We start from the raw sequence: 51,322 nt of genomic DNA on the forward strand, positions 1-51,322 counted from the left end.
TGATGTTAAAACCCCTCTTCTCCATGGAGTGGTCAGTCTGGAACTCCAGCCTGGCCACGTGGCCACTGCTGGTCAGCGAGGAGGGGATTTGGCTGCCGGAGAAGGTCCCCAGCACGGGTGACTCGGCCGTGGCACCGTCCTTGACCGCCAGGAAGTCAAACTGGGGCTCCACGTCGAAGTCGTTGAAGGCCAGGTGGATGCGGCTCTCGGGGTTGGCGATGATGAGCCACACGCAGTGCAGGCTGCTGCCGTACTCCTCGGGGTAGTTTGGGGACAGCACGGTGCCCGACGGGCTGGTGAAGTTGAAAAAGCAGGAGACTGCAAGGGGAAAGGGGTGTTAGATGGTGGTGTGTTCATTCCGGCTTGAATTGTCCTGGATGCCCCAAAAATTCCTGCTCTGGACCCATTGCAGGGGAGGCTCAGTGCTCCATCTGGATCCTCGTCCCCCAAAAATTCCCTCAGCAGTCCCACAGATCCCTGGCTCCACATCCATCCCTACCTGAATCACCCAAAATTCCTGCTCTGGTCCCATTGCAGGGGAGGCTCAGTGCTCCATCCCTGAATCCCCCAAAAATTCCCTCATCAGTCCCACAGATCCCTGGCTCCACATCCATCCCTGTCTGAATTGCCCTGAATACCCCAAAATTCCTGCTCTGGTCCCACTGAGGAAGGACCACTCAGTGCTCCATCCCCAAATCCCCCCCAGATTCCTTCATCAGTCCCACAGTTCCATGGCTCCACATCCATCCCTGTCTGAATTGCCCTGAGTCACCCAAAATTCCTGCTCTGGTCCCATTGCAGGGGAGGCTCAGTGCTCCATCTGGATCCTCATCCCCCAGAAACTCCCTCATCAGTCCCACACCTCTGTGGCTCCACATCCTGTTGTTGTTGTTTTGTTGGTTGGGGGTGTGTTTGTTTTTGTGGTTGTGGTCTCTCTGCCCAAATCCCCCACAAATTCCTGCTCTGACCCCACTGCAGAATGGGACAGCTCAGTGCTCCATCCCCCTCAATCCCCCACAGATTCTTTCTCAGATCCCATCAGAGGATAGGACAGCTCAGTGCTCCATCCCCCTGGATTCCCCACAAAATCTCTCTCTGGTTCCATGATGGAATGGGAGGCTCAGTGCTCCATCCCCAAATCCCCCACAGATTCCTTTGTCAGCCCCACAGCTCTGTGGCCCCACATCCATCCCTGCCCAAATCCCCCACAAATTCCTGCTCTGACCCCACTGCACAAGGGGAAGGCTCAGTGCTCCATCCAGATCCTCATCCCCCTGAATTCCCCCCAAATTCCCTCTCTGCTCCCATCCCAGAAGGAGACAGCTCAGTGCTCCATCCCCTCATCTTCCCAAATCCCCCACAAATTCCTTGTCAGTCCCACAGCTCTGTGGCCCCACATCCATCCCTCCCCTCAATCCCTTGGATCCCCACAAATTCCTGCTCAGATCCCATCATGGAAGGGCTCATTGCTCCATCCCCAAATCCCCCCAAATCCCCCCAAATCCCCCCAAATCCCCCCAAATCCCATCACCCTCAGTGCTCCATTCACAAGGATTTATTGGGATGGGAAGAAGTGACTCCCAGCCTGCCAGAGTTCATGGACAGAACTTCTGCCATTCCATAAATATCTGACATTTCCCGTGGATCAAAAGCCAGCATGGGAAAACATCACCTTGGATCTTCCTTTTCCTGACAGGGGAAGCTTTTGGTCATCACTAAATCAGAATTATTTTATTACTGAGATAAAAATTTTATTGCTGGGATAAGAAAACCACCTGTTTTTAGACTGTGGATTTGCCATTTCCCATTCCCTTCCACACGCCTCAGGATTTCTTAAATGCCTCTTATTTGGGATTTGCTATTTTCCAGGTGAATTCTCCAGGTAAAACCCATTTTTGGGAACATCCATCTCCCAAATCCCTGGCACAGCACCCAGGATGAGCCTGGCTCGGGGTTGGAATTCAGACAATTATTTCAGGATGGAATTCAGGATGGAATTCAATTCCAGGATGGAATTCAGACAATTATTAGGATCATTGCTCTTTCCCCTCTCTCTCCCCTCACCCTGAACAGGATCAGATCAAACCCCACAGACATCCCCAAAGCCACAAAACTACACAATCCATTCCCTGCTCTCAACCACAAAGAGAGAGCAGATTAAAGAGCAAAAAAAAACTCCAAAAACATCCTCAGATTTGGGTTCTCTCCCTCTACCAGACGCTGAACTACCAGGGGATGCTGTCAGATAATTCTGTCGGCGCAAGCAGGGTGTAATCTGCCTCGGAAAAATTGGAAATAAATGCATTCACACACAGGGAAAACGCCTCAGCAGCAGGGATGAGGTGCCTCCTATAAATTTTTAAATCCAAGGGGGAAAAATTAGCATTCAGGCAGGACCTCCAGCAGCCCAGCAAGAGAGAGGTGCAGCTCAGAAAATGAAACAACAAAGGACTTGCTGACAAAGGGGAGAGGAGCAGAGTGGGGGGAAGAATATAAAATTAACCTCTGCCAGATAAAACAAAGTGACAGATTAAAGAGGAGCTGATATAAAAAAAAACCCAAAACTTCCAAGAGTCTCCACTGCGGGGAAGTAAATGAGAATTCTGATTTTCTTTAAGATCAGTGAGGAGAAAGGCAAGTTGGAGTTTGAGGATAAAGTTCAGTGTGTCCCAAACTGTGTCCAGGAAAAAGTTCTCCTTGGTGGAGAGGGGAGTTGGAATCACATTCCAGAGGGGAACATCCAGCCCAGGAAGCCACAAGGTTCATTAATGAGATCGTGTTGCCTGTGAGGTGATGATTTTCTTCATCCTCTGCAGCAGAGGAGGATTTTCTTGCCTGTTGTAAGAGGTTTTCCTTCCTGCAAAAGGAGGTTTTCCATGGCAGAGGCCAGCCCTGCTGCCTGTCCAGCAGCAGCATGAATATTTATTACCTGGTTTTAAATGCCAGGAGAGGTTTTCATCATGTGCACACCCATGGCAGGCTGGTCCTTGCCAATGATTGTGAGATTTGTCCATAATTGTTATTGCTGAGCAAGTATTGGAAAGGCAGTGAGAAAAATCCCTTTGTTAAACAGTCTCTTCTCTTCTGTTCTCTCTTCTCTTTTTGTCTTCTCTCTTCTCTTTTTGTCTTCTCTCTTCTCTTCTCTTCTCTTCTCTTTCTCTTCGTCTTTTCTCTTCTCTTCTTCTCTCTTCTCCTCTTTTCTCTTTTTCTCTTCTCTCTTCTCCTCTTTTCTCTTTTTCTCTTCTCTCTTCTCTTCTCTCTTCTCCTCTTTTCTCTTTTTCTCTTCTCTCTTCTCTTCTCTTCTCTTCTCTTCTCTTCTCTTCTCTTCTCTTCTCTCTTCTATTCTCTCTTCTCTTCTCTCTTCTCTTCTCCTCTTTTCTCCTTTTGTCTTCTCTCTTTTCTCTTTTTGTCTCCTCTCCTCTCCTCTCCTCTCCTCTCCTCTCCTCTCCTCTCCTCTCCTCTCCTCTCCTCTCCTCTCCTCTCCCTCTCCTCTCCTCTCCTCTCCTCTCCTCTCCTCTCCTCTCCTCTCCTCTCCTCTCCTCTCCTCTCCTCTCCCTTTCCTCTCCCTTTCCTCTCCCCTTCCCAAGCTGTTTTTTCTCCTTTTCCTGCCTCCTCCCACACCATCTCTCCCCTCCAGACACTCCATCCCCGCTCAGGAGGATCCAGAGCTGATCCCAAAAAAAATCCCACAGGAACAAGGTCAGCAGCTCCAAACCCAGCAGGGATCACTGGGATAACTGTAGTCTCCATGGAAACAACAAAAAAAATTCCACTTTCCTCTCCCTTTTCCCATCCTGCTCCCACAGACTGACCTCTTGCTAGACAGGAGTGGATTTTCTGCCTTGCATTTCCCTTTTTTTTTTCTTCCCCAAAGATCCCTCCTGGGATCTTAACCTCCTGGAATTCCTGACAGAGCTCAGGGCACTGCTCCAGCTGGGCAGCAAAGTGCCTCACATTTGGTATTTTCCTCCTTCTGTATCTGTTATTCCAAGCAAAAAATAAAAAAAAAAATCCTGAGAAGCCTCTGGCATCGCAGGGCAAGTGGGAGGTGAGGGAAGGAGTTTGGAGCAGAGATGAACTGGGAGATTTTTGTTATTTCAGAGCAACAAAACTCTGCAGGTAGGAGGGGGAGAAAAGAGAAACAGGCAGGTTTTGGGGAGCAAATTGTGAGGAAAATATCCCTGAAATTCAAATTCAGGGAGAGGAGGTTTCACTGCCACCCACTCCAGCAGGAGCAGGGATTTGGGAATAAGTTTTTTAGAAGTTTTTGGGAGCTGCTGCTCCCCACTGGGCTGATTGCTGCCAGGATCCATCTGCTCCTGGGATCTCCTCCAAGATCCTCTCCAACATCCCCACCAATTCCCAACTGAATTCCTCCTCTCCCCGCAGAAAATTGGGAATTTTTGCAAAATCTCCTCTCCCCGCAGAAAATTGGGAATTTTTGCAAAATCTCCTCTCCCCTGCAGAAAATTGGGAATTTTTGCAAATTCTCCACTCTGCTCCCTTGGGAATTTTTGCAAAGGTGGAAGTTTCTGGCTGGTTTTTTGACATCTCCCAGGGATTGGGAGATTTTTTTGCCATCTCCCACCAAAATTCTCATGTAGGTCACATTAAAAAAAATTTTAAAAAAAGGCTGAGGAGCTCATGGAGTTCAATTCCAAGGTGATTCCTGCAGGAATTCCTGCCCAGGCCAGCAGTTGAGCAAACACAGAAATCAGGAAGGGAATGATTCTTACATGGTGGGATGAGGATGTTAACAACAGCTCCAAATCCCACGTGGATATAGGATCAGGATAATCCTGCCTGCAGCTCTTCTGCTTCCCTCCCTGCTGGGGACAAGCTGGAGCTCAGCAAAATAGGAGCTTTATAAAAACATCCTCGAAAATAAAATAATCCACCTGCCTGGAAATCAAAATTGATGGAATTCCTACATTTCTCCCCAAATCCACAGTGGCCACAGGCAGGGAAACAAGGGCAGAGTCAGCTGGAGGAGGAAAATATTTCCAGCAGGAGGGAGAAAAATTCTGGAAATTAATCTAAACTGTTTCATCAATGCCACATTAAGAAGAATTAAAAGGAAAAATGTGAAAGGAAGAGGGAAAAAGAAGAGGAGTAAAGAGAAAAAACAATGAGCAATTGAGATTTCATTTTGAGCTAAGTGAAAACCTTGTCAGTGATAAATAAATATCAATTGTTGATATAAATTATGGTGTTTTTCACTAGAATTCCAGGGGAAATATCCCCTGAATTGTGCATTTCCAGTCCTGGTCCTGAGGTTTTTAGGACACCAGGAAGGTTTGCAATCCTCCCAAAGAGGAGCTCAGGCTGTTCAGCAGGTCTAGCATGGGATTAATAGGAAGAAAAATCTAAAAAAAAGGAGGAATTATCACTAAGCCGAAATGAGATTTTTGAAGGAAAATAAGATTGGAAAAGACTGGAAGAGACAGTGAGGAGGAATGGGCTGGAGGTTCTCAATCCATCCCAGAATTCCCAGGAATGGAAAGGTTTATCCCAATCCATCCCAACATTCCTGGGAATGACCACATTTATTCCAAATCCATCCCAACATTCCCAGGAATGACCAGATTTACCCCAAATCCACTCAAACATGTCCAGCAATGAACACATTTATCCCAAATCCGTTAAAATACACCCAGCAATGAACATGTTTATCCCAAATCCATGAACACATTTATCCCAAATCCACTCAAACAGACCCTGAATGAAAACATTTATCCCAAATCCATTCACACAATCCCAGGAATGGCCACATTTATCCCTAATCCATTCAAACATTCCCAGGAACGAACATGTTAATCCCAAACCAAATCAAACATTTACAGAAATGACCACAATTTATCCCTAATCCATTCAAACAGATCCAGGAATGACCACATTTATCCCAAACCCAATCAAACATTCTCAGAAATGAACATGTTAATTAATCTCAAAACCAAATCAAACATTCCCAGAAATGAACATTCCCCATCCATTCAAACATTCCCAGAAATTAACATGTTAATCCTAAACTCAGTCAAACATTCCCAGGAATAACCATATTTATCCTTAATCCATTCAAACATTCCCAGGAATGACCACATTTATCCCAAACCCGTTCAAACATTCTCAGAAGTGAACATGTTAACTAATCCCAATCCATTCAAACATTCCCAGAAGTGAACATGTTAATTAATGCCAATCCAATCAAATATTCCAAGGAATGAACATTCCCACTCCATTCAAACATTCCCAGAAATGACCACATTTATCCCTAATCCATTCAAACATTCCCAGGAACGAATATGTTAATCCCAAACCCAATCAAACATTTACAGAAATAACCACATTTATCCCAAACCCAATCAAACATTCTCAGAAATGAACATGTTAATTAATCCAAAACCGAATCAAACATTCCCAGGAATGAACATTCCCAATCGATTCAAACATTCTCAGAAATGAACATGTTAATTAATCCCAATCCAATCAAACATTCCCAGGAATGAACATTCCCAATCCATTCAAACATTCCCAGGAATGAACATGTCAATTAATGCCAATCCAATCAAACATTCCCAGGAATGACCACATTTATCCCAAACTCAATCAAACAATCCTAGAAATGACCACATTTATCCCTAATCCATTCAACCAGACCCAGGAATGACCACATTTATCCCAAACCCAATGAAACATTCTCAGAAATGAACATGTTAATTAATCCCAAACCCTATCAAACATTCCCAGGAATGACCACATTTATCCCTAATCCATTCAAACATTCCCAGGAATGAACATTCTCAATCCATTCAAACATTCCCAGGAATGAACATTCTCAATCCATTCAAACATTCCCAGAAATCACCATATTTATCCTCAATCCATTCAACCAGACCCAGGAATGAATATGTTAATCCCAAACCCAATGAAACATTCTCAGGAATGAACATGTTAATTAATCCCAAACCCAATAAAACATTCCCAGAAATGAACATTCCCAATCAATTCAAACATTCCCAGAAATGAACATGTTAATTAACCCCAAACCCAATCAAACATTCCCAGGAATAACCATATTTATCCCTAATCCATTCAAACATTCCCAGGAATAACCATATTTATCCCTAATCCATTCAAACATTCCCAGGAATGAAGATGTTAATCCCAAACCAAATCAAACATTCCCAGGAATGACCACATTTATCCCAAACCAAATCAAACATCCTCAGGAAAGAACATGTTAATTAATCCCAAACCCAATAAAACATTCCCAGGAATGACCACATTTATCCCAAACCCAATCAAACATTCTCAGAAATGAACATGTTAATTAACCCCAAATCCATTCAAACATTCCCAGGAATGAACATTCCCAATCCATTCAAACATTCCCAGAAATGACCATATTTATCCCTAATCCATTCAAACATTCCCAGGAATGAATATTCCCAATCCATTCAAACATTCCCAGGAATGACCACATCAATCCCAAACCCTGCTGAGCGATGCCAAACAGACAAATGAGGTTTTTCTGCTGCACCAAATCCCCTTTTCTCCCCCCACCGTTCCATTCCAACACAAGACGGGTCCGGAAAACCTGCATTTTCCAAGAGTTGGACACACTGAACTGAACCTGCACCAGGAATTCCAGCATTCCCTGGAATTATTCTCCCAGAGAACACCTAAAACGAGGTACAGCTGCTGCCGAGGTGGTGACAAATGGCATTTATTGTCACCCTCACTGCCACAACCAGGGAAGGACGGCACGGGTCAAGAGCTCAGGGAAAACTGCAGGATGGAAATTTGGGAATTGCAGGAAGAGCAGGGAAGGGAATTGCAGGAATTGCAGGAATTTGGGAATTGCAGCAGGGAAGGGAAGGACAGAGATCCTTGTGAGACTCCCTGACTGCAGAAACCCTTTGCTTGTTGTGTCAAATCAGCTCCCAAAGTGGATTTTGGGGCTTCCCACCCCAAATAAAACGGGATAATGAGGTTTTTTTCCTTTTGCTCCACAGGAGGATGTTGAATGGCAATTCCCACCCTGGAGTTGAATTTGTTCCTCCTAACAAAATGTTAACCAACAAAATAAAAAATTTGGATTTTGGCAGCCCTGTTCCCAAATCCCTGTTCCCAATCCCTGTTCCCAAACCTTGTTCCCAATCCCTGTTCCCAAATCCTGTTCCCAAATCCCTGTTCCCAATCCTTGTTCCCAATCCCTGCTCCCAAATCCTGTACCCAAATCCCTGCTCCCAAATCCCTGTTCCCAATCCCTGTTCCCAAATCCCTGTTCCCAAATCCCTGTTCCCAATCCTTGTTCCCAAAATCCCTGTTCCCAAATCCTTGTTCCCAAATCCTGTACCCAAATCCCTGTTCCCAAATCCCTGTTCCCAAATCCCTGTTCCCAAATCCTTGTTCCCAATCCCTGTTCCCAAATCCCTGTTCCCAATCCTTGTTCCCAAATCCCTGTTCCCAAATCCTGTACCCAAATCCCTGTTCTCAAATCCCTGTTCCCAAATCCCTGTTCCCAATCCCTGCTCCCAAATCCTGTTCCCAAATCCTGTACCCAAATCCTGTTCCCAATCCCTGTTCCCAATCCTTATTCCCAAACCCTGTTCCCAAATCCCTGCTCACCCCCAGAGGCACTGGATTGTTCCCCAACCCCAACCAGTGCCACCCAAACCATCTCCCTTCCATTCCCCACCCCACACTGAACCATCTCCAAACATTTCTTTCCAGGGATTTGTGATTAATCCCACCTGGATTTCAGACCAGGTCCCACATTTGATTTATCCTGTTCAGGATAAATTCAGGATAAATTCAGGATAAATTCAGGATAAATTCAGAATATAATGAGGTATTTTTTCCCCACTGCCTGCACACTGCCTGGCTGATCCACGAATATCCACAGACAACAGATCCTGGAATTTTCAGCTGGAAATATTCAGTTGGAATAATTCACTGGAATTATTCCAACTGAAAGATTCCTGCCACGCTTTCCATGGATTTGGCTTGATTTGATCAATATCCACCTCCAAAAAATCATCTTATTTTACCAAAAATCGCCTTTTTTTCCTGCCCTGACCCATCCTGGGTTCATTCTCACTCCAAACTCTCACCACAAACCTCAACCACAGCACTGAGTTGCTCCAAACTGCCTGAAATTCCGGGAAATTCAAAGGAAAAACCAGCACAGGACAAATCCAACGCTTCCCACTTCCCAGATAATCCTGAAAAATCTCCAATTCCCCCAGCAGCACCTCTAGTTGATTTGCTTACAGAGGGAAAAAACCAACCAGGAAGGGATGGATGGCACCTGGAAAAGGCAGGACTTGGAATTGCTTCCTTTCCCCAGGAATTAAAGGCATTTAATTCTGAATTAAATGAATAATTAAATGAATTAAAATGATTCCCCCATTTCTCCAAAACCCCCAGTTCTCTCCCAGCTCCTCCAGACTCTGCAGGATCCCAGTTTGCTCTCCCAGCTCCATCCTCTCCATGTGGATCCATTTTTTCCTTTCTCCCCAAGGAGAATTTTCCCTGCAATCACTGCAACCTGACCTGGTTTGGCCCCAACCAGCACTTCTAAAAATGACATTTCTGCTCTGTCTTTCTAAAAACAGTATTTCCCTCTCCATCCTCCCCTCCCTCAGGTGGATTTTCCCTTTTTTTTTTTAAATTTCAGTCTCACTGCACCTCAGACTTTGCTGCGAGGTGTGGATTTTAACAGAGCCAACTGAGGAGAAAAGGAGATAAAATGAAGAGTGACAATTTCCCCAATTATCACCAATTTGGGAAAACAGAGTTCCTGCTGTGGGGTTTGGCAGTGACCAGTGTCCTGTCCCTGCAGGAAGGTCCTGTCAGGGCAATAAAACAAATTGCCCAACACATCTAACAATGTACACTGAGAACATGAAAACCCCATAGGAATGGGCAGAAACTCCCATTTCCATCCCAAAATGTGATCCTGAGTTCAGAAAACCATACAGGACTGGGCAGGAACTCCCATTTCCATCCCAAAATGTGATCCTGAGTTCAGCAAACCCCACAGGAATGGGAAGGAACTCCCATTTCCATCCCAAAATGTGATCCTGAGTTCAGCAAACCATACAGGACTGGGCAGGAACTCCCATTCACATCCCAAAATGTGATCCTGAGTTCAGCAAACCCCATAGGAATGGGCAGGAACTCCCATTCACATCCCAAAATGTGATCCTGAGTTCAGCAAACCCCACAGGAATGGGAAGGAACTCCCATTTCCATCCCAAAATGTGATCCTGAGTTCAGAAAACCATACAGGACTGGGCAGAAACTCCCATTCACATCCCAAAATGTGATCCTGAGTTCACCCAAATCCCCAAATCCCTCTGCACTGAGCAGAGCATCCCAATCCTGCTGAGAACTCGAGGAACAAATGGAAAATTGAGTTCTAGCAGCAGCAGGGAGCCTGGATAATGTCAGATTGTGGGGAAAAGTGAGTGGCCAGGAGGAGAATCCAGGATTAAATCAGTTTTTCCTGGGGAGTTTTTCCTGTGGAGTTTTTCCTGTGTCCTGTCTGAGCCACAACCACCAAGGATTTGAAAGGAATGAGATGATTTTTACAAACAAACTGTGGGATCTGCTGGTAGATAAGGCTTGATAAGGTGAGAGAAGCAATGGGAAGAACCATAAATTCCATAGGAATTGCATTAATTGACACAGAGGGTTACAAACCCAAGGCTGTGCTAAATCCCTGGGTTTAGAGAAAAGGAGCAGAGACACAAAGAAAAGGCATGTAGGGGGAATGTAGATTAGCAGGGGATCTGTGTGAGGTGATTTGGGGAATCTGTGCCTCTCAAGTACCTCAGCTAGTGGGGAGAGAGAGAGGGAAATGAGGGAAATGTGGATGGGAAATTAGGATTAAAAAGGAGGCTGTGTCCCCTAAAAACTTGAGAGAATCACCCCATTAATTAGAATAAAGTTCCAGGACTCCTCTGTCTCCTTTTTGGACACAAAGCTCTGCTGTTTGTGGATTCATTTTCCTGACAGATTGATTTTCCCTCAGGGCAGGGCAGGGCAGGGAGATCCCAAACCTCGCTCTGGGTCTGGCTGCTCACCCTGCCCAAACCTCTCCCCGAGCTGGGTGACAGTGCAACCGGCTGGGTGCCACCAGTGCCACCAGTGCCACCAGCGCCAGCAGCACGGGGACCCTCGGAGTGGCTGGTGGCTGACTTACACACACACACAGGTTTCTGAGCAGACCACTGGCTGCTCTTCTGGCAGGTGATGCTCCTGTGGCCCTTGAGCTCGAAGGCAGGCTGGCACTCGAAGTGCAGGGTGTCCCCGTGGCGGAAGGTGGAGCCGTCCCTGCGGCCGTAGGCTGGGATCCCCGGGTCACCACAGCTGCCCTGGTCGATCTCTGCAAGAGAAAAAAACAGGGATTTAAGATTTTTGGGATGTTCTGAGCCAAGTTTGGGGAGTTCTGGGTGTCAAACATCTCTGCTGTCAGAGCCATGGCACTTCCAGCTTTGCTTTTGTTCTGGTGATGAATAATTTTTGCCTTTTTTCTCTTTTATATATTTCTAACCTTCCCAGTACTTTTCCCTACCCTTTTCCCCAGATGGAAAGACCAAAGACATTCCTTGTGCTCCTTCAGGGCACAAGGCTCCTCTCCTGTCTTGGGTCTCCCTGGGAACCAAGGCTGAGAACAAAATCTTCAAGACAAATTGTGATCAACAAGTCCAACTAGAGCCAAGGGTGGAGCTCAGAGCAGGGGTTTGACCTGGGGGGAATTGCATCACCACTTGTCCTCTGAATTGGTGCTTTTGATCAATTCTGCTCATTTCCTCAAACCTATCAAACTGTATTCAGCCCTTTTGTGGATATTCTTCCATAACTGCCCCTGGAGCTCCAATAAAATCCACTTTTCTATTACCTCCTAGACTAAAATGATCTTGAGTTTCATTTCCAGGCTGAAAAAGGCAACAGTGGCACTTGGGGAATTCCTGGTGAGCGTTTCCATAAGCTCCAAGTGCATTTGGGACCTGCAAACCCTTGGAGGAGCCTGGAGATTTGGTGTCAGTCGATGCCACACCCCATAATTAACTGAATTACTCCCAAATGATGTCATTTTGGGCTCAGACTGGGTTATTTCTCTGGAAGGACAAACATGGGAAGGACAAACAGAGAAGCTGTGGCTGCTCTGGATCCCTGGGAGTGTCCCAGGCCAGGCTGGAGCAGCCTGGGATAGGAGAAGGTGTCCCTGGAAGGTGGAACTGGATGATCCTTGATGTCCCTCCCACCCCAGACCAGTCCAGGATTCTGTGACAATCCCAGCAGGAATGAAAACCAAACCACAGGGAATCAATCAAAACCACAGGGATCCAAAGCAGCTCCTGCTGTGCCTCTGCTCCAAGGATTGCTGGATTCAAGGGATCACATCTCGCTGAGCAGGACAAACCTTCAGCTCCCCCAGCACAGGGACACTGAGGGAATTGGCTGGATTGTCCCTCTTCTTCCCATTCCCATCCCCACCTTATCCACATTCCTCATCCCTCATTCTGTATGCATTTTGACTCCAACTAAATCCCACACACAATTTCCCCTTATCTCCTGCTCCCCACAACTCCATTTCCAAAGGAAATCCCAATCCCCCTGCCCTGGATCACTCTTTGCTCCAAAAACTTCATTCCACCATTCCTCCAGAGCGTTCCCACCTCATTTCTCTGCTCCACACTCCTCTCAAGATTTCCTCCCCACCGCCTCTCCTCCCCATTCCCAATTTCCTCCACCAAATTGGAAATCTCTTTCATGACACTTCCCTTCCCAGAGGGGAAATGGGGGAAGCTGAGATCTGCTTGGCTCCCTCTAATATCCCAATTTGGCTGGAATAACAAGGAGCAGCCTCATCATTATTCTGGCTCCAGGCAACTTCAGTTCCAGGTGTATTTTGAGCAGAAGTCACACGGCTCAGAGCTGCTGTGCATCTCCAGCTGAAAGCTCTCTGCCAGGTAATGAAGCATCCCCAAAATAATTTAACATAAATGAATACTAAAGTTTGCAGGGATCAGGCTCAGTTTTCTGCCTCTCAGTGAAAGCACCTCGCCAGGATTTATGGATCTTCCCGCAGAGTTTCCAAATCCAACTGTTTCAAGAGCTGCACTCGCAGGTGAGGAGTGGAAAACAGAATATTTTGGGTGTTGAAGCAGCACTGAACTGTGCTGAACTCACCCCAGAATGCACAAGGTGTTATCAGGGAATGAAAATCCTTTAAATTCCCCATCAGGAATGAAAATCCAGCTTTAAACCCCAAGGAATAGCAACGAGCTGGGATGGGAACGATTGGATTTGGAACATTTCTCAGTGAGTCTGACAGAGCTGGGGGGTGGGAATGCTGGGAATATTCCATGGCTGTTATTCCTTCCCTTCCCACACCTTGGAGCCTGGAAATCTAGAAGTTCCAGTGTCCCCAGTGTCCCCAGTGTCCCCAGTGCTGCTGTCACTGGGAAGCTGTTGGATGTCCCAGAATCCCTCAGCTGGCGTTTGGTGAGGATTTCCCATTCCTGGAAGTGTCCAAAGCCAGGCTGGATGGGGATTTTGGGCAACCTGGGATAGTGGGAGGTTGGGATGCTCATGGATTGGGAAAGGGTTGAAGGTCAGTCTGGATCAAAACCATCCCATGGTTCTGGGACACCAACACTCCTCATTCCAGCCACCCCTGAAAACACAAATCCTGGGGGGATTCACCTCCCAGCCCATCCTGAACAGCAGAGAAGAACAATCAGCCTTTCCCAGGATGATCCTCCATGCCCAGGAGCTCTTCCAGTGCCAAATATAAAATTCCTCCTCACAGACATCAAACATTCCATGCACAGACTCCAAAAATCCCTGCCTGACCTCATCATGGAAGCCCCAAAACTTCTCCATATGTGGACACCAAAAATTCCACACATGGACACCAAAAATTCCACACGTGGACACCAAAAATTCCTGCCCAATCCCATCATGGCAGCCCCAAAACTCCTCCACAGAGGGGACACTAAAAATTCCACATGTGGACACCAAAAATTCCACATATGGACACCAAAAATCCCTGCCTGACCCCACAGTGAAAGCCCCAAAACTCCTCCAAAAATTCTTGCCCAGCCCCATCATGGAAGTCCCAAAACTCCTCCATATATGGACACAAAAAATTCCACATGTGGACACCAAAAATTCCTGCCTGACCCATCATGGAAACCCCAAAATTCCTCCAAAACTTCCTGCCCAATCCCATCATGGAAACCCCAAAACTCCTCCACAGAGGGACACCAAAATTCCCTGCCTGACCCCATCGTGGCAGCCCCAAAATCTCCTCCAAAATGGACACCTAAAATTCCACATGTGGACACCAAAAATTCCTGTCTGACCTATCATGGAAACCCCAAAATTCCTCCAAAACTTACTGCCCAATCCCATTGTGGCAGCCCCAAAATCTCCCCCAAAATGGACATTAAAAATTCCACACGTGGACACCAAAAATCGCTGCCTGACCCCACACTGGAAACCCCAAAACTTCTCCAAAAATTCCTGCCTGACTCCATCATGGAAGCCCCAAAACTCCTCCAAAATGGACACCTAAAATTCCACACGTGGACACCAAAAATTCCTACCTGACCCCATCAAGGAAGACCCCAAAATTCCTCCAAAAATCCTGCCCAACCCCATCACATCAGCCCCAAAATCTCCTCCAAAATGGACACCAAAAATTCCACACGTGGACACCAAAACTTCCTGCCCAATCCCATCACGGCAGCCCCAAAATTCCTCCAAAATGGACACTAAAAATTCCACATATGGACACCAAAAATTCCTGCCTGACCCCATCGTGGAAGCCCCAAAATTCCTCCAAAACTTCCTGCCCAATCCCATCATGGAAGCCCCAAAATCTCCTCCAAAATGGACACCTAAAATTCCACATGTGGACACCTAAAATTCCTGTCTGACCCATCATGGAAACCCCAAAATTCCTCCAAAACTTCCTGCCCAATCCCATTGTGGCAGCCCCAAAATCTCCTCCAAAATGGACATTAAAAATTCCACACGTGGACACCAAAAAGTCCTACCTGACCCCATCAAGGATGATCCCAAAATTCCTCCAAAAATCCTGCCCAACCCCATCACAGCAGCCCCAAAATCTCCTCCAAAATGGACACCAAAAATTCCACATATGGATGCCAAAAATTCCTGTCTGACCCCACAGTGGAAGCCCCAAAATCTCCTCAAAAAATGCCTGCCCTACCCCATCATGGCAGCCCCAAAACTCCTCCAAAATGGACACCTAAAATTCCACATATGGACACCAAAAATTCCTGCCTGACCCCATCAAAGCAGCCCCAAAATCTCCTCCAAAATGGACACCAAAAATTCCACATATGGATGCCAAAAAATCCTGTCTGACCCCACAGTAGAAGCCCCAAAATCTCCTTCAAAATGGACATTAAAAATTCCACACATGGACACCAAGAATTCCTGCCTGACCCCATCAAGGAAGACCCCAAAACTCCTCCAAAAATTCCTGCCTGACCCCATCATGGAAGCCCCAAAATTCCTCCAAAAATCCTGCCCAACCCCATCACATCAGCCCCAAAATCTCCTCCAAAATGGACATCAAAAATTCCACATATGGATGCCAAAAATTCCTGCCTGACCCCACAGTAGAAGCCCCAAAATCTCCTTCAAAATGGACATTAAAAATTCCACACATGGACACCAAGAATTCCTGCCTGACCCCATAGTGGAAACCCCAAAACTCCTCCAAAAATTCCTGCCCAACCCCATCATGGAAGTCCCAAAATTCCTCCAAAAATTCCTCCCTAACCCCATCCTGACAACCCAAATTTATTCAGAAATTCCATTTTCTGACCCGAGGAAAACTCCCCTTGCTCCCTGCGTAGGGAGAGGAAAATCCATGCAATATTTAGCAGGGCAGAAATTCCAAAAAAAGAAAAAAAAAAAAAATTATGACAAAAAAACCCATCAAAAAAAGAATGATTCAAAAATATCAAAACATGTTACTTCAATCAGATGGAAACATCCCTCCTGATGAATGCTGAAAGCCAAAAATCCCTTCCCCATTAGAATAATAAAAGTCAAAACTAAACAAGAACATCCAAATCAAGTGTTTTGACACTTGCTGAAGCGAAACAAGCTGCCATCAATCTTTCACAACTTCTCCATCAAATATTATTCATCCAGAGAGGGAAAATTCTGACAAAACGGCTTTTTTCCTGGAGGAAAATGTTGCAGGAAGGGATTTTTGTAGATTTTTTGCTGTTTGGCTGTGGGTGGGGAAGTTGGGGAGTGAGGAATGAGAGCATCCCAAATCCAGGGCACTCCTCTCCTGCAATTCCAGGGGGATTTCTGGCTGGTTTTGGGGGAAAATCAGGATTTTTGGAGCTGCTGGCAAGAAAAACTCTGGTTTTTCAGAGGGAACAGCCACGGGGGAAGGATTTGTGAGACTTGAGGAAATCCTACAAATGGCACAAAATACTCAGGGAAATATTTTACCTCACCCACAGGGTTTTATACTTAAATTACCTTGGCTGGATTAATTAAAGCTAATGGTGTCAGGTGGGAATTTGGAAAAATTGGGGAATTTTTAGCTCAGTTCTGGGGGAAAATGAGGATTTTTGGAGCTGCAAAAAACTCTGGTTTTTAGAGGGAACAGCCACAGGTGAAGGATTTGTGAGACCTGAGGAAATCCCACAAAAAAGTCACAGGGGAAATATTTTACCTCACCTACTTAAATTACCTTGGCTTAATTAATTAAAGCTAATGGTGTCAGGTGGGAATTTGGAAGAATCTGGGAATTTCTGCCTCGGTTCTGGGGGAAAATCAGATTTTTGGAGCTGCTGTAAAAAACTCTGGTTTTTAGAGGGAACAGCCATGGGGTGAGGGATTTGTGAGACCTGAGGAAATCCCACAAATGGCAGAAAAGGCTCAGAGAAATATCTTCCCTCACCCACTTAAATTAACTCAGCGTAATTAATTAAATCTAATGGTGTCAGGTGGGAATTTGGAAGAATCAGGGAATTTTTAGCTCAGTTCTGGGGGAAAATCAGGATTTTTGGAGCTGCTGGCTCCAAAAAATTCTGATTTTTAGAGGGAAGAGCCATGGGGTGAGGGATTTGTGAGACCTGAGGAAATCCCACAAATGGCATGAAAGGCTCAGGGAAATATTTTACCTCATCCACTTAAATTAACTTGGCTTGATTAATTAAAGCTAATGGTGTCAGGTGGGAATTTGGAAAAATCGGGGAATTTTTAGCTCAGTTCTGGGGGAAAATGAGGACTTTTGGAGCTGCAAAAAACTCTGATTTTTAGAGGGAACAGCCATGGGGTGAAGGATTTGTGAGACCTGAGGAAATCCCACAAATGGCATGAAAGAGTCAGGAAAATTTCTTATCTCACCCACAGGATTTTGTACTTAAATTACCTTGGCTTGATTAATTAAAGCTAATGGTGTCAGGTGGGAATTTGGAAGAATCTGGGAATTTTTAGCTCAGTTCTGGGGGAAAATCAGGATTTTTGGATCTGATGTTCCTCTGGTTTTTAGAGGGAACAGCCACAGGGGGAAGGATTTGTGAGACCTGAGGAAATCCCACAAAAAAGTACCCAGGGGAAATATTTTACCTCACCTACTTAAATTCCTTGGCTTGATTAATTAAAGCTAATGGTGTCAGGTGGGGATTTGGAAGACTCAGTGAATTTCTGCCTCGGTTCTGGGGGAAAATCAGGATTTTTGGAGCTGCTGGCTCCAAAAAATTCTGATTTTTAGAGGGAACAGCCATGGGGTGAGGGATTTGTGAGACCTGAGGAAATCCCACAAATGGCACAAAAGGCTCAGAGAAATATTTTACCTCATCCACTTAAATTAACTTGGCTTGATTAATTAAATCTAATGGTGTCAGGTGGGAATTTGGAAAAATTGGGGAATTTTTAGCTCAGTTCTGGGGGAAAATCAGGATTTTTGGAGCTGCTGGCAAGAAAAACTCTGGTTTTTAGAGGGAACAGCCATGGGTTGCAGGATTTGTAAGACTTGAGGAAATCCTACAAATGGCACAAAATACTCAGGGAAATATTTCACCTCACCCACAGGATTTTGTACTTAAATTAACTTGGCTTAATTAATTAAAGCTAATGGTGTCAGGTGGGAATTTGGAAGAATCTGGGAATTTTTAGCTCAGTTCTGGGGGAAAATGAGGATTTTTGGAGCTGCTGGATCCAAAAAATTCTCATTTTTAGAGGGAACAGCCATGGGGGGAAGGATTTGTGAGACCTGAGGAAATCCCACAAATGGCACAAAAGGCTCAGAGAAATATTTTACCTCACCCACTTAAATTAACTTGGCATAATTAATTAAATCTAATGGTGTCAGGTGGGGATTTGGAAGAATCTGGGAATTTTTAGCTCAGTTCTGGGGGAAAATCAGGATTTTTGGAGCTGCTGGCAAGAAAAAACTGCAGTTTGTGGAGGAGGAAGGATTTGTGAGACCTGAGGAAATTCCATATATGTCCCAAAACACTCAGGGAAATATTTTACTTCACCCACAGGGTTTTGTACTTAAATTACCTTGGCTTGATTAATTAAAGCTAATGGTGTCAGGAGGGAATTTGGAAGAATCAAGGAATTTTTGCCTCAGTTCTGGGGGAAAATCAGATTTTTGGAGCTGCAAATACCTCTGATTTTTAGAGGGAACAGCCATGGGGTGAAGGATTTGTGAGACCTGAGGAAATCCTACAAATGGCACAAAATACTCAGGGAAATATTTCACCTCACCCACAGGATTTTGTACTTAAATTACCTTGGCTTGATTAATTAAAGCTAATGGTGTCAGGTGGGAATTTGGAAGAATCAGTGAATTTCTGCCTCGGTTCTGGGGGAAAATCAGGACTTTTGGAGCTCCAAAAAACTGATTTTTAGAGGGAACAGCCATGGGGGGAAGGATTTGTAAGACTTGAGGAAATCCCACAAGTGGCACAAAAGGCTCAGGGAAATATTTTACCTCATCCACTTAAATTAACTTGGCTTGATTAATTAAAGCTAATGGTGTCAGGTGGGGATTTGGAAGAATCAGGGAATTTTTAGCTCAGTTCTGGGGGAAAATCAGGATTTTTGGAGCTGCTGGCAAGAAAAAACTGCAGTTTGTGGAGGAGGAAGGATTTGTAAGACCTGAGGAAATTCCATATATGTCACGAAATACTCAGGGAAATATTTTACCTCACCCACAGGGTTTTGTACTTGAATTACCTTGGCTGGATTAATTAAAGCTAATGGTGTCAGGAGGGAATTGGGAAGAATCAAGGAATTTCTGGCTCGGTTCTGGGGGAAAATCAGATTTTTGGAGCTGCAAAAAGCTCTGATTTTTAGAGGGAACAGCCATGGGGGGAAGGATTTGTGAGACTTGAGGAAATCCCACAAATGGCACAAAATACTCAGGGAAATATTTTACCTCACCCACAGGATTTTGTACTTGAATTACCTTGGCTTGATTAATTAAAGCTAATGGTGTCAGGTGGGAATTTGGAAAAATCGGGGAATTTTTAGCTCAGTTCTGGGGGAAAATCAGGACTTTTGGAGCTGCAAAAAACTCTGATTTTTAGAGGGAACAGCCACAGGTGAAGGATTTGTAAGACTTGAGGAAATCCCACAAATGGCACAAAATACTCAGGGAAATATTTTACCTCACCCACAGGATTTTGTACTTGAATTACCTTGGCTTGATTAATTAAAGCTAATGGTGTCAGGTGGGAATTTGGAAAAATTGGGGAATTTTTAGCTCAGTTCTGGGGGAAAATCAGGATTTTTGGAGCTCCAAAAAACTGATTTTTAGAAGGAACAGCCATGGGGGGAAGGATTTATGAGACCTGAGGGTGTTTCTGGTTTTTGATTTGAATAATGAATAAAAAAAGGGATAATTTTCCATCCCAAAGGATCTGACCTCATGGAACAAGATGGGATTTGAGTTTCCTCCCAACCCAAACCAGGCTGGGATTCTCTGAATGAAGGAAAAAAAGGATTTAAAGAGGAAATAGAACAAGAAGAGGAGGAATGAAAAAGAAAATCATCTGAAATCACCAGTGCAGGGCAAATCCAGCAGCTGGGCTGGGATTGCCCCACAGCAAACCCTAAGGCTTTGGCTGAAATCCGAATTAAATCACTCCATAAATCTGGGTTTAATTTGAAATTCTCACTCTCTATTAAAACAACACAACTCTAAATTAAAATTATTATTAAAATTATTTGCTTTGTTCTAGTTTTGGGGTTTTTTTTAACCTTTTAATATTTCTGTTCTTACCACAGGAATTTACACAATTAATTTGCTTTTAGTGCTGCTGCTTGGAATAAACTCAAATCCATCAGTGGAGGAAATAAAGTTGTTTTTTTGGGGGGAGACTTCAGTCCAACTGCAAATACGAAATTCCCAAACTCTTTTTTGCTAAAATACACACAATGCCCTCTCCAGCCAGGCAGCTTGGACAGGAAAGGAACCAGCAAATCTCCAACCTGAAGGAACCCAAAAAACCCCATAAATATCTGCAGAAAATGAAATTAAAAACCCCATAAATATCACTGCAGAAAGTGGAATTATTAGACTCCAGATCCTGTTTCATCAACCCTAATTTGTCAGTGTTTTGAAAAATGTTGACCTGAAGGAATCCTTTCTCCCAGCTTGGAATTTCACAAAAACATGTGGAAGTTTTGGAAAAACTCCTGCAAAACCAAATTCCTGCAATAAATTCCATTTTTCCTCCCAAATCCCTGCGCTGATCCCATTTCCCTGACCCCATCTCCCTGATCCCATTATTTCCCTGATCCCATTATTTCCCTGATCCCATTTCCCTGATCCCATCATTTCCCTGATCCCATTATTTCCCTGATCCCATCATCTCCCTGATCCCATTATTTCCCTGATCCCATCATTTCCCTGATCCCATCTCCCTGATCCCATCATTTCCCTGATCCCATTTCCCTGATCCCATCATTTCCCTGATCCCATTTCCCTGATCCCATTATTTCCCTGATCCCATTATTTCCCTGTTCCCATCATCTCCCTGATCCCATTATTTCCCTGATCCCATTATCTCCCTGATCCCATTATCTCCCTGATCCCATCTCCCTGATCCCATTATCTCCCTGATCCCATTATTTCCCTGATCCCATCATTTCCCTGATCCCATCATTTCCCTGATCCCATTATTTCCCTGATCCCATCATTTCCCTGATCCCATTATTTCCCTGATCCCATCATTTCCCTGATCCCATTATTTCCCTGATCCCATTATTTCCCTGATCCCACTTCTCTGATCCCATCTCCCTGATCCCATTATTTCCCTGATCCCATTTCCCTGATCCCATTATTTCCCTGATCCCATTTCCCTGATCCCATTATTTCCCTGATCCCATCATTTCCCTGATCCCATCATTTCCCTGATCCCATTATTTCCCTGATCCCATCATTTCCCTGATCCCATCATTTCCCTGATCCCATTATTTCCCTGATCCCATTATTTCCCTGATCCCCTGGCAAGGTGGGAATGGGGAGGGAAAAGTTGGAATTACCTTCGTAGGAAGCCTTGAAGCCCAGCAGGTTGCTGACGCTGTCGGTCTGGAAGAGGAGCCACATCTGGTGCTGCGTGCTGACGATCAGGTCAGGGACTGTGGTGCCTGTCAGCCTGCAAAAAAGAAATCAAATAATTAAAAATTCAAATTAAAAAATGAAGTAAAATAAATCCGCAGTGTCCTCAGGTCAGCAGGGAAGTGATGAGCTAATTAAAAATCGCCCCAAAAAGGTGTTAAAAAAAAAAGAAATAAATAAAACAGGTCAGCAGTGTCCTCAGGTCAGCAGGGAAGTGATCAGATAGTTAAAAATCGCCCCAAAAAGGTGTTAAAAAAAAAAGAAATAAATAAAACAGATCAGCAGTGTCCTCAGGTCAGCAGGGAAGTGATCAGCTAGTTAAAAATCACCCCAAAAATGTGGCCAAAAAAAACCCCAAAATAAGCAGATCAGCAGTGTGTTTAGATTATCAGGAAAGTGATCAGCTAATTAAAAATCACCCCAAAAAAGTGCCTGAAAGCAAAAGAAATCAAGCAGATCAGCAGTGTCCTCAGATCATCAGGAAAATGATGAAATAATTAAGGATCACCCAAAAAAAGTGTCAAAAAAAGAAAGAAATCAAGCAGATCAGCAGTGTCCTCTGATTATCAGAAAAATTATCAACTAATTTAAAATCACCCCAAAAATTTGTCCAAAACAAAAAAAGAAATCAAGCAGATCAGCAGTGTCCTCAGATCATCAGGAAAACGATGAAACAGTTAAGGATCACCCCAAAAAAGTGGCCAAAAAAATAGAAATAAAGCAAATAAGCAGTGTCTTCAAACTATCAAAAATTATCAACTAATTAAGGATCACCCCAAAAAGTGTCACAAAAAAAGAAAGAAATCAAGCAGATCAGCAATGTCTTCAGATTATCAGAAAAATGATCAATGAATTAAAAACCACCTCAAAAAAGTGTTCAAAAAATAGAAATCAAGCAAATCAGCAGTGTCTTCAGATCATCAGGAAAATGATGAAATAATTAAGGATCACCCCAAAAAAGTGGCCAAAAAAATAGAAATAAAGCAAATAAGCAGTGTCTTCAAACTATCAAAAATTATCAACTAGTTAAGGATCACCCCAAAAAAGTGTCAAAAAAATAAAAGAAATCAAGCAGATCAGCAGTGTCTTCAGATTATCAGGAAAATGATCAGCTAATTAAGAATCACCCCAAAAAGGTGTTCAAAGAAAAAAGAAATCAAGCAGATCAGCAGTGTCTTCAGATTATCAGGAAAATTATCAACTAATTAAAAATCACCCCAAAAATGTGGTCAAAAAAAAAAACCCAAGCAGATCAGTAGTGTCCTCAGATCATCAGGAAAATGATGAAATTATTAAGGACCACCCCAAAAAAGTGGCCAAAAAAACCCCAAAAACAAGCAGATCAGCAGTGTCTTCAGATCATAAAAAAAAAAATTATCAACTAATTAAGAATCACCCCAAAAAAAGTGTTCAAAAAATTGGTTTTCCAGGTCGATGTAAATCCTCTCACATTTTTCATTCCCAGAGTGAATTCTCTCCCCACCCTCAGTGCCACAATTCCAGTTCAGCACCATCACTGCCTCAGCTCAGCCAGCAGCAGAAGGAATTATTTCCCTGCTCGTTGGGGCAAAACAAGGAAAATTCCCAAATTCAGAATGTGCTCTGACTGAGTGAATCCCTGACCTGCCTGTGCCACACTTCCCAGAATTACCAAAAATCTGGTCATTTCCTGCTCCATCCCTGCCCTGGGAGAACTTTCCACAAGGTTTTAAAAAATCATAAAATTGTCTAAAAATAATAATAGAATATTAGGTATTATAAAATAAATAAAAATATAAAAATATATAAATAAAAATATAAAAATATAAAAATATAAAAATATAAAAATATAAAAATAAATTATTATTTGGTATAATTACTATCATTATAGAATATTATTATATATTATATTATTATTATATATTATATTATGTTATTATTATACATGATACTATATATAATTATTTTAATAATTATATTATTATTTGACATTATATTGTTATTATTATATTATTTGACATTATATTATTATATATTATTATATTATTATAATATATTATATTATGTTATTATTATATATGATATTATATATAATTATTTTAATAATTATATTATTTGACATTATGTTGTTATTATTATATTATTTGACATTATATTATTATATATTATATTATTATAATATATTATGTTATTATTATACATGATATTATATATAATTATTTTAATAATTATATTATTATTTCACATTATATTGTTATTATTATATTATTTGACATTATATTATTATATATTATATTATTATAATATATTATGTTATTATTATACATGATATTATATATAATTATTTTAATAATTATATTATTATTTCACATTATATTGTTATTATTATATTATTTGACATTATATTATTATATATTATATTATTATATTATATTATGTTATTATTATACATGATATTATATATAATTATTTTAATAATTAATTTATTATTTGACAAATAATAAATTATCAGCCACCTGGCAGCCAAAGCTCCACCCCAAACCCACTGAGCACTGTGAGAAGTGCAGGGTGAGTGTTTCTGCTGGGGAATTATCTGTGAGGAACTGAGAGGGGTGAGAGGGTTTTTATAATTTCTGTAGTTTTTGAATTATCTGTGAGGAATTGAGGAATTAGAGAGGGGTGAGAGGGTTTTTTATCCTTTCTGTAGCTTTTAAATAAATCCAGATTCACCCCCAGGCTTGGCTCTGGGGTGAATAAATAAATTAATATTTTTATTTAATATAGTATAATTAATATTAATAGAAACAATATAAAGAAATATATAATATAATATAATATAATATAATATAATATAATATAGTAATATAATATAGTAATATAATATAGTAATATAATATAATATAATATGATATAATATAATATAATATAATATAAATTTACATATATAATATAAAGAAATGTTATAATATAATATAATATAATATAATATAATATAATAATATAATATAATAATTTATTTCAAAGTAAATCCAATGTAAGAGGGATGTGGAATTGCTGGATTGAGCTCACAGGAGGGATGGGAATATCAAGGGCTGGGAGAGCTGGGAAGGTTCATCTGGAGGAGAGAAAAATGTTTGGAAATATTCTGATTCTCCAGGTGTTTATTCAAGCAGCAGCCAGGCAGCAATGAGGGGAAGAGGAAAAAAAAAGAAGAAAAATCTCCAGGAAAAGTTGATCCAAAGCTTTCTGCAGCCTTTGCCATTGCACTTGGAACGAGCTGGGGATGGATTGGGGTGCTTGGGAATTCCAGAAATCAAATCCTACATGGATTTGGGTGGTTGGAAATTCCAGGAAATCAAATCTTAGATGGATTTGGGTGTTTGGGAATTCCAGAAATCAAATCCTACATGGATTTGGGAGGTTGGAAATTCCAGGAAATCAAGTCCTGGATGGATTTGGGTGGTTGGAACTCCAGAAAGCAAATCCTACATGGATTTGGGAGGTTGGAAATTCCAGAAATCAAATCCTGGATGGAATTGGGCGTTTGGAACTTCAGAAATCAAATCCTGGATGGATTTGGGTGTTTGGAGCTTCTGGAAATGAAATCCTAGATGGATTTGGGTGCTTGGAAATTCCAGGAAATCAAATCCTGGATGGATTTGGATGGTTGGGAATTCCAGAAATCAACTCCAGTCTGTAAATCAGGAAGCTCAGCCTAACAATCTGTTCTGTTCCCATTTTCCAGGGAAGCAAATGCTCCTTTTGGGATGGAATTTCTGCAATTCCATCCCAGAGCATCCCCTGGCTGGGAAAGCAGCAGGACTGAAGAGGTGAGGAGCAGGAATAAAACTGGAGCAATATAATAATATATCATTTTATAGAGATTATAATTTATAATTTTATATTAATTATTATTATTATTTTAATATATTTTATATATTATATTATATTATATTATATTATATTATATTATATTATATTATATTATATATAATAATATATATATTTTATAATATATCATACATCATATGCAATATATAATATACAATATATAAGATATAATAAATAATATATAATAATATATAATACATTATATAAAATAGTATCATAATATAGAATAATATAATTATTATAACACCAAATATTATATAAAATATAAGACACATTTTATACATATTATATGTATATAAAAACTAAAATCCAGATGTTATTCCTGATCCCTGAAACGCTCCAAAATCTCAAATTTCCAGCTCCAAAATCTCAAATTTCCAGCCTCAAAATGAGGGCAGCAGGAAAAGAGAGAGAGATCCAAAAACTTCTTGATTTATGCCTGAGCTGCTTTTCCTGCTCTATCCCGGATTTCCTGACAGCCTCATCCTCTCCCTGAGAGCTTCATAAAGAAGGATTTTCTGCCCCAAAAATGCCAAGCAGCCCCAGAAAATCTCCTGGATCCTAAAAATCTCCTGGATACCAAAAATCTGGAACCCAAAAATCTCCTGGATCCCAAATATCATCTCTTGGATCCCAAAAATCTCCAGGATCCCAAAAATCTGGAACCCAAATATCTCCTGGATCCCAAAAACCTCCTGGATCCCAAATATCTCCTGGATCCCAAAAATCTGGAACACAAAAATCTCCTGGAACCCAAAAACCTCCTGGGTCCCAAAAATCTGGAACCCAAATATCTCCTGGATCTCAAATATCTCCTGGATCTCAAATATCTCCTGGATCCCAAATATCATCTCCTGGATCCCAACAATCATTTCCTGGATCCCAAAGATCTGGATCCCAAATATCTCCTGGATCCCATAAATCTCCTGGATCCCAAATATCTCCTGGATCCCAACAATCTCCTGGATCCCAACAATCATTTCCTGGATCCCATAAATCTCCTGGATCCCATAAATCTCCTGGATCCCAAAAATCTGGAGCCCCAAAATCCCCTGGATCCCAAAAATCTCCTGGATCCCAAAGATCTGGAACCCAAATATCTCCTGGATCCCAAAGATCTGGAACCCAAAAATCCCCTTGATCCCAAAAATCTGGATCCCAAAAATCCCCCGGATCCCAACCCCCCAGGATTCCCAGGAACCTCAACTCACACGTAGAGCACGGATTTCTGATCTCCCACTTGCCCTCCATCCCCGACGGTCAGAGTGTCATATCCTCTCTCCAGCTCAAACTCCTCGAAGGTCAGCTTGATCACCTGCCAGAGACACCAAATTCAGCACCAAAAAAAACCCCCAAAAAATAATTCAAATTAACCCCAAAGCCCTGCAGGGTGCTGCTGCATGGTGGTTGAGTCTTGCTGTGTCCAGGAGGAGCTTCCAGGAGGGTTGAAACCTCCAGGAAATCCCCTAAAAGTCATCAGGGATGGATTTTTTCAGCCCTGGAGAAATCCAGGAGTATTTAAACCTCCAGGAAATCCCCTAAAAGTCATCAGGTAAGATTTTTTTCCAGCCCTGGAGAAATCCAGGTGCATTAAAACCTCCAGGAAGTCCCCAAAAGTGTCCAGGATTGGCATTAAAACCTCCAGGAAATACCCTAAAAGTGATCAGGTTGGATTTTCCCAGCCCTGGAACACTCCAGGTGGATCAAAACCTCCAGGAAATCCCCTAAAAGTCATCAGGTAAGATTTTTTTCCAGCCCTGGAGAAATCCAGGAGTATTAAAATCACCAGGAAATCCCCAAAAAGTGTCCAGGATTGGCATTAAAACCTCCAGGAAATCCCATAAAAGTGACCAGGTTGGATTTTTTCCAGCCCAGAAGGATTCAAATCTCCAGGAAATGCCCTAAAATTGATCAGGATTGGCATCAAAACCTCCAAGAAATTCCCCAGAAGTGATTAGGTTAGATTTTTCCAGCCCTGGAGAAATCCTGGAGTGTTAAAACCTCCAGGAAATCCCCTAAAAGTGACCAGGTTGGATTTTTCCAGCCCTGGGGTTCTCCAGGATTATTAAAACTTCCAGGAAATCCCCAAAAAGTGTCCAGGATTGGCATTAAAACCTCCAGGAAATCCCATAAAAGTGACCAGGTTGGATTCTTCCAGCTCCAGAGCACTGCAGGTACATTCAGATTCCCAGGAAATGCCCCAAAAGGGATTTTTTCCAGCCCTGGAGCACTCCAACTATATTAAAACCACCAGGAAATCCCCCCAAAAGTGACCAGACTGGATTTTTTCCAGCCCTGGAGAAATCCAGGAGTATTAAAACCTCCAGGAAGTCCCCAAAAGTGTCCAGGATTGGCATTAAAACCTCCAGGAAATCCCCAAAAAGTGATCAGGGATGGATTTTTCCAGCCCTGGAGAAATCCAGGAGTATTAAAACCTCCAAGAAATGCCCTGAAGGTGATCAGACTAGATTTTTTCCAGCTCTGGAACACTTCAGGAATATTCAAACCTCCAGGAAATCCCCACAAAATTACCAGGTTAGATTTTTTTCCAGCCCTGGAACACTCCAGGAGTATTAAAACTTCCAGGAAATCCCTCAAAAGTGACCAGGATGGGCATTTAAACCTCCAGGAAATCCCCTAAAAGTCATCAGGTTAAATTTTTTCCAGCCCTGGAGAAATCCAGGAGCATTCAAATCTCCAGGAAATCCCCAAAAGTGACCAGGATTGGCATTAAAACCTCTAGGAAATTTCCCAAAAGTGATCAGGTTAGATTTTTTTCCAGCCCTGGAGCACTCCAACTACATTAAAACCACCAGGAAATCCCCCCAAAAGTGACCAGATTGGATTTTTTCCAGCCCTGGAGAAATCTAGGAGCATTCAAACCTCCAAGAAATCCCTCCAAAGTGTCCAGGATTGGCATTAAAACCTCCAGGAATCCCCTAAAAGCGATCAGGTTGGATTTTCCCAGCCATGGAGAAATCCAGGAATATTAAAATCTCCAAGAAATGCCCTGAAGGTGATCAGACTAGATTTTTTCCAGCTCTGGAACACTTCAGGAATATTCAAACCTCCAGGAAATCCCCACAAAATTACCAGGTTAGATTTTTTTCCAGCCCTGGAACACTCCAGGAGTATTAAAACTTCCAGGAAATCCCTCAAAAGTGATCAGGACTGGCATTTAAACCTCCAAGAAATCCCCTAAAAGTCATCAGGTTAAATTTTTTCCAGCCCTGGAGAAATCCAGGAGCATTCAAATCTCCAGGAAATCCCCAAAAGTGACCAGGATTGGCATTAAAACCTCCAGGAAATTCCCCAAAAGTGATCAGGTTGGATTTTCCCAGCCCTGGAAAACTCCAGGTGGATAAAAACCTCCAAGAAATCCCCTAAAAGTCATCAGGTTAGATTTTTTCCAGCCCTGGAGAAATCCAGGAGTATTAAAACTTCCAGGAAATCCCTCAAAAGTGATCAGGATTGGCATCAAAACCTCCAGGGAATCCCCAAAAGTGTCCAGGGTTGGCATTAAAACCTCCAGGAAATCCCATAAAAGTGACCAGGTTGGATTTTTTCCAGCCCAGAAGGATTCAAATCTCCAGGAAATGCCCTAAAAGTGATCAGGACTGGCATTTAAACCTCCAGAAGTGACCAGATTGGATTTTTTCCAGCCCTGGAGAAATCCAGGAGTTTACAACCGCCAGGAAATCCCCCAAAAGTAACCAGGTTAGACTTTTTCCTAGACCTGGACTACTCCAGGAGTATTCAAACCTCCAGGAAATCCCCTAAAAGTGATCAGGTTGGATTTTCCCAGCCCTGGAGAAATCCTGGAGTACTAAAATCTTCAGGAAATGCCCTAAAAGTGACCAGGATTGGCATTAAAACCTCCAGGAAATCCCATAAAAGTGACTAGGTTGGATTTTTTCCAGCCCAGAAGGATCCAAATCTCCAGGAAATCCCTCAAAAGTGTCCAGGATTGGCATTTAAACCTCCAGAAAATCCCCTAAAAGTCATCAGGTGAAATTTTTTCCAGCCCTGGAGAAATCCAGGAGCATTCAAATCTCCAGGAAATCCCCAAAAGTGTCCAGGATTGGCATTAAAATCTCCAGGAAATTCCCCAAAAGTGATCAGGTTAGATTTTTTTCCAGCCCTAGAGCACTCCAACAATATTAAAACCACCAGGAAATCCCCCAAAAGTGACCAGATTGGATTTTTTCCAGCCCTGGAGAAATCCAGGAGTATTAAAACCTCCAGGAAATGCCCTAAAAGTGATCAGGACTGGCATTAAAACCTCCAGGAAATCCCATAAATGTGATCAAGTTGGATTTTCCAGCCCTGGAGTTCTCAAGGAATATTAAAACTTCCAGGAAATCCCCAAAAGTGTCCAGGATTGGCATTAAAACCCCCAGGAAATTTCCCAAAAGTGATCAGGTTGGATTTTTCCAGCCCTGGAGCAATCCAGGAGTGTTAAAACCTCCAGGAAATCCCCCAAAAGTTGTTTTTTTCCTGCTCATTTCCTGGTGATTTCTCCTGGTTCCTGGTCAGAACAGCAGAAATACAGATATATGGGAATTTTCAATGGGGTGGGTCAGGAAATTGGAGGGAATTTATGGATTTATGGGAATTTTCAATGGAAAAGCTCAGGAAATTGGAGAGAATTTATGGATTTATGGGAATTATTAATGGGGTGGGCTCAGGAAATTCTCATGGTTCCTGTCAGAAATTTATGGATTTATGGGAATTTTCAATGGGAAAGCTCAGGAAATTTTCCTGGTCAGAACAGAAGGGAATTTTTATGGGAATTTTCTCATAAGGGAATTTTATGGGAAATTCTCATGGTTCCTGATAAGAAATTTATGGATTTATAGGAATTTTCAATGGGAAAGCTCAGGAAATTGGAGAGAATTTATAGATTTATGGGAATTTTCAGTGGGGAGGCTCAGGAAATTCTCCTGGTCAGAAGGGAATTTTTATGGGAATTCTCAATGGGAAGGCTCAGGAAATTGGAGAGAATTTATGGATTAACATGAATTGTCAGTGGGGTGGCTCAGGAAATTCTCATGGTTCCTAGTAAGGAATTTATGGATTAATGGGAATTCTCAATGTGGCTCATTAAATTTTCCTGGTCAGAACAGAAGGGAATTTATGGATTTATGGGAATTTTCAATGGGAAAGCTCAGGAAATTGGAGAGAATTTATGGATTAATGTGAATTATCAGTGGGAAAGCTCAGGAAATTCTCATGGTTCCTAGTAAGAAATTTATGGATTTATGGGAATTTTCAATGGGAAGGCCCAGGAAATTGGAGGGAAATTATGGATTTATGGGAGTTATTAATGGGGTGGGCTCAGGAAATTTTCATGGTTCCTGATAAGAAATTTATGGGAATTTTCAATGGGAAAGCTCAGGAAATTGGAGAGAATTTATGGATTTATGGGAATTTTCAATAGGGTGGTTCAGGAAATTCTCATGGCTCCTGGTAAGGAATTTATGGATTTATGGGAATTCTCAATGTGGCTCATTAAATTTTCCTGGTCAGAACAGAAGGGAATTTATGGATTTATGGGAATTTTCAATGGGGTGGGTCAGGAAACTGGAGAGAATTTATGGATTAATGTGAATTATCAATGGGAAAGCTCAGGAAATTCTCATCGTTCCTGGTAAGAAATTTATGGATTTATGGGAATTTTCAATGGGAAAGCTCAGGAAACTAGAGAGAATTTATGTATTTATGGGAATTTTCAGTGGGGTGGCTCAGGAAATTCTCCTGGTCAGAAGGGAATTTTTATGGGAATTCTCAATGGGAAGGCTCAAGAAATTGGAGGGAATTTCTGGATTTATGGGAATTATCAGTGGGGTGGCTCAGGAAATTTTCCTGGTCAGAACAGAAGAGAATTTATGGATTTATGTGAATTTTTAATGGAAAGGCTCAGGAAATTCTCATGGTTCCTGGTAAGGAATATTCCTGGTAAGGAATTTATGGATTCATGGGAATTTTTAATGGAGAGGCTCAGAAAATTTTGGGGAATTAATGGATTTATTGGAATTATCAATGGGAAAGCTCAGGAAATTGGAGAGAATTTATGGATTTATGGGAATTTTTAATGGGAAAGCTCAGGAAATTCTCCTCAGCCATCTGCCAACACAATCCTCAGCATCACATCTTCATTCCCTGATTTTTTCCCACCCAAAATTCGGATTTCTCTGCACCATTTCGGAGCAGAGCTCCCGTGGAATTTTGGGTTCCAAAACTTTCAACATCTCTGCTTTTCAAACCCAACATGATTTAGGGTGCAAAGTCCTTAACCCAGCCTGGGCCAGGCTGAAAAAACCCCAGAAAATGTAGAATTTAAATTTAAAAAACACTTTACACCTCCCAGCAGCAGAAATCAGTGGAATTTTGTCTCCTGGAGTTTTAAACTGACCTGAGCAGCCAAAAAAATCAGCACAAAATTGGTAAATACATTGAATTTCCTGACTTTTAACAGATGAAATCACCCAGTTGGGGTTGATGTTCCTTTCAGGTGTTCTCAGGAATCCCAAAATCTCACTTTTGGCAATTTTCTTGCAGCATTTCCTGCAAAATTTGGATTCCCAGGGGGAGAAAAACCCCAAAGTTCAAACCAAAAATGAAAAATATCCTGGTGTTTATCCAGTTTATGCTGTGGTTTCTTTCCTTCATATAAACACAAATTTTTCAGTGCACAGAAAAGTGAATTTTAGAGATTTTAGCCATTGTGAAAACAGGGTTTTTCCCACTAAAAACCTCCAAAGTTCAAACCAAAAATAAAAAATAATTGTATTTATCTGGTTTAGGCTGAGCTGTGTTGTGGTTTCTTTCCTACAGATAAACACAAAATTTTCAGTGCACAGAAAAGTGAATTTTAGAGATTTTAGCTATTGTGAAAACAGGGTTTTTCCCACTAAAAACCTCCAAAGTTCAAACCAAAAATAAAAAAAAATTGTATTTATCCATCTCAGGCTGAGCTGTGTTGTGTTTTCTTTTGTACAGAAATATTTTTCAATATTTTTCAATGCCTAGAAAATCCAATTTAGAGATTTTAGCCATTGTGAAAACAGGGTTTTTTCCCATTAAAACCCCCAAAGTTCAAACCAAAAATAAAAAATAATTGTATTTATCCATCTCAGGCTGAGCTGTGTTGTGGTTTCTTTTCTACAGATAAACACAATTTTTTTAATTGTGTAAAAAATCAAATTTGGAGATTTTAGCCATTCTGAAAACAAGATTTTTCCCCAAAAGCCCCAGGATGGTGAAACACAATTATTGAAAAATTCCTGAAACAAGAGAGGAATTTTCCTATTTTTTTCTAATTTTTATTTTCCTATTTTTTTGCTCTGAAACTTGGGAATTATTTGATAATTCCTGAAACAAGAGAGGAATTTTCCTATTTTTTTTTTCTTCTGAAAGTTGGGAATTATTGAATAATTCCTGAAATGAGAGAAATTTTCCTATTTTTTTTTTAATTTTCCTATTTTTTTCTCTGAAAACTGGGAATTATTAAATAATTCCTGAAACAAGAGAGGAATTTTCCTATTTTTTTTATTTTCCTTTTTTTTTTTAATTTTCCTTTTTTCTTTTTTGCTCTGAAAGCTGGGAATTATTGAATAATTCCTGCAACAAAAGAACTCTCAGCACCTCCAAACTCAGGGCTGATTCTCCTCTGACCTTCCTGAGCAAAATATCTTATTTTTCCATGAGAAAACCAATGGAAAACCAATGGAAAACCAATGGAAAACCAATGGAAAACCAATCCACCTGCTGGAAAACAAATCCACAATAATTCTATCAATATAGAATATATAATAAAGCAGTTTTATCCTGGAGCTTTACAAACTCATTCCTCATTTCCCAGCTCCGGAATTTCCCTCTGCAGTTGGAATAAATCATCCCCTGGAGGATCCTTCTCCCTCCAGCCTGAATTTTTTTGATTTTTTTGGAATTTTTTTGGCTTTTTTTTTATTTTTTTTTGCTTTTTTTGGTTTTTTTTGGCTCCAGGTGAGAAGAAACCTCCCCTAGCAACATCCATCCTGTCAAAAAAAGCCCCAAAAATAGCTTTTTCTATGCAAATCCCCCAATTACCACATGCATTTCTCAGCTCCCTGGTGATTTATTTTTTCCCACTGGGGTTGGAATTCATTCCCAGGGCGCTGGGGACCAGCAAAAAAAAATAGAAAAAAAAATCTAAATATCCCCCAACTAGGTTTGCTGTCCCCATTTCTGCACAGGAAATAATCCCAATTTTTCTGTGGCTGCAGAATTCCCAGCAAATGAGTCCTAAATTCAGTTTTTTTCCTCACTGCTCCTATTAAAAACTCCACAGAGGAGGATTTAATCCAAAAATCACTGGAATCAATCAAAGGATTACACTGATTTCAGCACAGAATGCTCCTCATTCCCAAGGATTTTATGGGAATTTCAAGGATTTATTCCAAATCTTTTCCTCAGCCAGGCTGGGGAATAGGAAAATCTGGGATCAATCCTGAGGAGATGGAAATCTTCTCCCAACTTCAGCAGAGGGAAGTTAAATTTCCAGGATGAAACATCTAAAACCCTTTCTAAAGTGACATTTTTAATTAATTATTTATCATTTCAAAGGCAATGGGATCTCTCCACACTGCTGATTTCACCAATCCCTATTTCAGTGTATTTCATGGAGCAGAACCTGCAGCTCCTTGTGCTGTTTGAATCTCTGATCTGAGCTGGGAAGTACCAAAATTATCAAAATTCATGGATTAAAGTATCAAAATTAACAGATTTGGCCAATTTCAGTCCTGTTTATCATTCAGGAAAGGATGAGGATGAGCAGGGAGAGCTGAGGAGATGGAAATCTTCTCCAAACTTCAACAGAGGGTTTTCCCCACCTGGAAATTAAACTTCCAGGATGAAATCCTTTATAACCTAATCTAAAACCCTTTCTAAACTGACATGTTTAATTAACTATTTATCATTTCAGAGGCGAAGGCAATGGGATCTCTCCATAAAAAAGCTGCTGATTTCACCAATCCCTATTTCAGTGTATTTCATGGAGCAGAACCTGAAGTTCCTTGTGCTGTTTGAATCTCTGATCTGAGCTGGGAAGTACCAAAATTATCAAAATTCATGGATTAAAGTATCAAAATTAATGAATTTGGCTAATTTCAGTCACATTTATGGTTTAGGAAAGGATGAGGATGAGCAGGGAGAGCTGAGGAGATGGAAATCTTCTCCCAGATTCAGCAGAGGGTTTTCCCCACCTGGAAATTAAACTTCCAGGATGAAACCCTTTATAACCTAATCTAAAACCCTTTCTAAAGTGACATTTTTAATTAACTATTTATCATTTCAGAGGCAAAGGCAATGGGATCTCTTCATATAAAAGCTGCTGATTTCACCAATCCATGGAGCAGAATCTGCAGTTTCTTGTGCTCTTTCAATCTCTGATCTGAGCTGGGAAGTACCAAAATTATCAAAATTCATGGATTTGACCAATTTCAGTCACATTTATGATTTAGGAAAGGATGAGCAGGGAGAGCTGAGACCTTCCCAGAAGAGTTAGAGCTTTTCTCCCAACCCTCTGTGCTTCAGGAGAGGTTTTTCCCCACCTGGAAATAACCCTGAAACATCTAAACCCAAAAAATCCTTTATAAACTGACAGTTTTAATTAACTATTTATCATTTCAAAAGCAAAGGCAATGGGATCTCTTCACACTGCTGATTTCACCAATCCATATTTCAGAATCTGAAATAGGAGCAGAATCTGAAGTTCCTTGTGCTGCTTGAATCTCTGATCTGAGCTGGGAAGTATCAAAATTATCAAAATTATCAAAATTAATGGATTTGGCCAATTTCAGTCACATTTATGATTTAGGAAAGGATGAGGATGAGCAGGGAGAGCTGAAGCCTTCCCAGAAGAGTTAGAGCTTTTCTCCCAACCCTCTGTGCTTCAGCAGAGGGTTTTCCCCACCTGGAAATAACCCTGAAACATCTAAACCCAAAAAATCCTTTATAAACTGACAGTTTTAATTAACTATTTATCATTTCAAAGGCAATGGGATCTCTCCACACTGCTGATTTCACCAATCCCTATTTCAGTGTATTTCATGGAGCAGAACCTGAAGTTCCTTGCGCTGTTTGAATCTCTGATCTGAGCTGGGAAGTACCAAAATTATCAAAATTATTGGATTAAAGTATCAAAATTCATGGATTAAAGTATCAAAATTAACAGATTTGGCCAATTTCAGTCCTGTTTATCATTCAGGAAAGGATGAGGATGAGCAGGGAGAGCTGAGGAGATGGAAATCTTCTCCCAACTTCAGCAGAGGGTTTTCCCCACCTGGAAATTAAACTTCCAGGATGAAACATCTAAACCCAAAAAACCCTTTATAAAGTGACATTTTTAATTAACTATTTATCATTTCAGAGGCAAAGTTTCTTGTGCTGTTTGAATCTCTGATCTGAGCTGGGAAATACCAAAATTATCAAAATTCATGGATTAAAGTATCAAAATTAACAGATTTGGCCAATTCCAGTCCTGTTTATCATTCAGGAAAGGCTCAGGATTTGCAGGTTCTGCGTTTGTTCCAAACTCAGCTTTCAAAGCTGAGGAAGAAGCCAAGCAGGGGAAGAGGACAAAATTCCTCTAAACAGAAATTCCCATGGAAAAATTAGAGTTTTGCCCAGGGAGGTCAGAGGAGAAGCTGCTGATGGAAAAACAGGAAAATTTTGGGCACAAGAGTTGCACAAAATCAAAGGAACAGAGCGGAAGACGAGAATATTTTGTGAATAATATTTCCCAAAAGGGAAAAAAAAGGTGCACAAGTTTTAATCAGAATTTCCATCTTCTCCTCCACCATTTGCAGCAGGAAACCTGGAATTGTTATCCCACAAAACAACAAACACTGGAATTGTTATCCCACAAAACACCAGGGAATATCTCCACCCAGCTTCCCAAACACTGATTTATCCACACAAAACCTGCATGTTGGTGATTTTTTGGGAGACAAAGATGTACAAAAATACCTGGAAGGGATAAAAAAAGGGTAAAACACCCCCAGGAGCTGTGTGGAATTCCAGCCTCCTGGAATATTCCAGGGATATTCCAGCATCCTGCAGGGAACATCCCCCTGAAGGCTGAGCAACCCCAAAAATCATTTTCACACATTTCTATGGGAATTTATAATAAAGAGCAGGAGATAAACCCAAACCTGCCCTGGATCCTGCTGGATAATTTCCCAAAAAATGGGAGAAATCCTGCTGGATAATTTCCCAAAAAATGGGGAAAATCCTGCTGGATAATTTCCCAAAAAATGGGGAAAATCCTGCTGGATAATTTCCCCAAAAATGGGGAAAATCCTGCTGGATAATTTCCCAAAAAATGGGGAAAAAAAATCAGCATTTTCCAGCCCAGCCTCCTGCCCCAAGCAGCACTGCTTCCCCACCCTCAAAGGGCTTCGATCCCTAATAATTGTGATATCTATTATTACATATAATTATAAATAAAATACTCACTGTTAATTACTGAGCCCAATGAGTGCTCTGCAGGGAGGGAAGGGCAGGGATTTAGGGACAGCTGGGAAACACTGGGGGGGCAGAGGAGGTGCAGAAATGGAGCTTGAGGGGCTGAAAAAACTTTAATGGGAGAGTTGGGAGGGGCTGGGATGGAATTCCCAGAGAAGCTGTGGAATTCTGGATCCCTGGAGTGGCCAAGGGCAGGATGGACAGGGCTTGGAGCAACCTGGGATTGGGGAAGGTGTTTGGAAGTGTTTGGAGGTGTTTGGGAGTGTCTGGATAGGCTTGGATGTGTCTGGATGTGCCTGAATTTGTCTGGATGTGTTTGGAAGTGTCTGGACGTATTTGGATTTGTCTGGATGTGTTGGAATTGGTTGGGATGTGTCTGGATGTGCCTGGATTTGTTGGGGTGTATTTGGAAGTGTCTGGATGTGTTTGGATTTGTTGGGATGTGTCGGAATTGGTTGGGATGTGTTTGGAAGTGTCTGGATGTGTTGGAATCAACAAATCAACAATTCTCCTCAATAGCAGCTTTGAACTGCAATCTAGCAGGTTCGATGGGATACTGGGATGAAATCTTTCCCTGTGAGGGGCTGGGATGGAATTCCCAGAGAATCAGGGCTGCCCATGGATCCCTGGAGTGTCCCAGGCCAGGATGGACAGAGCTTGGAGCAACCTGGGATGGTGAGAAGTGTTTGGAGGTGTCTGGATGTGTTTGGGAGTGTTTGGATGTGCTGGAATGTGCTCAGACGTGTTTGGATGAGTCTGGATTTGTGTGGATGTGTCTGGATGTGCCTGGAAGGGTCTGGATATGCCTGGATTTGTTGGGTTGTGTCTGGATGTACTTGGAAGTGTCAGGATTTGTCTGGATTTGACTGGATGTGTTTGGATGTGTTTGGACCAACAAATCAAAAATTCTCCTCAACAACAGCTTTGAACTGAAAAGCAGTGGGTTTAGATGGGATATTGGGATGAAATCTTTCCCTGTGAGGGGCTGGGATGGAATTCCCAGAGAAGCTGTGGCTGTCCCTGGATCCCTGGAAGTGTCCCAGGCCAGGCTGGACAGGGCTTGGAGCAACCTGGGATGGTGGGAAGTGTTTGGAAGTGTTTGGAGGTGTTTGGGAGTGTTTGGATGTGCTGGAATGTGCTCAGACGTGTTTGGATGAGTCTGGATTTGTGTGGATGTGCCTGGAAGGGTCTGGATATGCCTGGATTTGTTGGGATGTGTCAGGATGTACTTGGAAGTGTCAGGATGTGTTTGGATTTGTCTGGATCTGACTGGATGTGTTTGGATCAACAAATCAACAATTCTCCTCAACAGCAGCTCTGAACTGAAAGGGAGCAGGTTAGATGGGATATTGGGATGAAATCTTGCCCTGTGAGGAGCTGGGATGGAATTCCCAGAGAATCAGGGCTGTCTCTGGATCCCTGGCAGTGTCCCAGGACAGGCTGGACAGGGCTTGGAGCACCTGGGATGGTGAGAAGTGTTTGGAGGTGTCTGGATGTGTTTGGGAGTGTTTGGATGTGTCGGAATGTGCTCAGATGTGTTTGGATGAGTCTGGATTTGTGTGGATGTGCCTGGAAGTGTCTGGATGTGTTTGGATTTGTTGGGATGTGCCTGGATTGGTTGGGATGTGTTTGGATCAACAAATCAAAAATTCTCCTCAACAACAGCTTTGAACTGAAAAGCAGTGGCTTTAGATAGGATATTGGGATGAAATCCTTCCCTGTGAGAGCTGGGAGGAGCTGGGATGGAATTCCCAGAGCAGCTCTGGCTGCCCATGGATCCCTGGAGTGTCCCAGGCCAGGCTGGACAGGGCTTGGAGCAGCCTGGGATGGTGAGAAGTGTTTGGAGGTGTCTGGATGTGTTTGGGAGTGTTTGGATGTGCTGGAATGTGCTCAGACGTGTTTGGATGAGTCTGGATTTGTGTGGATGTGTCTGGAAGGGTCTGGATATGCCTGGATTTGTTGGGATGTGTCTGGATGTACTTGGAAGTGTCAGGATGTGTTTGGATCAACAAATCAAAAATTCTCCTCAACAACGGCTTTGACTTAAAAGGGAGCAGGTTAGATGGGATATTGGGATGAAATCCTTCCCTGTGAGGGGCTGGGATGGAATTCCCAGAGAATCATGGCTGTCTCTGGATCCCTGGAAGTGTCCAAGGCAGGCTGGACAGAGCTTAGAGCAACCTGGGATGGTGGAAGGTGTTTGGAAGTGTTTGGATGTGTCAGAATGTGCTCAGATGTGTTTGGATGAGTCTGGATTTGTGTGGATGTGTCTGGATGTGTTTGGATTTGACTGGATGTGTTTGGATCAACAAATCAAAAATTCTCCTCAACAACAGCTTTGAACTGAAAAGCAGTGGGTTTAGATGGGATATTGGGATGAAATCTTTCCCTGTGAGGGGCTGGGATGGAATTCCAGGCTGCTCCTGGATCCCTGGAGTGTCCCAGGCCAGGCTGGACAGAACTTGGAGCCACCTGGGACACTGCAAGCTGTCCCTGCCAAGGAACCAGACAAGCTCCACCATCCCTCCCACCCCAAACCCACCCGCAATTCCCCCGAAACACAACCCCAAAATCCCCCAAAACCACCCCAAACCCATCCTCCCCGGACTGCAGAGCTCCCCATCCCCACCCCAAGCCCAGGGGGACACTTGGGGACACTGTGGGGCTCACCTTGGCGGGGTTGAGGGCAGTGATGACCCAGACGCAGTAGGCGTTGTTGTCGTACTGCACGGGGAAGTTGGGCGAGGTGATGACGCCGCTGGGGCCGCGCAGGAAGGTGTCACACATCCTGGCTGGGGACACAGGGGACACGCTGAGCGCCGCGCCATCCCGGCGAGGGACACGGATGGCTAAGGGGTGGAGGTGGAGTGAGGGCAGAGGGATGGCAGAGGGAGTTTTGGCTTTTTTTTTTTTAATGAAGATTTCTAATTTTCCCAGGGTTTTTCTTTCCTCTTTTTTTTTTCCTTTAAAAAAATCTGAACACATTTACAAATATTTAAAAATTACAAAGCTGTAGACTTTCCCAGGATTTTTCTTTCCTCTTTTTTTTCAGTTAAAAAACCCTGAACACATTCTAAAACTTTGTATTTTCCATATTTGTAACTTTCCCAGCATTTTTTTCCTCTTTTTTCTGCTAAAAAAACCTAAACCTAAACACATTCTAAAATTTGTATATTTTTTTAATATTTGTAACTTTCCCAGCGTTTTTCTTTCCTCTTTTTTTAATTAAAAAAACCTAAACACATTCTAAAACTTTCTTTTTTTTTTAGTATTTGTACCTTTCCCAGCATTTTCCTTTCCTCTTTTTTTTCAGTTAAAAAAACCTAAACACATTCTAAAAAAAAAAAAAAAAAAGAAAAAAAAGAAAAAAAAGAAGAAAAGAAAAAAAAGAAAAAGAAAAAAAAAAAAAAAGAAAAAAAAGAAAAAAAAAAAAAAAAAAAAAAAGAAAAAAGTGCAGGAAGCTGAAATAGACCCCAAACTTCTTTAAAAGAAAAAAAATCCCAAAAAACATGAAAGTCAGCAGCTAAAAAAATTGATTCACAGAAACAGAATAATGCAGGCAAATCCTTTCTTATCTCCTGCAGGAGGACACCCTAAATTTCCTTTATAGTGTCATGGATTTATGCCAAATATCCTCTTACACTGATTATTCCATTTATTCCAGGCTTGTTTCAAGAATTAAATGGGATTCCAAAGCCCTGGAAAAATCTGGGGATGAAATTAAAGGAGAAAAAAAAGAACTGGAAAAAAAAATAAAATAAACCTCCCGAACTTATTTGTGATTTTAAGAGCTTTAAAGGGATTCAATTAAAAATATTACAAGTTGTGCTTTATTTGCATTATGAATATCACAATGTGGTATTTTGGAGAGGGAATGGGAACGAAATGGCCAAAGGCAAAATGGGAAAAAAATGGAAAAAAATGGGAAAAATGGGGGGAAAATGGGGGGAAAATGGGGGGAAAATGGGGGGAAAATGGAAAAAAAAAAGGGAAAAAATGGGAAAAAAATGGACAAAAAAAGAAATTCCTCCATTCCCTAATGGCTCATGGCACAGGATGATAATCCCTGAGGAATCCCAAAAATCCCATTTTTCCAGATTAAAAATCTCTCTCCATCTCAGCTTTTCCAGGTTTTATTCCAGCTTTTCCTCCTACAGGATAAGGAGGAGAGGAAGAAGGGAAAAAATAGCTGGGATGGGGAGAGAGGGATGATCTTGCTCGGATTTTAATTCCTGAACAAAATGAATGTTTGGGAGAGAGGGAAGGACAGGGAATTGGGAAATTCCTGGCAGAGTCTGTGTGGGGAGCAGGGTGAGCAGAAATAGGGGCTGAAGGAGGCTTTCCTGTGAGAATGGGGAGGTCTGGAAAAGGTTTTCCAGAGAAATTGTGGAATTTCCATCCCTGGAAGTGCCTGAGAGCAACTTGGGATAGAGGAACAGGATTGTGCTTCAGGTCCTTCTGACCCCAAACCACTCTGGGATTCTCTGACCTTGCCAAGGGCAGGATGTGGGATGGAAAAGGGACATGAAAGAGCAGGGAATTCCCAAAAATCCCAAAATTCAGCCAGGCTGAGCTCCCTCAGGCTGCACCATCCCTGGGAATGCCCAAAGCCAACCTGGGACAGCAGAACAGGATTATCCTTAAGGTCCTTCTGACCCCAAACCACTCTGGGATCTTCTGACCTGAGGGCAGGATGTGGGATGGAAAAGGGACAGAAAGGAGCTGGGAATTGCCCCAAATCCCAAAATTCAGCCAGACTGAGCTCCCTCAGGCTGCTCCATCCCTGGGAATGCCCAAAGCCAGCTTGGAGCAACCTGGGATAGTGGAAGGAACAAAATGGTCCTTCAGGTCCTTCTGACCCCAAACCACTCTGGGATCTTCTGACCTGAGGGCAGCATGGGGGATAGAAAAGGGACATGAAAGAGCTGGGAATTCTCACAAATCCCAAAATTCAGCCAAACTGAGCCCCTCAGACTTCTCCATCCCTGGGAATGCTCAAGGAAAACCTGGGATAGCAGAAGGATTGTCCATAAGGTCCTTCCAATCCCAAACCTGGGATTGTCTGACCTTACCAAGGGATGAGGTGATGGAGGGCAGGATGTGGGATGGAAAAGGGACATGAAAGAGCAGGGAATTCCCAAAAATCCCAAAATTCAGCCAGGCTGAGCTCCCTCAGGCTGCCCCATTGCTGGGAATGCTCAAAGCCAACCTGGGATAGCAGAAGGAAGAGGAATGTCTTTGTTCTTCCCAACCTAAACCATTCTGGGATTCTCTGACCTTGCCAAGGGATGAGGTGATGGAGGGCAGGATGGGGGATGGAAAAGGGCCAGGAAGGAGCTGGGAATTCCCAAAAATCCCAAACCCCAGGCAGGCTGAGCCCCTCACCTCTGCAGACAGGCCGGTGGTCGCTCCAGGCCACGATGAGGTCGCTCACCCTCTTGCAGGTGATGCTCTTGGAGCCCTGCAGGTCGTAGCCCTCGTTGCAGGAGAACTGGATGCTGGAGCCCAGCCTGGAGAGGGGACAGAGGGGACATCAGCCTTGTCCTGCCTGTCCATCCCAGGATTTGGGGTCAGGATCATCCCCAGCCCCACAGGCAGCAGGGAGGGAGCAGGGCTGAGCTCTGCCTCCCCCTCTGCCCCAGGTGCTGATGTCCAAATCCCAATTTTCAGTGACACTTCCACGCCCAAATCCCAATTTTCAGTGACACTTCCACGCCCAAATCCCAATTTTCAGTGACACTTCCATGCCCAAATCCCAGTTTTTAGTGACACCTCCATGCCCAAATCCCAGTTTTTAGTGACATTTCCATGCCCAAATCCCAGTTTTTAGTGACACTCCAGTGTCCAAATCCCAGTTTTTAGTGACACTCCAGTGTCCAAATCCCAGTTTTTAGTGACACTCCAGTGTCCAAATCCCAGTTTTAATTCACATTTCAATGCCCAAATCCCAGTTTTAATTCACATTTCAATGTCCAAATCCCAGTTTTTAGTGACACTCCAGTGTCCAAATCCCAGTTTTAATTCACATTTCAATGTCCAAATCCCAGTTTTCAGTGACATCTCCATATCCAAATCCCAGTTTTCAGTGACACTTCAGTGGGAATTTCATCCACAGCCACACACTCAGCATTCTTATAAAGTGAATTTAAAAAATCTTCTTTATCAGCTGCTGAGAGTTCTGCTCTTTATTCCATGGGTTTGGATTCACAGCCTTGGCTTTGCTCACCAAAGCAACACAATCCAGTTTGGGATTTCATCCTGCAGCTTTTAGGGACTGTTGGGAATTCCCTTTCCTCCCCCCTGCCCCATTTGCTGGATTTGAGGGAAATTTGACAAACTGGGATTTGATTGAGAGACACTTTTGATGAGCAGAACAGCCCTGGCCAGCAAAATCAGATGAAATATTGATTCCCCATGGCCAGCAGCAGCAGTTGGGGAATCCCTGCACTCTGCCAGGGAAAACTGGGCAGGACAGGATTGTCTGAAACTTTATAAACCCCAATTATTATTTGTCTGAAACTTTATAAACCCCAATTATCATTGGTCTAAAACTCTATAAACCCCAATTATCATTGGTCTGAAACTTTATAAACCCCAAATTATCATTGGTCTAAAACTCTATAAATCCCAATGATCATTGGTCTGAAACTTTATAAACCTCAATGATCATTGGTCTGAAACTTTATAAACCCCAAATGTCATTGGTCTGAAACTTTATAAACCCCAAATGTCATTGGTCTGAAACTTTATAAACCCCAAATGTCATTGGTCTGAAACTTTATAAACCCCAAATGTCATTGGTCTGAAACTTTATAAACCCCAAATGTCATTGGTCTGAAACTTTATAAACCCCAAATGTCATTGGTCTGAAATGTTATAAACCCCAAATATCATTGGTCTGAAATGTTATAAACCCCAAATATCATTGGTCTGAAACTTTATAAACCCCAAATATCATTGGTCTGAAACTTTATAAACCCCAAATATCATTGGTCTGAAACTTTATAAACCCCAAATATCATTGGTCTGAAACTTTATAAACCCCAAATATCATTGGTCTGAAACTTTATAAACCCCAATTGTCATTGGTCTGAAACTTTATAAACCCCAATTATCATTGGTCTGAAACGTTATAAATCCCAATGATCATTGGTCTGAAATGTTAGAAACCCCAATTATTTGGCTCCTCATGGATTTGGTGAGAAGAAACCTCAGTCACCTCATGTTCTTTAGGGTTTGGGGTTTGAGTTGATTTGAAAAGTGATTTTTTTCTTTTTTGCTGATTCAGTTTTCCTGCACACAGGGATTCTGCAGATGAAAATACTCAGAGAGATCTTTAGAGATCCTCACGTGGAACAACACATAAGGGCAGAATTTGACACGCTTATTCCCATAATTTCCCCAATTTACATATTTTTCCCCCAAATCTGGGCAGGATTTTGGGAGGTGCCACACCTGAGATCCCTGCAAACACCCCCAGGAGCTCTCAGCATGCACAGAACATGCTGAGAAACAACAACAACAACAAAAAAAAATAGAAAATAAAAGAAAAAAAAAGATTCTTACCGAAAATCGTTGCCTATCCTTTTGCCTCTCTCGGGAATCCCAGGGTCTGGACACAAATTATGTCCCTGGGACACACCAACCTGAGTTACTACAAAGCAAAAAAACAGCACATACAGAGGCAGAACAGCCACAGGAACCTTTCAGCAGCGTCTCGGTGGGTGTGGTGAGAAAAATGGCAACTGGGAGATTAGAAACCTCAACGTGTTGTGGTTTATTCCAGAAAAACAACAGCTTTGGGATGAAATATCCTTCTTGGTTTATGCACCGGAGGGTTTTCTAGGAAATGCCAGCTAGGGACACAGTTTTCCCTCAATTTTACTACAGAAATACCTCTGGAAAGAGTTGGTTTTTTGGGTTTTTTTTTTCATTCTGCACAATGAAACCGATACAGAACCCATTTCCCGGGATTTGAACACCTCCCAGGTGACCTCCCAGCCCTCCCAACCCAGCCCAGGGCGCCAGGGAAGGAAAACAACTCCAGGGAAAGGCAGCTGGGGAATCCCAGAGGGGAAAACCAAGCACAGAACAGAGGGAGGAAGGACAGGGCAATGCAGCCGAGGGGTTGGAAACAAAGTCATTGAGCTGGAATGTGGAAAATTGGATGGAGCCAATTTTCAGAGGGGAGATCCATGGGGTGGTGATCAGTGCTGGGAAAAACTCCCAGCTCCATCCTCTGCCTCCCCAGCTCCAGCTTTGTCCAACCTGCCCAAGGCGCAAGGAGAAAATCAGTTTTTCCACTCCAGGATGAGGAAACCTGGAGATTCCTCAACCCTGCCACAGTCCTGATTTCCAGATGGAATTCCAGCTCAGCAATATGGCACAGAAATGTTTAACCTGGAGATTCCTCAGCCCTGCCACAGTCCTGATTTCCAATGGGAATTCCAGCTCAGCAATATAGCACAAAAAGGTGATTTTGCCCCAGGTTTAATCTGGGGATTCCTCAGCTCTGCCACAATCCTGATTTCCAACAGGAATTCCAGCTCAGGAATATGGCACAGAAAGGTTTAACCTGGAGATTCCTCAGCCTTAGTACAATCTGGATTTCCAGGTGGAATTCCAGCTCAATAATATGACACAAAAAGGTGATTTTGCTCTGGGAATTCCAGTTTTCTTCACACACATTTCTCATCTGAGATGCTGTACCACTGAAACAACCTCATTTCCCATTCCACCTCTGGATTCCAGGGGAAAAAAAAAAAATCCCAATTCTAATTCCAACCGCAGTGCCCCAAAGGCCACTGGCAGGAGGGGACACTGAGGTGACAAGAGCACGTTTGTCACCCCAGACTGGATCCACACAAAGCCAAGACCACCAAATATTTGGGAATTATCCAGTGGGAAATCCCAACCACAGCTGGGAGATGGAGGTGTTCCTACAAGGAGGGAAGGATTGATGATTCCCAACTGCTGATCCCAAAACCATTCCAGCTTCTCCTCAGCTCTGACACCTCTGACACTCTTCAGGTTCTTTTTAGGGATTTCCTATTTCAGGTCCTTTTCCCCTTCCTTTTCCCCTTTCAGTCCTTTTTAGTGATTTCCTATTTCAGGCTCTTTTCCCCTTCCTTTTCCCCTTTAAATCCTTTTAAGGGATTTCCTATTTCAGGCCCTTTTTCCCTTTAACTCCTTCTTAGAGATTTCCTATTTCAGGCCCTTTTTCCCTCCCTTTTCCCCTTTAAGTCTTTTATCGGAATTTCCTATTTCAAGCCCTTTTTTCCTCCCTTTTTCCCTTTAACTCCTTTTTAGGGATTTCCTATTTCAGGCTCTTTTTCCCTCCCTTTTTCCCTTTAACTCCTTTTTAGGAATTTCCTATTTCAGGCTCTTTTCCCCTCCCTTTTCCCCTTTAAGTCTTTTTTAGTGATTTCCTATTTCAAGCCCTTTTTTCCTCCCTTCCCACCGTGCTGGAGCAGGGATGGGCTGGGATTTTCCACACATGGAGGTGACAGATCTCCATGAATTCATGGAAAAGAAGCTCCTGAGGGATTGTTTTCCCACTTTTCCACATCCATAATCCCTTGTTCAACTCAGTCAGGAGGTAAGGCAGCAACACCTGATTTTTTTGTAGTTCCAAGGCTTTCTTTTTGGATTTTCTGTAGCTCCAAATTTTTCCTTTTGGATTTTCTGTAGTTCCAAAGCTTTCCTTTTGGATTTTTTGTAGCTCCCAAGCTTTGCTTTGCTACCTTTCCCAGGCCCAGGGAATTCCAAATGGATCCCAGAGTGGGAAAAATGGGAGCTGCTGGGTTCAGCACCCAGCTGGTGACAGGAAATTTTGGCTGAGCAAAGTCCCCAAGTGCCACCAGCCTCCTTGGGCTTCCTTCCCTCCATCCCTGCAGCTCCAAATAAATGAAAATTCACCTCAGGATGAGGTTTTTCTGTCCCAAGGCCATGTGGGAGTGAAGGAAAAGCACTCAGATTCCTGATTTTACACCTGTCAAACCCCTTCTGGAACATCCACAGCTTCCCCACAGCACTTGGGAGATTTTTCCTGGAGAACAAATCCCATTCCCACAGCAAATTCCTCCTGCCAGGAGCAAAATCCCCCCCAGAGCACCCACTGAACACCCCAGAGGGGTCACTGCACACTGCTGTCACCCCCACAGGGATTCTGTCCCTTTCGGGATCAAAACCAAGCCTGGGATCCCAAATTTTGGGAAGAAACAAAGCGCAGATTTTGGGAAAACACAGCCCAGGAGGAGAGTCTGTCAGTCTCACTGCTCCTCGTTAGCTGGAGGTTCATTAACACCTAAAAACAGGAGCAGATAAAGCAGAACAGGGAAGATAAAGCAGAGAAAGGGGGAGAAGGAAGATATCTCCACATTGTGGGAATTGGGGAATTTCCCTTTCAAGGAGAGGGAAATGAAGGAGATGATCAGATGTTCATTTACAGCAATTTTTGCTCTCTCTCCTCTGTGTTTTTAACTCACAAACACAACCAGCCCAAAGGTTATAAACTGAATTTGTCGTGCTGAGAACTCAGTGCTCACCTGCCCAAAGCTTCACCTGTGCATCAATTCCCAAATTAATCCTTCTGGGTTACTGGGAGAACACCAGATCCCAAAAATTGGGATTCATCACTCCATTTCTCTATTATAAACCTTATTATAAAGCCAAGGAATTCTTGTTTCCCCATCCCATCCTCCTCCTGATTTTTTCCAATTTCTTTCTCCTCACGATCTCAGTGACACTCAGTTCTGATTGCTCCGTTTGCCACAGGAATTCACTGTTAAATGGATAAAAAAATGTGGATAAAAATGGATTAAAAAAATGTGGATTAAAAAACCTCACTGACAGATTCCCAAGGGACAATTTGCCCCCAAATTTAGGAACTACAAAATAAAGCAGCACCTGAAAAGGTTTTGACAAAGCCTCAATCAGCAGGAGAAATACAGGGAAAGGAGGTGATCCTTTCTCCTGGCAGGAGGATTGCAGCAGGAATGAGTTGGTTTAAAGGGTTAATCCCACAAGGAATCACAGATATTCCATGAAAACTACTGGGAAAAGTGAGGAAATCCTGGTCTGAGAGCAGGGAACTGATTTACAGCTCACCCCAGTCAGGTTTGGCTGCATTTCCAACCCCCAAAGATCCTCCAGCATCCAAAAAAATCAAGGATTCAGTGATCCCAGGACCTCAGGGATGCTGACCCAGACGTGAAAATTAAAATTAAAATTAAATTAAAATTGTGAAAAGGGCACAGCGAGGGCCTAATGCTGGAGAACACCAAACCCAGCTGGAAATGTTCCACCTGGGGAATCCTGAACCCCAAATTTCCCACCTTGGGATATCCCAGAATGGCTCTGGAGGTGCAGCTTCACAACCATTCCCGAAATTCCAGGTTTTCCAGGGTGTCCCAAACCCAAGCCAAGCCAAGCTTCTCCCCAAATCCTCCCCCCATGGACACACTCAGCCTCCCCCAGGAGTCACAAACTTCCACAGAGACCCCAAAACTGCTCAAACCACCCCCAAAAAACGACTTTGCAAAGCAATTTTGGACCGAGCTGGACGCACACAGAACTCCCACTCCTCCATCCAACCCATCTCCAGACCCAAACACCACAAAATTCACTCTGATGCTACAAAACACCACATTTCCTTCCCTCCCTTCCCCACATCCCCCAAAATCCACACTACAGAGGCAAACACACCCAGCCAGGGGGATTTTCCAGCTGAATTTCCCACTCAGTTCAGTGCATTGAGATGTTTGTTACAATTAAATTCTCCTCGGCGAGGAAGGCATGTTGGACGTGAAGTTTTCCTTTAAAATGGGATAAATTTTCCCGTTAAAATGGAATAATTTTTTCCTGTAAAATGGAATAAATTTTCCCTGTAAAATGGAATAAATTTTTCCTGGATGTTCCCCCAGTGTTTTCTGCTCTGGAGGTTTTGGGTTGGTATTTACCTTGCTGGGTAAATCCCCAAAAATCCAGAGCCTACCAACCTCTCCTGGGAGCTGGGAGGGAACCACTCATGAGCAAGGATTCAAACCCAATTTTTCTGGGTTTTGTATCCAAAATCCAACCGGATGGAATATCCAAACTGCTCCTCTCTGCTGGGGGTAAAGAGCTTTGCAACCAGATGAGCAATTCCAGCCTTTTTCCTGAAATCCAGTTGGGAAAATTTTCCCTCCTGCTCCCATTTAAATCCATAGAAAACATTAAACCCAAGGCAGATCCCTCCTGTTTGATTTTAGAAGATTCAGGGAGCAAACCCAGAGGTTTTGCTGCTGTTTTTTTTGGGGAAAAGGGAGGATTTCCCACCTGCCAGAGGGACACACAGCAGTGACAAGGGACATCCTGCCCCTGAGCCACCAACCACTGTTTTTTTAATAGAAACACAACCACTGAACCCGAAAAATCAGCGTTACAAACCCAGAATTACCATTTCTCCGCAGGGAAAATCCAACAAAACTCACGCAGGAAAAGGAAGAAGACGCTGCTGCTGCCTCTGGAAATTTCCTAAGTGTTTTTTTTTCCTGTTTTTCCTCATCCCTACTCCTTATTTCACAGCCATGACATCAACCCCATTCCCAAAATTCTTTGGGTTTTTTTCCCCCACTGAAAGGAGTCCAAAGCCAGACTGTCCTGGAGCACAGAACCAACCAAATCCACACACTCCAACCCCCAATTCCACCAGTTAGTCCATGGAATTTACTTGTGAATAGAGCACTGGGAGGAGGAGGAGGTGATGCAGAAATGCAGAGGGAAGAGAGAGAGAGAGGGGAAAAACACCCGAAATTTAAAGAGTGGAGAAGTTGTAGAGATTACAGGAAAATCCAATGAAATGTTATCCAAAAGAGAGCGAAGGAAGAGCCAAGAACTTACAGACAGATGTCTTCTGGTTGTTGTCCTTGCTGGGCATGAGCTTCACCCCCCTGGACTTGAGCTCCATCTGCTTCTTGACTGCAGGGATGGAAAAAAAAATGAGGAAATTTAGAGTTTTCATTCGGAAGGGAAAATGAAGCTGCAGTTGTGCATCATCCTGCATAATTCCTGATGGGTGAACTAACTTATCCTGAGCCCTCAACACCAGCAGGGAGTTGTTTTTCATTTTAGGGTTTTGGAGAGCTTTAATTTGAAGATAAAAATGGGGTTTAACCCTCTCATCCCTCTGTGATGCACTGAAAATGGGGGAGAGAAAAAAAGGGAAGTTCTGAGAAACTCCAGGGATGTTGAGAGGAAAAGGCTGAGTTGGTTTTCCCCCCAGTTTTCCTGCTGCAGGAATTTATTCAATTAATCCATTAAACAGCAGAGCTATTCCAACCTGAAAACTGCAGACGTGGTCTGCAAGAATAAGAATAAAACCAAATAATAATAATAATAATAATAAACTTATTAATAAATAATAAGTTAATTATTATAAAGAAATAATAATTAATAGATAATAAATTTGTTATATTATTATTATTATAAATTATTATAATCCAAAAAAGGCAGGAAAATAGGGGGGAAAACCAAATTAAACCCCTATTATTGGCAAAGTGAAATATCAAAATTCAACCTCTATTATTGGCCAAGAGGAATATTGACTAGGGACTCTCCCCAAGGTGTGACCATTCACTCCCTGCTCCAAACCTCTGCCAGGAGAGGAGTGAAAAACCAGGAATTCCATCCATCTCCAAGATCCCCATCCTTCCCCAGCAGGCAGCAATTTGTTTTCCTGATGGGAACTTGGCTGCTGCTGCTGAGGATTTTACACAAAACTCTCAGGGTTTGACACAAAATCCCACGCTGGCAGAGCCATCTGGGGGCAAAAAAAACCCTGGGATTGGGATAAATTCCAATTTTTCCAATTCCAAACACCTGGGATTGGGATAAATTCCAATTTTTCCAATTCCAAACACCTGGGATTGGGCTAAATTCCAATTTTTCCAATTCCAAACACCTGGGATTGGGATAAATTCCAATTTTTCCAATTCCAAACACCTGGATGGGGATAAAACAACACCTGGGATTGGGATAAATTCCAATTTTTCCAATTCCAAACACCTGGGATTGGGATAAATTCCAATTTTTCCAATTCCAAACACCTGGGATTGGGATAAATTCCAATTTTTCCAATTCCAAACACCTGGGATTGGGATAAAACAACACCTGGGATTGGGATAAATTCCAATTTTTCCAATTCCAAACACCTGGGATTGGGATAAATTCCAATTTTTCCAATTCCAAACACCTGGAATTGGGATAAATTCCAATTTTTCCAATTCCAAACACCTGGGATTGGGATAA

General features: G+C 42.5%; 1 protein-coding gene across 1 annotated transcript; it reads right to left on the reverse strand.

The window, feature by feature from the left end:
* Window positions 1-12: 12 nt before the first annotated feature.
* On the reverse strand, window positions 13-49,993 carry LOC146420890 (CUB and sushi domain-containing protein 2-like; the record flags this gene model as incomplete). Its single annotated transcript, XM_085047916.1, has 8 exons — window positions 13-318; window positions 11,213-11,395; window positions 21,580-21,692; window positions 26,737-26,840; window positions 39,704-39,825; window positions 42,419-42,543; window positions 44,600-44,687; window positions 49,916-49,993. Coding segments are annotated over 8 exons (1,119 nt in total), but the record flags the coding sequence as incomplete, so codon positions are not given.
* Window positions 49,994-51,322: the final 1,329 nt, after the last annotated feature.

This window comes from Lichenostomus cassidix, unplaced genomic scaffold (genome assembly GCF_008360975.1).
Source record: "Lichenostomus cassidix isolate B80296 unplaced genomic scaffold, HeHo_3.0 HiC_scaffold_570, whole genome shotgun sequence".
Lineage (NCBI taxonomy): Eukaryota > Metazoa > Chordata > Aves > Passeriformes > Meliphagidae > Lichenostomus > Lichenostomus cassidix.